This window comes from Macrotis lagotis, chromosome 2 (assembly GCF_037893015.1).
Source record: "Macrotis lagotis isolate mMagLag1 chromosome 2, bilby.v1.9.chrom.fasta, whole genome shotgun sequence".
Lineage (NCBI taxonomy): Eukaryota > Metazoa > Chordata > Mammalia > Peramelemorphia > Peramelidae > Macrotis > Macrotis lagotis.
In genome coordinates, this window is record NC_133659.1 from 19,759,882 (window position 1) to 19,831,970 (window position 72,089).

The window sequence follows — 72,089 nt, forward strand, 5'->3', positions numbered from 1 at the left end:
GTGAATTCTAAGGTCCCTCCCAGTTCTAACTTTATTTTAAATTCTAATCTATTTCTTGTTTGGAGTTGGGGTGAGGGGGAGAAGGAAAAAGGCAGGAGGCAGCAAAAAGTATTCTTCAGGCTATAGGCAGTTTTTAATACTCAAGATTTTAAAAGCTTAAGAATGTCAAATGGGGTTCCAGCTTCATTCTTCTTTCCATTATTTCTGGAGAAGGGAAGCCTGAACAGTCACTTCAACTTCAACCCAGTTTGTGACCAGAGCTAATGACGATCACCAGGCTGGCCAATTAGTCTCATTAGCCTTTCTAATTTGGTACCAGCTGTGTTCTTTCTGGACAAGGAACCTTTCATAAAATGTTATAAGTGGGGGGGAAATAGCTAGATGTTTTAGGGTTATTAGGTCATAAACGTAGGATACTGATGTCAAAAGTAATTGAGTAGAACTCTGTGTTCTAAAGGAGGGATCATTAGTAAATTAATGAATTACCCTTCTGTTTGCACTACCTTTTGAGAATTAATTGTGGTTATAAATACACCTCAATTTCATGATCAGAAGTGTTGGCATGTAAAAATATGGAGTTGACCTTGGCTTTGAGAGCTCTAAAGGAACTTGGGGATCATCTAATAAAGCACATAAAAAATGTTGGCTGACTGATCAATCATGTCCAATCCTCTTACTTTTGCAGATGAGAGAAAAGAGACCTGGGAAGACAGTGATTTTCCAGAGGTCACACCACCAGTTAGCAACAGAGCCATAATTGAAATCCCAGATGCAAAGATCCCTGATCCTGGGCTCTTCCCACAATTTACCTGCTTCTTGGCTGTTGCCTTTGGTGTGATTCAAAAAACCTGGGTCTGGCATCAAAAAATGTGGCTTGGAGTTCTCATTTTACCTATTACTAGCGTAAGGAAAATATAAGCCCCTTGAGATTGAAGACTGTTTCTTTTTTTGCCCTTATATCCCTGATGACTAGCACTTTGTACATAATAGACCCATAGTTGATATTTTGAAAACTGAGTAGAGAGGCAGTTAGGTGGTGTAACAGATGGAGCACAGACCTTGGAGTCAAGAGGACCTGAGTTCAAATCCAACCTCAGACACATAATACTTTCTGTGTGATCTTAGACAAGTCACTTAACCCCATTGCCTCATGAAAACCAAAAGAAAAAAAATTAGGTTGAATTGAATCAAGAAGCTAGGGGAGTTGATAAGGGTCTGGATATGAGAGTTGTCTTCAAATATTTGAAGGTTCATATGGAAGTCTTCTTTTGCTTGGACCCAAATCCACTGAAGCAATGGAGGTTGGAGATGCCAAGAAGCAAATTTGAAAGAAACTCAAAATGCTTTGAGTTCAAACCTCATTACTTAACAAATAAAGTTGAACACATTTTTTAGCATCTATTATGAGTAAGACAATGAAAATACAGAGACAAAAAGGAAACAGTCTCTCCCCTCAAGGAGGTTTCGTTCTATTGGAGGTATAAACAGATAATAACAATATCAATAATATTTCACCAGACCAGGACAGTATTTTCCCAATGAGAAAATCCCTTCAACCAGTGCAAATCTGTAACAGCTATTCAATTTAGATTGTTAGAGAGTTATTGCCTGAGACCCTGGTGACTTGCCCATGGGTTACTGTATCATCAGTTGAATCTGAATCCAGGTCTTCCTTCCTCTGGGCTAATCTCAATAATGGCTATGCACACTGCTCCTCATTTGAGTTTTTCCCAAACACTTTGTATACATTTTTTCACTAGATCTGCATAACTCCCTTGTTTGGAAAGTGTTACTATTTTCCCCATTTTATGTATGAGGAAACTGAGACTACGAAAGTTAAAATGACTTGCTCATGGTCACACAGCTAGTAAGTAGCTAAGGAAGCCTCTTTGAACCCAGATCTTCTCATTGTTCAATCCAGAGTCTAATCTCTATTAGAATACAAAGAATCATTTTTGATGACTCTCCAAGGTAACTGGATCCCAAAGAAGGTAAGAAACACTAATAATGGGGTGGTTGGATAAGTGTGAATCATTGCTAAGCCTAGCAAAGAATCATTCAGCCTCTTTGTAAATACCTCCAGAGACAGTCAACTCATTACTTCTCCTTTCCTAAAGAATAAGCTAGGTGTTGCACCTAATTTGCATTTGACCTGTCCCTACCTATTTGCATTTTTTCCTAGAGGAGATGTGAAAATGAAATTAGAACACTCCACAGCCAAGAGATTGCTGTCTTTCTCCATCATACCAAAGGCAAGAAGACGGCACCCCAGTCGCTGCCTGGGAACGGAGAGTTTGATTCTTTAGTGTCTTATGTAACAAACCATATGGACCTTGAAGCTCTTATGTAATGCAGAAAAGATAACAAGAGGAAGTTTAACAACAACCTAAAAACACAAAACACTTTCACAACAGACCACCATATGTTCTAGTGTTCCCTGACAGCGACCATCCCAACTCCTACTCCCTCACCCACGTGGATCTTCACCACAAAAACAATTTTATTACCAAGCACTTTTTTTCAGATGCTGACAACTTTAAAAAACAAGGAAAAACCATCGAAACTCTTCTGTGAAGGAATCAGAGTCTCAGGCCCAGTCCTGGAAAAACTAGGTTATTGAAGTAAAACTCAGAACACCTGGGTCCAAATCTACATTATGTGTAGAGATCTAGAATGGTTATCAGGAAGAGCTGGGGTTCAGATCATTTAACTGTCTTATACCTCCATTTCTTCCTTTGTAAAAATAGAGTGAAGTTTACCTACAGTCCCTACCTCACATAGGTATTTGGTGGCTCCTATGGATTGATGTATATAAAATGCTTTGCAACTTTAAAGAGCTATTGAAATAGCATCTCTAACTCCAAAACTCAAATGGACAGTTCTTTGGAAGCAGAATCTCATAATAGATGAGTACCAGGACCCAGATAATGTTGCTAGTTGGTCTCAAAATTGGATGATTTGCAGCCTTCTGCTGATCTCTTTTCTATTATATTATCACTATCACCATGACTGAAGAATTGGTTGTGGAATAGGTCGACAAAGTATTAAAGGACACTTTGCCTACTGCTATATGGCAGTAAAACTTGGGACACCAAGGTCTCTGCAGAACTAAAGATGAATACCACATGGAGGGCCATGGAAAGGAAGATGGTGGGTGACAAGAGACTGCAACATAAATAGCAAAAAAAAATTCAAAAATGAATGGACTTGAATTTGACCATGGGCAAGTAGATCACTTAACCTTTCTCTGCCTCAGTTTCCTCATTTGTGAAATGAATATAATTATAATAACAGACCCTCCACCTTGAATTATTGTGAGGAGCAAATGAGGTAACAGAAAAAAGTAAGCTATTATAAGAACTGGCTTATTCTAGTCACAAAAGAAGTTACAATGAATTGTATAACAGAAAAGATGGGCTTTTCATATGTTCAGATGGAAGAATAATGGATGGATAGCTAGAGTGTCCCACTGGTTCATTTATTATGTTGAATTATTCAGGGAAGACCTCCAGCATTCTGGCTAACCATAACACCCTACTGTGGCAAACTTTGGGAAGAGCTTGGTTGAGTCAAACTGTATAAGCAGACATGGATGGATGGCAATCTATCTTTGCAGGGAAATCTTGACTTGTTGAGTTCACAGACCCATTGGCAGGTTGTGTTGGCATAGCCTTGGAGAGGCAAGGGAGACACACACACACACACACACACACACACAAATAACCTCTGTGATGATCCACCTGAATTGAATTTCACCAGTGATTATTAATGTTGAAACAGGGAGAAAGTAAATAGGGAGGCAAATCTGTAGTCTGGTAACCTGAGTTCAGATCTGAATTTTATCCCCTGTGTGACCTTGATCAAATCACAACCTCTCTAGGTCTCAATTTCCTTTAACCATGTAGTTGAATTAGAAGACCTCAATAGGCCTTCCATCTCTAAATCTAGAAAATGGTGCAATTAATTGCTTCCAGATCAAATCTATAATTCTATGACACTACTTAGAGACTTGCCCCTCAACCCCCTTTTCTTACTCTTGAATCTGCCTTGACTTCTGTTTTGGACCCTGATGGCTATCTCCTTCTTCCTGAAATTTGCTACTATCTGTATCCATGATGTCACATCTCCCAGGTCTTCTCAAAATCTCTAATTTCCCTTTGATAGCATTCCATGGCCCCTCTTTGACCAAGGTTCTACTTTGTCTTTTCTTCTCCTCCCAATGTGTCCTGTTCCTCAGTTATCCTCTTCCATAAATTAATTCTATGCTCATTCCAGCTATGCAGCCTCTGAAACCTGAGCTCTCCTCCTGAATTTATCACCATCATTCCCAACACCAAAAACATTCATCATTTGTCCTTCAATACCCTTCTTCCATCTGACTTTCTCTCTGTTGATGGTTCCGTCAGTCTCAGGATTTTATATCAGCTATCGCTCAAACACTGAGTTTCCTAAGCTTAAATCTTTAAAGCCATCCACTGTTCCCTGTCCTCTCTCCATCTCACATACAATCAGTCTTTCTTCATAATAGTATCTTCCATACTCTGACTTTCTTTCCACTCTTCCTGCCACAATTCTAATTCAGGTCCTTATTAATTCATTCCTCTACTATTCTAATAACCTTCTCCTTGGTTGCCCTACCTCCACTCTCCTCCCTCTCCAAATCATCCAATTCATCCTACACACACAGGGGAAATCAATCAATCTACAAACGATTATTAAACATTATGCTAAGGTCTAGAGACACACTTTAAAAAGAAAGCAAAAACAGCACCTGCCCTTGAGAAGTTCACATTCTAATAAAAAGAGACAACATATAAATAACAGGTATGAACAAAATATACACAGAGAAAATTCAAGAGAATTTCAAAGATGCTTAGAGAACCAGGAAAGTCCCCCTAATGGAAGGTGGGTCTTAGGGTGACTTTTGAAGGAAAACAGGGACTTAAGATGGGGAACAACCCATGCAAAGGCATAGTGGTGGGAGATGAGGCATCTTGTACAAGGAACACATTCAAACTCATGAATCCTTAGTGGTTCCTATTGCCTCTGGAATAAAATCCAAATTCCTTAATTGAAATTCAAAATCCTCCATATCTCACCTGCCCTTGTCTCCTATTGTCTTCCATGAACTCTCTGCTCAAACAAGCCCATTCACCATATTCAATTTACAGCTAGCTCCTTTCAGCCTTAACATCTTGGCTAAAGTCATTCCTCCACCTGTATATCCTCTCCCAATGACTCCCCACTATGCATCCAGAACCTACTACCTGCTCAAGGAAATCCTTGCTGACCAGTACAGTCTCCTTCCTTTGAATATCTCTAAGATAAATAAGATTTGGGGCCCTCAGCATAACTTGCCTCTGGTCAGAGCCCTTTGGTTGAACTCTTTGCAGCTTAGGATATTCTTTCTTCATGCTAGGTGGGAACCATAAAGAGAACCAAAGTTGTCATCCCCATCTGAAAATTGAGAAAATGGAAACTCGATGTTCTCTATCAGTGAGATAGGGAGATTATAGAAGAAGAGAACATAAGATCATAGATTTCAAGGTCTCTTTGAGGGTCACACACATTTTACAGAGAAAAAAACTGAGGTTCAGAAAGGAGAGCAGTTTGCCCATGTCCTCTCATGCCAAATACAAGAAATGTAAAACACTAAGAGATTGAGCTCTGAGTTTAATTCCCTCTTGGATTTCTACTATCTTTTTTCTCTTCTTTTTTTCTCTTTCGACAGCAGAACAACTCGTGATCTCCATCTTCATAACACACTGCAACAAACTGCTTGCCAGTATGACTAAAACTACCCACCAGGAAGCTTTGTAAAGTCCAAACAGGAAAAAAAAAATTCTATCTAGGAATCTTGGAACATGGGGAAGTGACTGGTGAAAGTGGGACCTGTCATGAGAAGTTCAGTCCCTGAGGTTCCCATCTGACTCACTGCATTATTGTTGCTGTTCATCCTGGTGTTCATAGAGGACCAATGACATCACACTTGTGAATAAATTAGATTGAAGTGAAGCAGAGCTGCGCAGTCATCAGTCTCACTCTCACCTCAGAAACACTGGAGTCCAGGGCTAGAACAAAAGTCAACAATGACTGGCGATGGCCCAGACCATCTTCTGGACATCTGGCCTTGGAATCAAACTAACCTGAGCCTCTCATTGACCAGGAACCAGGGACTAAAATGACTTGTTAAAACCTAAAAAAAAGGGGGGGGGGCAGCTAGGTGGTGCAGTGCATAAAGCACTGGCCCTGGAGTCAGGAGTACCTGGGTTCAAATACAGTCTCAAACACTTAATAATAATTACCTAGCTGTGTGGCCTTGGGCGAGCCATTTAACCCCACTTGCCTTGCAAAAACCTAAAAAAAAAAATGACTTGTTGGAGGCTTACAGACAGTCATGAACTTCCATTGGTACTGGATGCCCTTGTTTTTCCCCTTAATTCTGCAGCAAACATAATGGAGTTCAAACATTTTTAAAAAATTAATGCCTTTGGGGCAGCTAGGTGATGCAGTGGATAGGGCACCAGCCCTGGAATCAGGTGGATCTGAGTTCACATCTGGCCTCAGACACTTAAAAATTGTGTAGCTATGTGATCTTGGACAAGTCACTTAACTCCATTGTCTTGCAAAAACAAAAAAAAATTAATGTTTTTTCTTCTTGCGTAGTTTGGGGGATCCTAGTTCTTCTGTTCCCTTCTTATCTTCTCTCTATCTCTCTGTAACTCTCTCTCTCTCTCTCTCTCTCTCTCTCACACACACACACACACACACACACACACACAAATACACCCTTCATATCAGGTTGAAGTCTAGTGCACTAATAAGGTCTGTGTCACAAGACCAACAACTATGAGTTGGATCACTAGCTCCACAGTTCTGGATTCAAACTCTACCATTGGTATTTATTTCCTGTGACTTTGGGGAAATCAGTTAAATCCCTGAATCTCAGTTTCCTTATCTATAAAAATAAAGGGTTTGGTTCCTTTCAAATTCAAAAACAACATTCACTGATCTATGATCCCATGATTCTTTTTTTATTTTTTTGGTTTTTACAAGGTAATGGGCTTAAATGAGTTGCCCATGGTCACACAGCCAGGTTTTTATTAACTGACTGAGGCTAGATTTGAACTTAGATCCTCCTGACTCAAGGCCAGGTGCTCTATCCACTACACCACCTAGGTGCCCCAATCCCATGATTCTTAGTTTTTTAGTTTTTTTTGTTTTTTGGGGTTTTTTTGCAAGGCAGTGGGGTTAAGTGACTTTTCCCAAGGCCACACGGCTAGGTAATTATTAAGTGTCTGAGGCCAGATTTGAACTCAGGTACTCCTGAATGCAAGGCCAGTGCTCTATCCACTGCACCACCTAGCCACCCAATCCTATGATTCTTTAAAGAATTGATGCCCCCCCAATACAGTCTGTACTCCAATTCTGGGATTCACTTAATACTTTGATCCTTTCCCCCATTCTCTTGGGTAAACCTGTAACAAGAGCTGAAAGAGATGAGCCATCAGTGGTCTCTGGACCCTAACACTTTCCTTTGCCATTTTTCCTCTTTTCTTCCCCACTCCTTCCCTTTCTTATTCTTTTGCCCACTTTTTCTTCTTTCTTTCTCTTTCCCTTAATGGTAAATGGAGTGAACATACCCATGTTGTGTTTCAGTGATGTCAACAGGCATTATTTTTCTTTGGTTATCAGAAATATGGTTTTTGTTTTTTAAATCAATCATCCTCCTTTCATTTCCTAAAACACAGAGAAAGAATTTTCCAGTGTATTGACTAGGCTTTTAATTTGGAGACATTTGAATTTTAGATGTGCTTTTCAAAAGTCAGCTATCAAAGTCTGATAAAGAAATGTGGTCATTTCTAGTTCTTCTAAAGAAAAAAAAAAATCCCCCCAAACACATATTAGAAGAAAGAGTGGCCATCTAGCTACTAAAAACCCTACTGACACTGTCCCAGAATCCAGTTTCTTTCTTCCTTTTCATAATCACAAATCATAGTTTGCTCTACATAGAAGGCTGTAGCTAGAAGAATACTTAGAACCAGATAGTGTCCAAGTTGGAAAGGAACTGAGAACATAGGAAGCCAGAGTCCAAAACCTGGAATACTCTGATTGAAGGGAATGTTAGAACATCAAAGACTATTCCCAGGAAAAGATGCTTTGACACTTGAATTTCAAAATGGAAAAGGCTAAGAATATCTGAGATTATAGAACAATATAGAACAATAGAACAAAATAGAACAATAAAACAACAGAACATATATTGCTAGAACTATGAGAGATTTTAGAACATAATGTCAGACCTTGGAAGGAACTTAGACCAGAGAATGTTGGGGGTAGAGAAGAAAGAAGGAAGGAAATAAGCATTTATTAAATGATTCCTCTCTATCAGACAGAGTTGTACAAACTTTATAATAACCCTGAGAGGGTTATTATTATTATTATTATTATACTTGAGAAGATGATTTTAATATCCCCATTTTACAGTTGAGGAAACTGAGGCAAACAGAGGTTAAGTGACTTGCACAGGGTCATGTAGTTAGTCTGGTAAGAGTCTGAGATTGGATTTGAACTCAGGTCTTGTTGTTTGTCCTAGTGAGATCTCTGAGAAACTCTGGGATTTGTACAAAATTCAAATGATAAATAAGATGAAAATGGGGGGAGAAGAAATAGTGTCCCCACAATTTCCATTGTTGTTGGTGTTTTTTGATTATTCCAACCACTCTATTGACACCAGCCAGTTGAGTGATTTGAAGTCTAATGACATCACTGGTGATGCTGTTGGGTCTTTAATGAACAGACCGATATTGAAGCATTTTCAAAAGCTCAGGCTCCTTAGAGACAAAAGAATCTGACCAGGGCTAAGTATTTGACGTTCAACCTACCTTGGGGGTTAGACAGTTACTAAATTGGAGACCAAGCCTGGTGGAGACTACAGAGGAACCGTTTGTTAGTCCAATCAATGCAGTTTTGTTTCTAGTCACTGAAGAATAATGACCAATAACATCTGACAAGACAGTACCATAGTCCATTTATTTGAGGCTCTCAGAAGGAAACAGTTGATCCTTTAGCCTTAAATCACCATCACCAATGGGTGAGTTTCTTCTAGATTATGGTCTCTGCTGACCCTAGAAGTTGCTGATCCAAATAGAGTCCTCTCTATTTACAGGAGAATAAATTAGAAAATGTCAAGACTCCAAGAAACCTTAGAACATAGAACAAAGAAAGTAAGCATTAAAAGGAGCTTTAGACACAAAATATTAGAACATACAAAGTTAGATTCATAAGAAAGCGAAAAAACAGAATTTTACAACATAGAGCATGAAATGCCAGAGTTAGATGAGGCCCCTGAACCCAGAACTTTATGACATAGAATATCAGTATAAGAGGGAACCTTAAAACAGAAAATCAGAACATAGGATATCAGTTAATACAAAATATTAGAGGTAGAAGAAATTTGAGAACCCAGAATGTTAGAAAGATGAATGTTAAATCCAGAGTAGTAGAACAGAAAATAATAAGACAAAGGAAGGTAACATAAAATACAACCGCAGATCTGGAAGGTAGACAGAAAGTTAGAAATGGGAAGTCCCCCCTGAACACAGAACATAAGGACATAGGCTGTTGGAGATAAAAGGTATCTTGGAGAGCATCTATTCCAACTCTCATTTCAAGACGTTCATTTTAATGAAGAAGAAAATGAATCCTTGGGAAATGACTTTCCAGTACAGCACTCTTTCTACAAGAATCTTGTGCTTAGTTTGACATCAATAGGACCATAGATTTAACTAGTCAACAAGGATTTAAGTACCCCCTATGGGCCAGGCCCTGTGCTAAGCACTAAGAGACAAAAAAAGACTGTCCCGGTCTCAAGGAGGTCACAGTCTAATGAAGGAAATAATAAGCAAACAAATATATACAATAAACTATATGTAGTATAAAAAGGAAATAATTAATAGAGGAAAGGGATTAGAGTTAATAGGAAGTCTCCCTCTAGAAAATGAGATTTTAGTTAGGACTTAAAAGGAGCCAGGAAGGTCAGTAGTTGGAGCAGAAGAGGGAGAACCTTCCAGGCATTGCAGGAGGAGAGAGATAAAGGATCTTGTTCATTGAACAGCCAGGAGGATAGTGTAACTGGAGAGTCACAAGTAATCACCAACTATAATTATTAAAAAGCATAGATAGATGTCAGAAGCAAAAGCAGTAGTAGATGAGGCTGGTGGAACAACTCTATGATAATAGTGTCAGAATTAGCTGAAGATATCAATCTAATTTCATTAGTATGACTACTCCCTTCATTAGAGTAGATTGCAACTCTCCACATTCTTGTAAATTATGTTTAAGGGTTGTTGAGGCAGAAGAATCTTCATCTTGTGGGTCCAACTTTACCTAGATTGCTTTTCAAAAAAAATATATCTATAGATAGAGATAGAGACAGAGACAGAGACAGAGACAGAGATAGAGATAGAGATAGAGAGATAGATTTACACATATAAAATTTGTCATCCATCCACACTCAGAAATTGGTGAGATTGGCAGGATGTTGAGTTCTATTGGCAGAGCCAATGAGAAGCCTCACCCAGTCTTATATGCTGCAGTCCCTTCTGATTTCCGGATTCTTCCCAGAATCTCCATTTTAAGGAAAGTACCTTGGACGGGCATGTTTTCCATTCCTCTCCATAAGGCATTCCAGACTCTCCAGACTGTACTTTGTCTCTCTTACAGGTAACTTCCTCCTTCTCCAGTGCTTACCCCACCACCACTTTTTCAGCTCCCTTTTGGGTGTTGTCTTATCCCATTATAATCTAAACACTTTGAGGACTGGAATTGGCTTTTTGCTTGGACTTGGATCCCTGTTGCTTAGTACAGTTTCTAACATATAGTCTAAGTATTTGTTGATTTGACCATTATTTCACAAGCATTTCCTTCAAGAAAAGAATTAGAAGATGGTAGCCCTGGTGAACACTAATAATACAATTTTTTAAAAAATAAAATTGACTAAATTTTAACAGTCAGGAAATGACTCATCACTAATGTGGGAGTTTCTGTGTCAGCTGCCTGCGTACAGTCAGACCCCCAACTTGGTAGATCATTATCAAGAGAAAATAAAACTGAAAGAAAGAATAAAAATGGGGGGCCCTAGGGGCAGAAGGTGCAACATGCAAGTAAAATAATTCAAACCTGATCATATTTCAAGTTGGGAAAAATGAAATATGGACCAATAAAAGGACGTAAACACCCAGGACAATTATTTCATATTGCATTTAGGGTGATAAGGACTGGACCAGTGATTTTATTTCTATGGGGAACTATCTTGGATCCATCAATTAAGCTGACCATCTTCTCTGCAATTTACAGTTTGAAAGATTTGCCTGAAGCATTGAAAGGTTAAGTCGGTTTCCCACAGTCACGAACAGCCAAACTTGAAGTCAAGTCTTTTGGCTCCAAAGTTGGCTCTCATCTACTTTGCCATGCTGCTAAATGGATTTAACCAAATCAAATCAGTCTTGAAAATGAGGACACCAAAATACTATCAAAACCACTATGGTCAGCAAATACTTGACTTCTTGTCCAAGAAGAGAGATATGGCAGCCAATGGTAGCACCAGCTTATACTATTTGCTTATTTATGATTCAAGCCACAAGGCAAAGGCAAGAGGAACCATTATGAGCAGTTTCATAAAACAAAGAGAAGTGGTAGAGGGTAAATCCAGGTTAAAGAGTCTTCTAAGCCAATTTATCCTAAGGACTTTTAAGGATGGAGTTGAAAGGACAAGGAAAAGCTCTCCAAGGAATTTTAGAACAAACTTTTATTTTTCCTTCCCAAGGAAAATGGGACCTCAACATGTGGATTCTTATGTCACTGTCCCTCATATGTTTAGAAAAGAAATATAAATGGCCCTCAAGAGAGCCAAAATGGAAAAAAGATAGTTAGCAAACCAAAAAATCATACTGGAGGTGACCTAGATATGAGGGTACTGGGGGGAGGGGTGACATTCAAAGTATCTGAAGAATGGGAAAATATCAAAAGCCTGGGAAAAATCTTGAACCTTATTCTTCCCCACCCTAAAAAGACAACCAAGAGAGCATCAAAAACTATCAACCTATACACATACTTTCCTACTTTCATACATTATTTTTGAGAATAATATGGAGAAATAGATGATATAGATAGCTGTGTAGACAGAGACAAATAGAGATTGATAGCTAGATAGCTAGACAGACAGTCTGACAGATAGATAAATGGATGAATCGATAGATGAATGAATGAATGAATGAAAAGATAGATGAAGATGAAGAGACAGATAGATAGATAGATAGACATATAGACATATAGGTAGATAGAAAACTTATTGTTTATTATGTGCCAAACACTAAAGTTACAAAGATAAGTCTAGGATTTAGAACATGATAGTCCAAATTTTAACATCATGAAATTGACTGAAAGATGTTGAGAAAACAAGATCCCATCATTCAAGACTCAAATGAACCAGTGATTGTATCAGGTATAGAAATTCTCTCCAACAGTGTTGATTACCACCAATCCTTCACTGGTCCATCCTTCCCAAGCATTTGCCACAGGGTTGAGGCTTTCCTCATTTTTTCCCAACAACATCTCCACATGGACACCAAGGGAGGCCTCTGGTCATCTATCAGCTTGTCATCCTTCACTCTCTCCAAGTGACCGGTTCATCTGCTCTTTCTATCATAGAATTGTCTGATGACAATTGTTGGTTCCTTGTTGGTTGCATGTTGTAGCTTGCTCCTTCTGATCATGTACCGTTGCCTTCCATGTGATGTTCATCTTGAACTTTGCAGAAGCATCTAAATATCTAAGCTCTAAAGTCTAGTTCTAAGATCTATTTTTATTTTTTATTTTTATTTGGGGGGGGATTGCAAGGCAAATAGGGTTAAGTGGCTTGCCTAAGGCCACACAACTAGGTAATTATTAAGTGTCTGAGGCTAGATTTGAATTCAGGTCCTCCTGACTCCAGGGCCAGGTGCTCTATCCACTGCACCACCTAGCTGCCCTAGTTCTAATATCTAAATGTCATTCATCTTGTCATGTCATGTCACGTCATCTAAATGTCATTCAGTAACACCAATGAAATATTTGTAACAAAAAGATAACCTTTTTTTCCCCCTGGGAAACTTGGAGTCAATAAAAATTCTTCTCTCCTTTCTTTCAACTCAGGGCCCAGCTCATTGTCCAGCTACATCTGAGATCCCAGCATATTTATGACTTTTTCAACTTAAAAAATATACACATACATTTGATTCAGTAGAATGAGACACTAATAATAAGACAATAAGATGTCTTTCATATGTACCTCAAAGTTATTTAAAATTCCTTAAAAGATACAGCAGAGATAACCTTGTTCAGAGATCACTAATTTCAGGAAACTTGTAAAATAGGAATATGAATAGAATGCTTACTGGAGGTGTTTACCACTTTCTTGGAAGAAATTCCAATTGAAGAGGGATTTCCTATAGTTGGTGTAGTTCTAGTCACTCTTGGTCTCTGTGGCACAGCAGATAGAAGACCTCAAATACTAACTGTATGACCCTGGGCAAGTCATTTCACCCTGTTTGCCTCAGTTTCCTTATCTGTAAAATGAGCCGGAAAAGAAAATGGCAAACCACTTCAGAATCTTTACCAAGAAACTGAAAAGAGAATCACCAAGAGTCAGAGATGAATGGAAAATGACTGAACAAGCCACTTGTGATTTCAGAGAGCTTTGTGCTGATGGCAGCAAGCCCTAGAATGAGATCCAGAAGCACTCCAAAAATTTTGGGCTAACTCTGCACCCAGGAAAAATGAAATGAACAAAGAATGCTCATTGTTCAGGGTAGGACATGCCATTGGGCGGTTTGTCAAGCTCATCCAACAGTGATTATATGTTGGACAAACACTGTAACACAGACAAGTTGGGCCTGGAACTGGACAGGAAAAAGGGAGCAGCCTTTGGGAAACAACAGTTTCTTTTAATGACCCCAAGCTTCTTCCTGGAAAAAAAAAAAGGCCCATCTTTTGTAATACCAGTATTTTTTCCATGTTGTTTTAAGACTTCCAGACACGGAACTTTTCAGTCTGCAAAGAATTGACAATTGGTATTTCCCAGAGAGACAATGAAGAGACACATAGCTGTAACCCATTTCAATCATGGGAAAATAGAATAAAATCTGTCATCAAAAAAATAAATAAAAACAAAATGGGTTGGTTACAAAGCAAAAATGAAAAAAATAACTGGTTTATAGTCAAAGTATTCCTGGATATTTGGTGTTGAAAAATTGAGGAACCCTCAATGGGTGGGCCCCTTGGGGGCCTGAAAGGGGAAGAATCAGCATGAATTCAGATTGGACATATCAGTGAGAGTAGAGGCCATAGGACCAGGGGTCTTACAGGCCATTTAATCCAACCCCTTAATCAGAAGAAAAAACTGAGCCTTAGAGGTGACTCCAAATATAGCACTCTTTCCACTTTGTTGTTGTTCAGTCATTTCAGTCATACCTGACTCTGTGATCCCATTTTGGAGTTTTCTTGGCAAAGACACTATAGTGTTTGCCATTTCCTTCTCCAGTTCAATTTACAAATGAAGAAATTGAGGCAGATGGTGAAGGGATTTGCCCAGGGTTATGTAATTAGTAAGATTTGAACTCAGGTCTTCCTGACCCCAGCCCCAATGCTCTATCCACTGTACTACACAATGTATGTCTAGATATAGGAATAGGCAATGCTGTGTATGTGTGCATGAATCATATGTGTATATATCATGTTTTGATCTCTGGGTATATACTTAACTCTTTCCTCTCCAACCCCCCCCAAAAAAAATTGAATGTCAGTTCCTCATGGTCAGAGTTAAATTAAATTGAAAAGTTCTCTATTTGCCCCCACACTTCTCCTTGGTTCCTGGATCCAAAGATACCTGGAATGGTTAACCATGAAGCTCCCAGAGGATGCTAGGCCCCCTTCAGGAGGGGCCAAGGTGAACACACAAGAGAGGACCCTGGACACCCCATTAAGAGCCATGCATCCCAAGATCTGACTGTGGACACTAACTGGACCCTCCTCACTGTCCCTACTTCTTTCCTGCTCTGATAGCAACCTCACCCATTTATCAGATCTGGAATCAGCTCTCCACCCACAACCTGTCTCTTCTACCAGTTGTGGCTGGTTCACCTGAACTGGTGAGGAGCTAGTCCAGCCTCCACTTGCCCTGAACTTGACCCTTCCTCTCCCTTTTCTTGTTCAGAGCAACTTAACATCCAGACAATCCTTCCTGTGTCATGGCCCAGGAGACTCACCCAAATCTGGCCAGATTCCCCCCCAAATCCTCCTCCTTAAGTAGTGAGCTCCCTGTCACTATAGGAAATGAAACAGGAAACTAGATGAGCATTTGTTGGGGCTGCTCTAGAGGGGATTTCTAAAGTAAGTGACCTCGAAGGGCCAGGCCTGGTGGTTCAGTGATGAGGTCCCAGTCTCTGGGGTCCCCACCCTTCTATTGCCCTCCAGGACCCACAGAGCAGCCCCACCTGCCCACCTCCAGCAACTCTGCCCAGCAAGCTCATTCCAGACACCCACCTACCATAACTCCCCAGGGAGAATCCCTTATCTTTGCCCAGCCCCCAACCCACACAAAAACTTTCTTTTTTCACATGTCCAGAGAGAGTCTATGCCCTTACTTCATCAACACAACATTTACTACAGGTTTTTTTCCTATATGAGAGATTATTCTAGGTCCTGAAGATACAATGACAATACAGAAATAATTCCTGCCTCACAGAGTTTATTTAATACCCATGCCAAGTTGTACCAAGATTACACAGAGAAGGAGGAAGAAGAGGAACAGGGTGAGGAAGGAGAGGGAGAGGAGGAAGAAGAAAAAGAAAAAAAGAGTAGAAAGGGGAAGAGGGAGGAGAAGGAGGAGGGGAAGCAGAGAAGGAAGAGGGAGAATGGGGAGAAGGGAGAGGAGGAAGGAAAAAAAGCAGAGATGGGGCAGGGAAGAGGAGGGGAGGAGGAGGCAAGGACCAGAGGCAAGATGCCCTAAGTAGGGAACAGCTAGGAGCCCAGTGTAAATAAACTAGAGAGTACATAAAGGGCAGGAATATGAAATTAAGACCAGAAAGGCAAGCCTGACAGTAAAGTAATATGGATGCAGTGAGATGGCAGCCTTGGAATCAGGAAGACCTGAGTTCACAATCTGCCTCAGATACTGATAATGGGATCCTCAGTTTCTTTATAAAGCGGAGAAAAGAATCATAATTAATCACTGACATTTTTGAGGAGGCGATTGACTTGGGGATCTCATGCCTAGACTCTATGAACTCCTCCTTGTCTGTGGCTTTGATTGATGACTTCCTCTTTGGGACCACCATTTTTGAGAAGGCCCACAGCCAGGGTTCCACTCCTTCCCACCTGGGCTCAGTTTCCAAACTCCTCCTCCTTCAAACTCTCCCTAGGCCCTTCCAGGCTGTTTTCTGAGGGCAGGGACTGTCTCCCTTGCTTCTGTTTACCTTCCCAGTGCTTATCAGTATGCTAGGAACAGAGTAAGCATTTAATAATCCATCTATCTGTCTGTAGAACTCTTTATCTCTGTGTTTTAAAAATATCAGGTTAGCAGTTATGTGAATGATGGGTTGGAGACAGTTAGGAAGCCATGGTCATAGTCCAGGTGAGAGGTGATGGAGGTTACACTAGGCTGGTCACAAGGTTCAGGGCTGCCAATCAGTACAGGTGCTAGCTGGGCTCAGGTATTGGAGGTTCTCTCTAGACTTTGACCATGGATCAGTGGGAAAAATGCGGGCTTGGAGTCTGAGGATCTGGGGTCAAGTTCCAGCTCTGCCATTTAGGACAATAGGACTTTGGACAAGTCACTTTGTCCCCTGAGGTTTCTGATTCTCTATCTACAAAAACTGAGGGTTGGATTAACTGACTTCTGGGTCCTGTGATCTCATGAGTGCTAGAAGAGTAGATCAGTTTAGACCAGGGGGGTGAACATGTGGCCCATGGCCCACAAAACCATTTGGTCTGGCACTGCCAAGGCAACTGCAGGTGGGATTTGTAATTCTGGCAACTGTAGGTGGGAGTTGAAATTCCATAAGCCTAGGACCCTTTTAAGGGTGAATTAATTAAATATTTGACCAATAGAGCAGACTAATTTTTAAGTTTATAATTTTTTATGACCCCATGAATATTATAAATATTCAAATGACCCTTGGCAAATAAACCCTGGTTTAGACCCTCAGTCAATGGGGTGGTTCCTACTCAACTTCTGCCATACTGAATCTTCCCATCAATTCCCCACCAACAATCCAGGCAACAAGATGAAGACCTTCCTCAGGGACCTCTTCATGTTCCACCAATGCATATGTTCATACTTTCTCTCATCCTCAAAACATAAATGACCAGTTGGTTTGATTCCCCGCCCCCACTTCCCCCAGCCATATATGTAGATTTGTAGATACATGGCATCTTAACTGGAACAGACCTTTTTACTACAACCCCTTCAGATTACAAATCAGAAGCAAAGTAAGTCCAGAGATGTCTTGGAAGCTAGAAAGACCTGGGTTCAAGTTTCTACCTTTAGATACACACATATAGATATATGTGGGTATATAGATAGATAGATAGATAGATAGATAGATAGATAGATAGATATAGATATAGATATATAGATATATGTACACATATATGTATATATAATACACACACACACACTGGTTTGTGAATCTCGGGGCTCTGTGACTGCCCAAGGACTTGAAATTGCAGTGAATTCTGGCATGCATGGATAGAGAGAATTCCCTCATTGAAAATTTCTTGAATCAATAAAATTACAAGTCTAATACCACCCATCCCCAATTTCAAAAATCTCAAAAAATAGCACTGCTATGGGGATCAGATGTTCTAATGAATAGGAAGCAATTTGCTTAATAATTAAACCTTATTTAAATGTAAGATCATGAGGATGTCCTTTTCGAAGAAGACCATGACATCTGGGAGGTAATACCAAGACACTGGATTTGAGTGAGGGGAGCATTGTGCTAAGTCACTAGCCTCATTTTTTTCTCCAGAGCCGTCTGAGTCAAGAGGCCAGATAAGCATTAGGATGACTGGAGATGGGAAGCAATTGGGATTAAATGACTTGCCTAAGGTCATACAGCTAGTAAATATCTAAGACTGGATTTGAACTCAGGTCCTCCTGACTTCAGGGTAATCGTTCTACATAGAAATCCAAAGACAGAAATGAACTTGACCAAGATCAGTCAGCTACTGAGTGACAAGATCAGGATCAGAGATAGTCACAGAGTCTAGAGGGGGAATGGGTTGTAGCACTCACTGATTTCAATCCTTTCATGTCAAGGTTTAGAGGAAAAGTGACTTCTCCAAGATCATATAGAAATTAAATTAGCAAGAAATGTAGGGACAAGGCAAACCTTAAAATAATGTTGGTAGAATCTGAATAACCAACCATCAAGCAAATAACAAGCACTTGTAAGCACACACTACATACTAGACTGGCATGGTAATAAGGTCTGAACTTTTGGTGATCTCTCATCTCTTTTTTTCTTTGCCTCTGTTGCAGTCTCTATCTTTCCTTCTCTGTCTCTGTCTCTGTCTGTCTGTCTGTCTGTCTGTCTCTCTCTCTCTCTCTCTCTCTCTCTCTCTCTCTCACTCTCTTTCTCTCTCTCTCACTCTCTCTCTCTCTCTCTGGCTTCCTCTTTCTCTTTGTCTCTGTCTCTCTCTCTCTCTGGCTCTCTATCTCTGTCTGTCTCTCCCCCCCCCCCCATTCCCTACCCCATACCTATATTCTCCCTTTAGCTGTCCTTTGGTTCCCCACATTCCCAGGCTGCCAGTCTTGAGTCTTTCATACTCTAAGAGTAGCCAACTCTCCACAACCCTCTCTGGACACAGCTAAACTTCTCATACCCCTAAAAAACAACCTTGATTCCAGCCCCCCCCCCCCATAATACCCCCTAGGATAGCCCTGATTCTTACACTGCCTAGAGATATCTTTAGATTCCTAAATTTCCCCTGAAAGCATCCCTCTAAGTCCCTCAGAATCTTTAGGTTTAACTCTGTGTCCCTCTATAACCAGGGCCATCTTCCTAAGAACTGGACCTTTCATTGGGTCCAGTGACACAGGACCACCCTAAGATATATGTTTAAATACTGGGACTACTAACAGCTCAGTGGGGTTTTTTGATTGTTGTTGGGTCTTTGGGAGGAAGGGGGAACCCAGTCCCCCAGTTCACTCCACATCATGTTTCTAGCATCGCAGAGGCCCACTCCCCTGGGCTGGGTTAGCCTGCTCATAGGGTCACTCTCTCCCAGAGAAGCAAATGCTCTGGGAATGCTACCCCCCCCCCCCTTTAAGATTCAGCCTGCCCCACCCCCACCTTCAGCCTGCCTTGGGGTGGAGAGGATGAGATTTTGAGGCCAGGCCGCTTTCCCAGCGTGGGTGGGTGGCTCAGTGGGCGGCACACACCAGGGAGTAGCCTGTTATCTGTTGGGCCAGCTTCCAGAGCACTCCTCTCTGCCCGGGTTTGCCCTGCTCTGGGGCTGCAGACTCTGAAACCAGTTCGACTCCAGCCCCAAGGAACAATTCGGTAGGAAGAGGATACAGAGTTGGCCATATATGGATGGGAAGAGAAGGGGCGGTTGGTTGGTCCCCACCCTCCCACATGGCTGACGCAGCCAAGCTGGCTCCCAGCCCGCATCCCCACCATGACTGCCCTGGGGCCAGGTAGCCAGGTAAACAGGTAGCCAGGTACCCATGTACCCTGGTAGCCAGATAACCAGACAGCCAGATACCCAGGTACCTAGGTACCCAGATAGCCAGGCAGCCAGGTACCCAGGTAGCCAGGTAGAACTCAGCAGCCAGGGAGGCTTAGCAAGAAAGTGGCTGGAAATCAGATGCAAAGTCCCCAAATGGAAGGTGGTTGTTAGAAGTGGAGCATAGAACATTAAAATCAAAAGGACGTGAATGTCAGAGTTCGAAGGGAATTGCAACTTGTAGTGTTAGAATTGAAGAGACTTTAGGCAGATTGTTAGAGCTGGTAGAGCTGGTAGAACTCAGGACCATAGGACTGAAAAGGAGTTTAAAACGTAGAACATTAGAGCTGGAAAGGAACCTAAACAACAGAATATCAAAGCTGGAAACCAACCTCAGAATATAGACCTCCAAAAATATAAATAAATAAAATGGGGGGAGGGACCCATTTGTACAAAAATACTGATAGCAGTCCTTTTTGTGATTTATAAGAAATGGAAATTGAGTGGATGCCCATCCACTGGGGAATGACTGAATGGAATGCTATTGTGCTCTAAGAAAACACAACTGGGATGATTTCTGAAAAAACCTGGAAAAACTTACATGAACCACTACAAAGTGAAGCAAGCAGAACCAGGAGAATGAGAGTATACAGTAACAACAACATTGTACTATAAGGAATTGTGAATGATTTATTCTCAGCAATACAATGATTCCAGATAACTCCAAAGGACTAATGGTGAAACATGCTCCAGAGAAAGAATTAATATTGTCTGAATATAGACTAAAAACATGTTATTTTTCACTTTCATTCTATTCAAGTCTTCTTGTACAAAATGACTAATATGGAAATCTTTTACATGCTTGCACATGTAAAACCCATATCAGATTGCTTATTGTCTTTGGGAGGGAGGAAGAAAGAGAAAGAATAGAATTTGAAACTCAATTTTTTTAAATGTTAAAAAATATTTTGAATATAAAATTTGGGAAGAAAATGTATTTTTAAAAAGTCCTATTTTAAAATAGCAATTTTTTATCTAAATGAGCTTATTTTTTTTTTTTAGGTTTATTTTTTTTTTGCAAGGCCATGGGGTTAAGTGCCTTGCCCAAGGCCACACAGCTAGGTAATTATTAAGTGTCTGAGGCTGGATTTAAACTCAGGTACACCTGACTCCAAGGCCAGTGCTCTATCCACTGCACCACTTAACCTCCCTGAGTTTTTTTTTTTTTTTGTATTTTAAAACCCATATAAGAGAACTTAAGAAATAATATTAAAGTGTAAATATGTTTGGTATTCCAAGATGGAAAAGACTTTAGAAAAGACACTGTTAGAACTGGAAGGGATGTAAAAATATAGAATGCTAGAACTAGAAAGGACCTTAGAACATAGATTGTTTGGACATAGCCAGTAGGGTCCTAGTTAGTGTACACCTAACAGACACTTGGCAATATTTGCGACAGTGATTTCCATCTGAGCCTGCTAAGAACCCTGTGAGACAGACAGAATGGGTTTGGTTATTCCCATTTTATCTTTACTTGTCTGTCTGGACCTGTGATTTCATGGGTGTCAGGAGCTCCCTCGCTGATACAGGTTGGCACCTGCTCTGTGTAACTAACTCACAGTCTTTGGGAGTTACCTAGACATTATTGAAAGGCTAAGTGATTTAGGGAAAACTGAAGCCAACAAGGTTTAACCAGGTTTACCCAGGCAGCTAATAACCCAAGTAGGGTTTAATTTCAGGACCATGGATCATCATAATGCCAAATCTCAAGATTAGGAGGGAGATCCCCTCCAGTGCTCTTTTTAGAGCAGAATAAATCATGTATATGTCCTGCTTAAGTTCTGTAAAGGAAGTTTCACATGTGATCTCATTTGCTCAACTCACTAGGCTTTTGGATAATGTGTAGCTCTTACTGATAGAAAGACCTTGGGAAAAGGCTTGGGTTGTTGAAAGTTACTTTTACCTGAGAATGCCTAGAGAGGAAATTGGAGTGACCAAGGAAGAGAGAGACCAGGAGAGAGGAGTGCTTCTTCTATAGAAATCATGATATGTGCACTGAATTTGGTATCCAGAAAGAATGACTTCAAATCTTTGTTCAACTGTGTGACCTTAGTGCCATCACTTCTCTTTGGGTCTCAGATTCCCCACCTATAAAATGAAGGTGTCATACTAGTTTTTCACACAGACTTGCTTTAAAATAAACTAAGATATGTGCATCTTGGGCCATTTTTATACAAATCAACTCTCTGATTTATACAAATCAGCTTGGTATAGTGGAAATAGTACTGGATTCCCAGTCCAAGGAAATGAGTTCAAATCCCAGTCCTGCCACTTCAATGAACTACTGCAATTCACTGAACTTCTCTGGGCTTTGGAATTCCTATCTTGCTTAAATAATAAGAAGAAGAATACAGTTGGACTAGGTTACTAGATAATCCTCTAAGGTTCTTCCCATGTCTGGGTACAACAGTCAGTTATGAAATACTTCCTGTGATCCTGAAACTGAAAGTGGTATGATGAATGGGGTATTATGGACTGGTAATAGGTCAATCCAATGGCCTTTCCAGTAGGAAGAAAAAAAGAAGGAACCTCAAGGAAGAAGGAACCTCAAGGAAGCAGGAACCTCAAGGGGCCTCAGAGCTTCAGGGAAAGAAATAAAATTCAACTGGTTAAATCTCAAGCTGAAACCTGTAGGTGGGGATGGGGAGTCCCAGATGTTGGAGAGTCTTCATATGCTACCATTCACCCTATCCTCTCCACTCCAAAAGAGATGTTGTTATTAAGAGTTTGATGAACTCAGTTCAGTTAGAAAACCTGAGCTGATACAAAGTGAAATGCTTTGTGAACTTGGAGCCAGAAGACTTGGGATCAAAGCCCAGTTCTCCTGGTTAGTAGTTATATGACACTAAAGAAACTGTCATCTCTGTCACCTTTTTGTAAAGGAGGATCTCATGGGATTAATCTAAGGTCCCATGATATCTACAAGTCCTTCTATTCCCTAAATCCCACCTTTGTCTTCTTAAGCCTCAATTTCCTAAGAATCCCACTCACCCATTTACTGAAGAGTGTGACATTAGTTAGATTGTGTCTCAGTGTTTTCAACTGTAAAATGAGTAGGTAACCTCCATGACTCTGAGATCTATTCCAAGACAAAACAATGAACTGGAGACATCCATTCCTGCCCCACAAAGGCATTTGAAAGGAATAGATAAGATCATGGAGGGCACAGCACTTTGTGATCCTATACAAAGATGGTATAGGAGAGAACTTAAGAGGTCATTAAGCTGAACTCCAAATTTTACAGAGGAAGACACAGACTCAAAGAGGTTGTAAGTGATCTAAGGTCACAAGTGAACCCAAGGCCCCTCATTTCCAAGTCAGGATTCCATTCCAGCACCAAGTTTTCTCTCCCAATGTAAGCCCTCCTCCGTTAGGAGGGGTGCCTCCTTGAGCATCAGGGAGGAGGAGGGGAAGAGGAAGGAGTGTCTCAGAGAGCCAGCAGTACCCACTGGCTGCATCCCGATGTGTCAACAGGACTTGGCAACACCTCCCCTTTCCTTAGTGGGTGGAAGAATTTTGGCCCCCTGGACTTCCTTTGGGAACTGGAGATACCAGTGTTTTGCAGCCAGTGGGAAACCATGCTTTCTTAAAGGAACACTCCTTATCTGCCCAGCCACGGACACTGAACTCAAAACAGACCAGTTCCCAAAGGCCAAACTCTGCTCTTGATGGCTGAGCGGGCATGACTCCAAAGCTATGACAGACTTTGCCAGGGCATCGCTTACTGTGGAGTGAAAGATGAATTATGGTGTCTCCAAGGCAGAAGGAGCTTTGGTGTACCTGGGAGTCCAACCAAGACTCAAAGAGGACATGGGGCTGCTCCAAAGGTATATGCCAGACAAAAGCCCAAAATCCGTGGCTCCTCGGCCCCACTATAGCATCATGCTAATGTCTAATTGATGGATGCAATTTGGAATGTTGGAAATGTCCCCCTATCTCATTACCAGAGGAATTCCCAATTGGAAGGAACTTTAGAGGCCAATGAAGCCCCCTTCCCCGACATCATCTCCAATTAATTATCGACTCTCTGCTTGGAAGTTTTCAGGGAGGGAGAACTGCAATAAACAATCCCCAAAATGGAATTAAAATGAAAGCCCCTGTTTTATAAGTCATGTTGTTTTTTTAAAAACTCTGTCCTTGTATGTTACGTAGGGGCTCTAATAGTAGGCTAGTGTAAACCCAAATTACTGTTTCCATGAAGATAATAACAGTGATCAGATGTATTTTAAAGCAAATTGCCCAATTAATAAAGATGGAATAGTCTAGCAATAATTATGTTTCCTAGTGTTTAAATAAAATAAAATCTAAAATACTCATTTTGTGACATACTCAAGTTGGTGGCATGTGTTAAATTCCTCATCCTCCAAGTCAGGAGAGACCAAGTCTGGGTCATGAGAACAACACCACCTTGGTTTGAATATTAGCTCTGCCTCATGTTACCTGGGAGAATGACCATAAATCACCTAACCTGCTTCCTCCTCTGAAGAGTGATCCATCCAAGGTCCCTTACAGCTTTATGCATGCCCTGTCTTTTGTTTGGTCTGGTCATTTTTAATGAACACCTGGAAGTCTTTAGCTTCATTGAACCTCAGTTTCTCCATCTGTAAAATGGGAATAACCTCCTTTTTGTTCCACTACCTCCTTCACAGAGCTATGAAAAAGAAAATAGTTTAAGATGTAAAACAGTAGAGATTTATTCTTATCCTTAGCAACTTTTAGAGAAAAATGATTCATTTGCTCCAAAGCAAGGCTCTAAATCTCCTTTCTGAATGGGACATTCTTAAAGCCTTACATTTCTTATCATAGGCAAATCACATGGCAATCATTTGTTCATTCTCACTGGTGAAAGGCGGCAAGGAGAACCCTATCCTCTCCACCCTAAAATTGCTAAGACTAAAGAGGACTATGGGAAAAAAGAATAATAATTTTTTTGAATAAAATAAAACTCTTGATGAAGTGGAAGAGGCTAGCCAAGTGATTCCTATGCTTATAACTTACAGGAAAAGAGAAATTGTTACTGAGCATATAATGAACTCAGTTCAGTTAGAAGGCCCAAGTTCAAATCTTACATCTGTTTCCTATGACCTGTGTCACCATAGACAAGTCACTTCAGCTTTCTAGGTAGACCTCAGTTTTTTCATCTGTTTAAATGAAGGAACTAGCCTAAATCAAAGTTTCCTACCCTTTTTGTGGATCATGGACCCCTTTAGCATTTTATTGATGCCTATATAACCCTTCTTAGGATCATCTTTCATCACTTACATTCAAAAATGAAGAAAATGCCCAATTTTAGCTGAGGTTAGTGAAAATAAAGTGACTTTTTCTCATCCAATTTCCTGAACAATTCTGAAATCTATCCACAGATCCCCCAATCTGATCAGGAACCCCTGGATTGGATGCAATAAAGTCCCTTCCTGTTCTAGCCTTAGACATTCTCTATCCTGCCAGGCTATAGGTTAACATTTGATATGCTAAGGCTATTTCCAATATTAGCATCACATATTCTATGACCAAATATCCCCTGTTCTATGTACTCTAATACTAATTGTCTTTCTTTGACATTCCATCATTTCAATGATTTGAAGCTTTTTCTGATCCTCATATCCTATGTTCTAAGCTCCTTCCCCTGAATCATGTGATCCTTGGCCTGGTGGGAAAGAGGGGGGAAAAGTGGTAAAACCCCTAGAAAGTTCCGGCCACCATGATATGTTTTCTGAATTCTATTTCCAGACTCCATTGGTCAGCCAAAGGAAGAAAGTGGGGGAAGGGAATGCAACCCTTCATAAACACACAAGATAAGGTTTTACCAGGTGTCCACCAACTAGCCCAGCCAACTGAAATGTCAAGGTTTTTCCTCCACTCCCCTTCTCCTTCCTCTGCCTGTGACCTGGCTCATGTTTACTTAAAAGATATCCCTAGGATGCAAGGGGAGCGCCAGAGGCCCAGACATGAATAGATGGTTATTCAAGGTTGGCAGCCTGCCAGTCCGATAAGGGGAGGCAGCCCGCTCAGGAGTTTGGAGCCTTGGCATGAACAGAAGGGTAGGGTAGGGCACAGAACTGCCAAGCTTGGCTGTTGATACACTTAGCTTGGCCAGAAGCTGTAACACACACAGACACACACAAATACACACACACACACACACACACACACACACTGAAAAAAAAAAAAGATTTGTTGCTGTCTAAATTTGACCCAACCTATAAAATCTCACCATAGAGGGGAGCAGGGAGGAATAGGTAGACAGATTTGAGACAGCTTTCCCACTTCCTTCTCTCTGAATAGATCACAATGAAATATGATTCTGATGGCGATTATTTTGTTAAGATTGCTCATAGAACCATTATATGCTGGAGCACAAAGGGACCCAGAAATCTTGACATTTTGGTCAATCAGTAAATAAACATTTTAAAGTGCCCATTGTGTGCTAGGCATCATCCTAAATGCTGGCATCACAAAGAAAGGCAAATAGTCTATGTGTTCAAGAGGCGCCCACTCTAAGGGGGGAGACAACATGCTAACAGCTATGGACAAACAAGATAAAGCCAGACCAGCTAGGGGGAAATCAGCAGAAGGAAGAGGTCAAAAAAAAAAGAAGAAGAAGGAAGAGGTCAGAGTTAAGAGAGTCTGGAAATGCTTCCCATGGAAAGTGAGATTTGAGCTGGGACTCCAAGGGAGCCAGGGTAGCTGGGAGGCTGGGAGGAGGAGGGAGAGCACTGCAGACCTAGGTTAGAGTCTCATAGGTAGAAGTGTCTTGAAGACAATCCAGTTCAGTGATTTTTTTTTTTACCCAAGATTGAGTTTGTTTTGTTCTGTTTGGGGAGCGTGATCTCTGAATGAATTTGTTAACTAGATGGTACAGTCCTCAGACATCTACTAGTTAGATGACCCTGGGCGAGTCCCTTAACCTCTGCCTGCCCCAGTATCTTCACCTGTAAAATCAGGATCATTATAGCACCTCTCAGAGACAGTGGTACAGCGGATAGAGTGCCAAACCTGGAATAAGGAAGACTTATCTGTACCAACTGTGTGATCATTTAACCCTGTTTGCCTCAGTTTCTTCATCTGTAAAATGAACTGAAGGAGGAAATGGCACACCACTCCAATAGCTCTGCAAAGAAAATCCCAAATGGGATCATGAAGAGTCAGACATGACTGAAATGACTAAAACAACAAAAAACACCATCTCTCAAGGCTGTTGTGAAAATAAAATAATATTTGTAAAACACTTGGCAAACCTAGAAACTCTAAATGTAAATGTTAGCTATTTGAGATGGGGGAGGGGAGCAAGTACCCTTTATCTCAATATAACTGGTTTTCTTTGAAATTCCCTGTCATGGGGTGACTAGGTGGCACAGTGGACCAGCCCTGGAGTCAGGAATACCTGGGTTCAAATCTGGTCTCAGACACTTAATAATTACCTAGCTGTGTGGCCTTGGGCAAGCCACTTAACCCCATTTGCCTTGCAAAAACCTAAAAAAAAATTCCCTGTCATTGAATTTATTCATTGAAAAACATTATTATGAATAAAGGTCCATTGCCAACACCAGACTTGTAGGGATTCCTGATGTACTTTAACTTCTCATTCTTCAGATGGGAAAACCAAGGACCAAAGAAAGGGGTTTGGCTCAGATGGTAGATCGGGACAGGGCCAGGACTTGAACCTAAGGCTTCTGGATGCTGGTAAGTACCCTTTCCAAGGGAGAAAAGAGGGACACCAAATTAACCTGGCTCCGTCATGAAAGACGGCAGAAGCTACCCTCTAACTCACTGTGCTACCTTGACAAGTCAATGCCCAGGAGGGAATAGCTTCCTTAGTTTGCTTTTTCAGATGAAAAGCTTAGACTGGACTAACTCTAAGTTTTGGTTTAGCTCTGAAATCCCCTCCTTCCTTCTCTTCTGTCATAAGCCCTTTCTAGCACACACATGGCAAGATCCACATCCTGCTCCAGGACATCTCATCCTCTATCAGAAGCAAACAGGCCTAAACAAGGTTTCTCAGCTATAAAGAAGGATAATCGCATAGGACCATTTCTAAGGTCCTGTCCAGCTCTTAAAGCTGAACTCGTGACCATCTGGAGCTTTCAAAGAGTTTGTTGCTGATATTATTGTTGAGTCATTTGGTCATGTCTGACTCTTTGAGACCCCAACCCTAAATCTACATTTGATCCTGGTCTTTCAGATCATTGAGACAAGCATGTGCACTGAGAAATTCCAGAAAGGACTCTGTTCAAATCCCAGCCCTTCTATTGACAAGCTGAGAGATTCCCCTCCCACCCACCCCATCCCCATCAAGCCATTTCATTTTCCTGAACCTCAGTTTCCTCATGTATAAAATGAATTTTAGTAATACAAAATTATTGTAAAAAATATGTATTAATAACATATGGTTGTGGTGCGGCTAGGCGGCACAGTGGATAGAGCACCGGCCCTGGAGTCAGGGGTACCTGAGTTCAAATCTGGTCTCAGACACTTAATAATGACCAAGCTGTGTGGCCTTGGGCAAGCCACTTTAACCCAATGCTTTGCAAAAAGAACTAAAAAAAAATAATAATATATGGTTGTGGTTAGGAATCAAATTGGATGATGGCTGTAAACTAGTACATAATTATCAACCATAAGAAAGTGTGTTGTTCAACTCACTTATACTAAGGTATTATTAGCTGATAACAGTTTACTGAGTACTTTCTTGGGATTATATGTTTCCCTCTTAAGAGATAACAAAATACAGATAGACGGAGACAGTTAAGTAGCACAGTGGATAGAGCACCAGCCCTGGAGCCAGGAGGACCTGAGTTCAAATTTGACCTCAGACACTTAATAATAACCTAGCTGTGTGGCCTTGGGCAAGCCACTTAATTCCATTACCTTGCAAAAACTAAAAAAAAAAATAATAAATGTAACAAAATGCAGATACTAATGCTCCAAGCAAAGGGACAGAGATCTCTGCCACAGCCAAGGTGGGGTTGATTTCCTCCCAGAGGGTGCCCCCCTTGAAAACATCACCACCTTCTTCCTTCCATCCAGTTCAAATGGGAAAACCATCTGATGCTGAAGTAATGTGGGAGAGTGGAAAGCAACTGGAGAGATTTGAGTCTGAATCCCAGTTTGGATATTGATTAGCTTGGGAACCCTGGACAAGTGAGCCTGGACTGACTTACATACACCCTGAGCCTCGATGTCCTCCATAAAATGGATTGAATAAGAACTCTACTATATACCCTAGAGGGTGGTGACAAGATCAGCTGAGTTAATACTGTTTTGCAAAAAGTAAAAACTCTTGTAAAGGTTACATGTTCTCTAAAGCTTTGGACTGTTTCGACAGACTGGGGAAGCTGAGGGACACCCGCAAAGAATCCTACTTTTAAAAGTATAAACTAAAAAGTATAGGACCACAGAGGAAAGCAATTCTATTGAGATAGTTACAGAAATATTTTTATAACAATTTATTAGACCAATTACTCATGATAAGGTAGGCTAATCTCCCTAAATGGTGCCTTCTGTGTCCATTCATGCAGGCTTGGCAGAATAGTCCCATCATAAAATCACAGCATCTGCCTTCCATGGTCATCTAGCCCCAGCCAAACGCAAAGCGTATCCTTTCTACCACACACACGGCAAGATCCGCATCCTGCTCCAGGACATCTCATCCTCTATCAAATGGGGAGGCAGAGTTTAAACTAGATCCAAGCTCTGACGTTTTCTGTCTTAAGGTTTTCCCCAATAAGCCATGTGCTAAGGCCCCTCCCAGGCCTGGCATGCTATGTAGAAGACTCCTCCAAAGTCATCTATTCCATGTTCTGTGGGCCCTCCCAGATATTAAGGTACCTCCTAGTTCTGTTCCTCAGTTCTAAGGTCCTTCCTAGCCCTGGCAGTCTGGGTTCTAGGGTCCCTCCCAGTTCTGACATTCTGTCTCCCTCAAGTCCTCAATCCCCTCCAGACTCTGAATTCTGATTCTTTGGGGGGCTACCATCTAGTACAATGATATGACCTTTGGGCTCCTTCTAGACGCAGATATAAACTTCCCCACTCCGGGCCAGGCCCCTGTCTGATTCACCACGGGACAATACTCTCCTTGCACAGGAAATGGCCTTCTGAAATAACTTTCTTTCCATCCTTCTTGCATTTCCAGAAGGGGACAGAGTCCATTGTTTGGCCGGAGCCCGTGATGGAACGGTTAACCCCAGGCAGGAGACAGGGGCATAGCATTGCCCTGTCTGAGGGCTGGTGTATTTTTAGACTTGAATTGTTTACTCTTCATCTTCTCCTCTCCAAAGTCCTCTCTTTCCCCACAGAGCCAGCTCTCCCTGTGGGCCCGCCCTCGGCATCCTGTCCTCCCTCCTGGGGACTGCTCCTTTCACGCTGGGCCCCTCTCGCTGTGGGCTCTGCACTAGGGCTGCCTACTGTGCAGCTGCGGGGAAGCAGCCAGCTGCAGCGGGGGCTGCTCAGGGCCGGACGGGCCGCCAGCCTGCAGGGGAGAAACCCCCGGCTTTGCAAACCTTAGAGCAGCTAGACAACTGTGAAGTGATATTATCAATAACAACACCAGGGAGAGAATGGTGTTTGGGGTGAGCCTGCAGAAGATGAGCTGGCATCCACACACTTGGATTCAACTACAAAAGCAAACCAATGTGCCTGGGCAAGAATGCAGAATTTGAAATAGAAAGAGTATTTTCTATCCTTTTATGGCAGCTTGTCCTAGATCATTTGTAGCTGAGCTCTGTCCAAGGCAAGGCAACTGAAAGTTCTTAGGTCCTTACTGTGGATCAGGTATGTGCTAAGTTCTGGGGCTCCAAAGAAAGGCAAAAAGCCACCCCCTCTCGGGGAGAACGCAGACAAATGAGGGAGACAAAATAGAAACAGTTATGGGCAAACAAGATAAGAGGAAGTAGCTAAGTAGACAGACAGACAGACAGACAGACAGATAGATAGATAGATAGATAGATGATAGATAGATAGACAGATAGATATACAAGTAGATAGGCAGACAGGCAGACAGATAGATGATAGATAAATAGATAGATATACAAGCAGATAGACAGATAGGTATGTAGATAGATAGATGATAGATAGATATAGAGAGATGGAAAGATGGATGGATAGGTAGGGAGATTATAATTGGAGATAATTAACAGAGGGAACACTCAAGCTTTAAGGGGGATTAGGAAAGTTTTCTTTTGTAGAAGGTAGGATTTTAGGTGAGAATTGATGGAAGCCAGGAGGATGAGATGAGGAGTAAAAGAGATCCAGGCATGGGAAAAAACCAATGAAAATTTTTAAAATCAGGAGATAGTTTTGTGGAAGGAACAGCCAGGAAGTCAGCGATCATTGGATCCCAGAGTTCATGGAGGGGAATGAGGTGGTTTGTCCTTTGGTCCAGAAAAAGACCACAAGATCCAGGAGGTGATGCCATGACAAGCAAATGAACTGGATTGGAGTCAGAGGGGATGTGCTAAGTCATCAGCTTCACTTTCTCCTCAAGAATCATCTGAATCTAGTGGTCAGATATGAATCAGAATGTCTGGAGATGGCCGTGGATGTGAGGCAGTCAGGTTTAAGTGACTTGCCCAAGATCACACAGTAGTAAGGGTCAAGTGTGTCTGAGGGGGAGAGGGAGGGAGGGAGGGAGGGAGAGAGAGAGAGAGAGAGAGAGAGAGAGAGAGAGAGAGAGAGAGAGAGAGAGAGAGAGAAAGCTGAAATAATAATAGGCAGTACAGAAGCAGTCAGTGGACAAGTACCTTTCCTACCCAGCAAGCTAACAGTGCTCTTTCTCTTTCTCTCTCTTCTCTCTCTCTCTCTCTCTCTCTCTCTCTCTCTCTCTCTCTCTCTCTCTCTCTCTCTCTCTCTTGACCTATCATTTGAGTTACATTCACATGAAACTTCCAGTCTCCAAACACTTTATGATACAGTCTGTTATCTTTCTTCTCAACAAGCCTGTACTATTCCTATTCAGAGGGTCACAGATTAAAGGTAGAAGGGGCCTCGTCCCATTTTGTAGAGAAGATCCTCATATAGGTACAGGTTGGGCTAAATGGACACTCAGTTTTCTTTCATCTCTGAGATTCTAAACAAGCCTTAAGTCCTTATGGTGTACCAAGCATGTGCAAGCATTTGAGCCTCCTAACAAGCCTGGAAAGGAGATTATTCCCATTTTACAGTTTAGAACACCAAGGCAGACAGGACTTGCCCAGAGTCACACAGTCAAAATGTCAGTGATGGGACCTGTCCATCTCTCAATCTTCTCTACCATGTGGTTCCTCAGATTCATATGACAGGACTAAACACCAATTCTTTGCAAGAAATAAAACATAGAAAAATGCAAAAAGCACCATCTTGACCACCACTGGTGGTCAAACATCCAGAGATGCATCCTCAAGGTCTGCAGCCTCAACACCCTCAGTGTTGGCTCATTCCAAAAACTGAGCTCAATACTCTACAGGGAGAATGGGGATACCCTAGGAACCAGGGAGGGGTTTTCTCTTTCATTTGCATATTGCAATGTCTTATGGGAAAAGACTGAGAAGCAATTCTGGGGTGGGTCGGTGGATCAGGATGGGGTGTGAGTGGGTGCCATCAAATCAGAGAAAGGACACTCAGACTTGTTCTTGGGGAAACTGGAAGGACAAGTGGCATAGACTGGGTTAAGGAACAGGTCACCCCAACTGAGCAGAAAGGGAATTTACCATATCATGCCTGCATCTCAAGTACTTTGAGTTTTGCTTCATGAAAATAAAGGAGAATGTTTCTGCTTTGACCTATGTAGGACCAATATATCCTATCTTGAGAGAATAATTCCTGTAGGATTTTAGAAGTTAAAGAATTCCAGTTTGAGAGGGACCTCAGTGGTCCCAATGATCCCCAAAAACAACTGAAAAGGAATTGATGAAACCCTTTCCTTGCAATGTCCCTGGGAGAGAAGTCATGCAAGTAGCATGTCCCCGTTTGACAGATGAGGAAAATTGCGGTAACTTGGATCCAAGATGTAAATCTGGAAAAGACCCAAGAATCTGAGCTATAGAGTCAAAAGGGACATCTCAGGAGCCATCTAGCCTAACCAATGATCTCATGTTACAGAAGGAGGGACCAAGGGGCTGTAATGAACTCGGTCAAAGCCGGGAAAGCACTTCTAGCACCTTGACCAAAAGGCAGGCATTTTTCTGTGAAAGCATGGTGGATATATACACTGGTGCTGGAGTCAGGGAGACCTGAGTTCAAATCCCACCTCAGATACTAACTAGGAGGCCCTGGGCAAGTCACTAAACCTCAATCTGTCTCCTATAAAATGAAGTAATCATAGCACCTACCTTCAGGGGTGGTTTTGAGAGTCATAGGACATAATATTTATAAAATGTCTGTCCAATAAATGCTGACTACCCCCAAGTAGAGGAGAAAGAAGCCTGGAGATGAACCAGGTGGATTTCAGTTCAAATATTTGTGCCCCTTCCTGATTTGAGCTTGGACACCATTGGAACACCCCAAGCATCCATTTTCTCATCTGGATAATGAGGCATTGAACTGGACCGTTTCTGAGTTCTTTGAAGCTCTTACTCAAGAGCCTCAGCCTCATTTTCCTCATCTGTAAAATGAGTGGATTAAAATGGATGACACCAAAACTGCGATCCTGGATAGTAAAGTGACCCAACTTCTGGAAGCAAAGGCATCAATGGGACGTGACCACAGCAGTGGAAAGAATAAGGAGGCGGGTTCAGGCATCCCCATGATCAGAGACCACATCTCTCTACACCACTTTAAGATTCAGAAAACCCTGTAGAATCATTTTCTCAATTAAACTATACAATAATCCATAGAATTTCAGAAACTGAAAGGGCTGCAGAAACCACCTACTCCTACTTCCTGGGATTGTTATTGATTGCTTCGTGGACCAGTGTTGGGAACCTTTCACCTCCAGGCCTGTCCAGTGCCTCCCTCTTCATTTTATGCCCTTTGAAGTCCCGTACAAATGGGTGGTGACTAACTTTTCTGAATTGACTTGTATCTGGTTGACCCAGGTCTGAGTGACCAGCCTCTTGTCATACAATCAATAAAGGTGAGAGTTAAGAAGAGGACCTTTGAATCTGAACTATGACCCCTGATTACCTGAAGAGTTCAGGTGACCCACCCAGTCAATTGAGATGGATCAGAAGATTTAGTTAGAAAAGCAAAGCAAGGGGCAGGTAGATGGCACAGTGGATAGAGCACCCAGAGGACCTGAATTCAAATATGGCCTCTGACACTTAATAATTACCTAGCTGTATGACTTTAGGCAAGTCACTTAATCCCATTGCCTTGCACAAACCAAATAATTATAATTATAATTATTATAATGAAAAGGAAAGAAAAAAGAAAAACCATCATGCTGGGCTTTGGCGAGTTCATTTTATCCAACCCCTTCATTGTCCAGATCAGAAAAATGAAGCACGTTTGGACTAGAATGACAGGATATTCAGGGATTGGTTGGACCAGATACCTGCAGATGTCCTTTCCATCTCTGAGCTTCAGTTTGGGGTTGTTGTTTTTAGAATGTAAACCAAAGGATTATAGGATTTAGACATATCAATTGGCATAATTTATTTAAAGTGCCTTTCAAACCTTAAAGCACTGGATAAATTCTTTAATATAAATATTATTATTATTAAATCAGGAAAAGACCTTGGTGATTACCTAATCCAACTCTCTCATGTGACAAATGAACCTCAGAGAGTTTAAGCTGCTTGCTCAGGGTGACACAGGTAATAAGTTCTAGAAGCAGAACTTGGATCCAGGCCCTCTGCTCTTCCCATGAGACTGTGCCCAAAGCTCCGTGCTTTTTTGCAGACAAATTAAAACCTTCTCTCTGCCTTTATTGCTATCAGCTTCTCCTATAGACACATCCTGAAGTGTCTCCTCCATGACCTAGAACCCTAGAATCCCCCAAATCTTGGCACCTCAGAGTTTAAAGAATCAAAGAGACCATCTAGTCCAGTCTGTAATTAAAGGGAAAAAAATTCCCCCTAATGCATAACATCCCCACTCTCAGCCAGCACTCCCCCCCATCCTTCTTCTGGAGAAAGGGTAAGGGAGGTCAGATGTCCTCTGACTGTCCCAGCAGGATGTTTACAGCTCCCCTCCCACCAAGCCTGCCCCACGATGTTGTTGCCAGCCCCTTCAGCCTCCCATGGATGGGTCTCCCAAGCTGTTTGTCTGGTTATTCTTCTAGAGGCATCTTCCTTCCCACATGTGTATCCTCCTCCTCACCACAGCTGTGTTTGTAGCACAAGGAGCAGCCCTGGACATTATTTCCCAGCTGATGAAAAAAATAAAAAAATAAAAAAGGAAAAAGGCCGATACAATGGGAGGGGGTGGGGAGGGCCACTTAGGATTCCTCCTTTTCCTTTCATAGTCTAGGGCAGTGGAATGAGGACCAGAGAGATCAGTAGAATGGAAGCCTCCAGAAGGCAGGGAATTTTTCCTCCATTTTTCTTTGTATCCTTGTGTCTCACATATAGCAGATGCTTAATCAAATTCTTTTCAGATTGGGCCTGAGCTGGGATTTTAACTTCCAAGTTGTGTGACCCTGAGCAATTCCCTTAACTCTTAAGAGAACTTCACTTTTTCCCTCTGGAAAGGGGGAAGAGTCATGTTTTCCACCACCTGGAACATGGCTTCTCAACATTGAAGAGCAATAGAGATGAGAGCTGTTTTCTCAGCGACCTCCTCCTCCCCCTCCACATGCCCAACTTTAATGAAGACTCGAGGATTAAGGATTGAGCAAGAAGGGTCCTGGCAGGTCATCTGGTCCCACCCACTTATTTAACGGGGAGAAACAGGCTTAGGATGATATGAGGGCAACAACTCCAATTACTTGTCCAAGGTCACACTGGCAGCAAGAAACCAAGGCAAGACTTGCATACAGGTCCCCCAACACTCTTTCCTCTTCAACAGCTGCTCAGGTAGCATTTTACCTTGGAACTTCCCAAGGTATCATCATGTAATATTGTGTATTAAAGCTATCTGGGGTAGAATTGAATCCCCTCCTATACTGCAAGCTTCACATAGATGGGGAAGATGTCTTATCTAAGGTTTGGTTCTCCCTTAGAACAGAGCATAGTCTTGTGCATACACTAGGTGTCTATGAAATGTTATTTATGGGGATTTTTTGAGATTGTTTTCTTTTTGAACTTTGCCATATTGGTGTGTTATGTTGAGAGGCAGTTCAGAGGACAGAGTGAGGGACCTGGACTCAGGAAGACCTGATTCATATACAATAGGTGCCTACTAAATGTTTGTCACTTTATATGGCTGTCCTATTTTTCTGCTTTGTCATAACACCAATGTGTTACCTTGCATTATTTTGTGTTACCTTTAGAGGCAGCTCAGAAGACAGAGTGAAGGCCCTGGAGTCAGAAAGATTAGACTTGTAGATAGCAGATGCCTACTAAATGTTTGCCACTCTATGTGGCTCCCTTATTTTTCTGTTTTGCCACATTGCTATTATATTGCATTGCTTTGTGTTTCATTTAAAGGCAGTTAAGGGGGCAGTGAGGGACCTAAAGTCAGGAAAACCAGGTTTATATACAACAGGTGCCTACTAAATGTTTACCACTTTATGTAGGCATATTGGTGTTATGTTGTATTGTTTTGCATTATATTTAGAGGCAGCTCAGAGGATGGAGCGAAGAATCTGAAGTCCAGAAGGCCTCAAATCCAGCCTCTAACACTTACTAGCAAGTCACTTAAACTGTCTGCCTTAGTTTCCTCATCTATAAAATGGGGATAATAAGAATAGCCCCTTCCTCCCAGGGTTATTGTAAGGATCAGATGGTATATGAACAAAATACCTTAGCCCAGCGGTTCTATATCAATGCATCTTTGTTTTCATTCTTATTACTGGGTCCCTACTGTCCACTTAGATGGCCAGCCATCTCTTCCTGGATCCAGAGACTTCTAAGGGCTCTTGATCCTGCCTGCCTTCACCCTCCCACTCATGAGGACCCACTTGGAGTGGCTGCCATGCCTGCCATTCTCCAAGGGGAAATCCTCATGCCAGCCTCCATCCCAGGGCTAGAGTCTCCTGGGTCCCACTTCCTCTGCTCACTTCCAGCCTAGCTATCGCTGGCTCCTCAAACAGACAGGGAGTTCTCTCATGACTAATCCCGCTGCCTTTCAATGACATCCTGCATTGGCCCTCCCTGGTGGGAGAGCCTGGCTCTGCCCCCTTCAGAGGGTGGGGTCTGATGTAGGCAATTGTAAAAGGTCAAAAGAACCAGTCCTTCCCACATGCAGGCCTAATAGATGGTGGCTGAGGGGAGAGGAGGCTCCTGAGGTCTTCCTTTCACCCATCCATTCATTCAAGATGCCCATCATTAAACAACCACCATCCCATCTGAACCCTGCAGTCCCGTCCAGCTCTAGTGCTAAGCTCCTATTATTATATGGCAGGAGATCAAGAGCCTGCCTCACAATCAGGAAAACCTGGGTTCAAGTCTTGCCACTGACTCATACTGACTGATGATCCTTGGTAAGTCTCAGGGACCATGGGGAAGAGATTGCAGGAAGGGCTTTAGAAACAGTGAGGGTATCTAGGTGGCGCAGTGGATGGAGCACCAGCCCTGGAGTCAGGAGGACCTGAGTTCCATTGAAATCTCAGACACTTCATAATGACCTAGCTGTGTAGCCTTGGGCAAGTCACTTAACCCCATTGCCTTGCAAAAAAAGAGAAAAAGTAATGAAATATAATGAATTGTGAGTGCCAGTAGGACAGCCCAATGGAGATCATAAGATTTTGCTCTGGAGGGGACCTTGGAGATCATCTTAAACCCTAGAATACTGTGTCACTTCCTTGAATGACAATCTATCCAGAATGTTATGTCACCACTTGCCACTGAATGCCATATCTCCTCTGGTCCAATGGCTCCCTTTGAAAATTATATGGAAGATAAAGAAGAGGAAAGAGGAATAAGATCTTCCTCCCTTCTTCCTTCCTTCTTCCTCCCATGGGATCCCCTTCACCAGGAGGTTCCTTAAATATACTATCTCCCATTCTTGGGATCAAACTGAAATTCTCCTAGGTCTTAGCTAGGGAAGGCCCCCAAAGGCCAGGCTAGCTTGTTTGCTCACCTAGCGATGCTGTTCTCTTTTTGATCTGATCACACCTCATAAATGGATCTAGGCATGGATTCATCCTTTACAGTTAGTTTAACACCTAATTAATATCTTGTAATAACACTCTGACCGTCTGTGACCAAATCTCAGAGCTGAGGAAAGGGAATTATTTCCCCCTCCCCCTATAAACACATAAAACTATATGCAAAATATTTGCAAAGTAATTTATTGGGACTAGGGAGAGAAGAGGGACTAGCACCTGGAGGGATGAGGAAAGGTCTCACCTAAGAAGTGTGGTTTGGTTGAGCGGTGATGAGAACTAGAGAGTCAGTCTGAGAGATTAAAAAGGAAGGGGAGAGAAAATTCTTTGCTGAAGCCCTTAGGAGTCCAAAGATAGAGTGTCCTGTGTATAGAACAGGAAAAGGCCAGTTTGTCTGGACTGCAGAATGTAGAGTTACATTAAAGAAACCAGAAAAAGTAGGTGTTGGTATGATTATAGGAGTTTGATCAGGACCAGCGTTGAGGTACACTCCCAGAGGGAGATGCCGAGACTCGACTTTTCCCAGCATTTCCCAGACCAGGTTCCTCTAAGAAGGGATGGGAACTTAAAGATGCTAGAACCACAGGTCTAGAGCTGGAAGGAGACCATTCAATGCTAGGCCAATCTTCTCATTTTACAGATAAGGAAACGAGATCCAGGAAACAGAAGACCTTTCCAAATCACCCAGGTAGTCTTAGAAATGGAATTTTAGCCCAAATTCTCTAACAGGAAAGAACGAAGCATTTTCCACTGTTTTGTACTACCTTACCCTAATCCAGAGATGATCTTCAAGATTTTCCTTTGGTCAAAAACCTCATAATCTGTGGCCAACTGGATGATGAGTTTCTCTAAGTATATTTCAACTAGAGTTGGGTTCATCCTTCAAATTGGATAGAATCTACCAGAATTTGAACTCTGTGGTGTGGGGAGGCAGTGTTTCTGAGTAGGAAGAAGGCTCTGGGTTTGAATCCCATCGCTAATGTATGACTTGCCTGAACTTGGAAAAATTATTTGATTTCTCTCTGGGTTTCACTTTCTTCATTTATTAAATGGGTGGGTTGGACTAGATGATACCTAAGGGCCTTCCCATTCTAACTCTATGATTCTACTATCTCAGAGTCAATCTCATGTAAAAATGAAACTGATAAGGAGGAATTTAGTTGATCATTTTTAAATATATTTTTAATTGTCAACCATTTGGTTTTTTCCTTCCTTTTACCTCCCCCAACCCAATGAAAAAAAGAAACATAGAACCCTTGTACTGCATAAGCACAGTCAACCAAAACAAATTGCAAGATTCATTAACAGGTACCCTAAATAAAGGTAATATAGCACAGGAAGGGCTGATCTACAATTCAGAAGAACTGGCTCCATATGTCACTTCTGTTAACACATGGACTGTGTGACTCTGGATGAGTCACCCAACTGCCTGGATAAAGGGACAATATTCCTATGGGAGTACCCCTGGTCAGTAAAATCACAGGTCATAAGTCTCAACCCTTTCAAAGCTGTCTAAAAGAGACTAAGAGCATAAACTCATTGTTTACTCCTTCCCCAAACTATCTCCTATATCGACTTAGGGGTGTATATGCTGTCTTCCCCTTTCGAATATAAGACATCAGAGGGTCATAACTGTTTCTCTTTTCTTTTTTTCTTATAATGGTAAAGAACTGGCCCTGGGCAAGTCTAGACCTCAGTTTCTTCTGCTGTAAAATGAATAGGTTCTCAGTTTTTTGTCCTGAACACATTTGTCATTTTGATAAAGCTAGGGACCTTTTTCCAAATCATGTTTTTATTTTAAATTCATCTTTAAGGGAAAAGCTAAATTTCATTTGAAGTTTATGAACCCTTGAAATTAATCTAAGATATATTAGAGACCCACAAACCCCAGGTTAAGAACCCCCAAATTAGATGTTCCCTTATAGTCCTCAGCTACTCTGAGTAGAGATCAGCTAAGTACTGCTGTAATGGATAGAGAGCTGGGCTTGCAACCTTCCTGAGTTCAAATCCAACCTCAGACACTTACTAACCATATGACCCTGAGCAAGTCACTTAACCCTGTTTCCTTCAGGTTTTCCATCTGTAAAATGAGGGGGAGAAGAAAATGACAAAGCTCTCCAGTATGCTGGCCATGAAAACTCATATGGGGTTATGAAGAGTGGCATACATCTGAACAACAATACACTCAACTGACTTCTCTATGATGCACAGGTAGGCTTTCCAACCCTGTCTATTTAATGCTTTGCCCAAATTGATTTAGTCGACCATTTACTGAGCCAGGCCTAGACACTGAGCTCCTCATTCCTATCCCAGTGCCCTTTCTACTAGATTATACAACCTCCCAGCATTTGGCTCCAGTAAGGCGGCGAGGCCACCTGTCCCAGGAGTGACTCACTATTTCCAGTGGTTCCAAGAAGATTCCCAAGATATTGATTGAAATGACATTTAGTCTCCTAGGCTGAAGGCAAGTCCCTGGCCTATGGAGGAACCATCACCATCAGGTTAAGTTACACTCTGGAGGAATTCATCCAATCATAAGATTACAGTTCTAATTCTGAAAGGGACCTTTAAAGTTTTCAAAACATTCAAAAGGCTATTTGTTGGGTCAAGTTCCCCTTAAGTATGTGAAAATAAAAGATTCTATCCAAAGGTAGGGGCTCTCAGATCCAATTCCTGTTTATTTGTAATATAACCTTAGACAAATCACTTAATTAGTTTCCCTTGCCTCAGTTTCTTCATCTGAGAAATGAAAGTTGATCCCTAAGCTGGATCATAGCTCCAAATCTGTGATCCTCAGAGTTCTGCTTCTCCAACCAGCATTATGAGGCACTGTGCCAGTCTTTGTCTAAAGATCCCTAGTGAAGGGTCATAGATGAGATCATAGATTTAGAATTTAAAAGGACCTCAGAAATCATCTTGTCCCAATATCTTTATTTTACATGTGAGAAATTTGGAGACCACAAAAATTAAATGAGGGCTTTAAAGGACAGAAAGAGTATTTTAACCAAGGTCCTCTGATTCCTCCAACTTTGGAGTTCACTTTCCATTGAGCCACCCTGCCTCTTATTGTAGGAATTCCCATTTAGGAATGCTTTAATTGGACATTTTTCCTTGTATAGAATCAGTTAGAGCCTTCTTTGGCACTTCTCCCATTTGTCCTGGTTCTGCTCTCTGGGGTCAATCAGAACAAAGCTGAATCCTCTTCCCATGGTAGCCCTTCAGATACTCAAAGCTACACAACATGTCTTCTATTGTTTGCTTTTCTCCGAAGTCCAAACCTCTACCAATTTCTTCAACTAACTATCAAATGGCTCAGCCCTCAGTCCTTCCACCAACCTGGTTGCCCTGCTCTGGCCTCCCTCCCTCTTATCTATGCCCTTCCTAAGTTGGAGAATAGGCTGGACACAGCCCTCATGAGGGACCTGACCAGGATAGAGGAGATTGAGGATTAGACCACCCAAAAATAAAGAACTTAGGGGGACATCCCCCCTTTCTCCAGGCATGAGGAAAAAAGAGTTTTTGGTATTCAGGATGAAATAGGAGCTAGAAAACATGATATTTCTGACTATATTCTTCTGAGGACAGAAATGAGGAGAAATATCCTCAGAAAGGAATGTGATGGGTAGAAAGTTTTATATATTTGGCTTAGGAAAGCAATGTAGGCCTTCTATCTTTAACTGAACTGGTTATTTAGAAACGCCTTGTCAGATTTCCAAAATGTCACAGGGACATTAGAACGGCAAGGGAATCTGATAAACAAGAGAGGCACCTCCAATAGCTCATTAAATCTGAGTTTCTCAATCACTGAGAAGAGTCTAGCAGCAGCTTCAAAGAGATAGTTTGGTTTCAGGCTCCCTCCTGAAAATTGACTTTTTAGTACCTGTGGAAGCTTGAGAAATTACTCCTCCACTCTGCACCTTGGCTTCCTCATCTTTAAAATGGGGGCATGGATGTTTCCTAAAGGCCCTTCTAGCTCTTTATCTATGAACCCATGATTTTCATGCGCTTCCCCTGCTATTTATTGGTTCAGAAAATCATAACTAAGGGCCCTGACTCATGAGCTCGGAAACTTGGCTGCTGAGAATTCAGTCTTCTCCAGCCAAGATCATTTAGAAAGATCTTCCTGAACCAAGTCCCAGTAAGAAAAAAATACTGGACTTGAAGGTAGCTAGACATAAGGTTGGGTCCTAGGACTGTCATATGCCAGTTGGATAAAAAAAAAATCATCAACCCTCAGTCAGAATTTATTTAATTTATAGCAATAATACTTGCACGACCCACCTTAAAGGGCAACTGGATGGTGCCATAGTGTGAAGAGGGTTGGGTTTAGACACTTCCTCCCTGTATGACCAGAGCAAGTCACCTTAAGTCTACCTCAGTTTCTTCCTCTTTAAAATGGGCTGGGGAAGGAAATGGCTAACCAGAGGAGCATTTTTGTTAAGAAAACCCCAAATGGGATCATGAAAAGTCAGACACAATTGAAACAACTGGCCAACAATACAATTATATATGTTCTAGGCACTGTTAGTTGTGGAAAACATAAAAACAAAAATGAAACAATGTTAGAGTTCTTCCGAGTTTTCATCTATTGAGGGAGACATTCATGAGTATATCTAGAATAGCCACAAAAGAAAACCAAGGTTGGTTGGGAAAAGAAGGCATTTGGAAGATAGGGGTCAAGAATAATTCCATGTATGTGATGGAGCTAGAGCTGAGCTTTGAAGGTCATCACAAATTCAATGACAAAGAAGGGAAGAGGAAGAACATTCCAAGAGTTGGAGGAGATTGGGGCAAAAAGACAGAAACATCCCTTTGCCTGCCCTCTAGTCTGTAATGTCTTCCTTCCTCATCATCTCCCTTCAGAGCATGACTCAAATGTCCTGTTCTAAACTAGGACTCTCCTGATTAACAACCTCCACTCCAGCCCCACCCCCATATCTCGAGATTATTTTATGTAACATAATGAACTGAGGTTCTCCTAATCTCAGCAATATAGAAGTTCCTTGAAGGTCAGAACCGTTCGCTTGTTGTCTATAGGTATAAATAAGTTTGGCATATCACTAGGTCGTCTAAGAAAGCAGAAGCCCCATGGGAAAATACCAGGAACCTCCTTCCAGGATTTAAAGGGACTAGAATGGGCCTAGGTAGTCACTTTTGGTTTATCATGAGGTTGGGAACACTTAAATGTGGCATAACTGCTAGATAAGTCCAAGTTTCAGTAACTATTAGACAGGTTCTTGAAAGTCATTTCTCAGAATCTTTATGCTTCACTGGCTAGAAAATGAAAGAGAGTGACAGCTTACCTAAGAAAATAGAAATTTTTAAAAAATGATTATCTTTTTATAGACAGTTGAAAATAGTCACTCCCATATATTTTGAAAGAATGGATACAATAGAAGTAATAGTAGGGCCACGCCAGCCCTGGTTAGGGAGGGTTAGAAGTCCCTCCTTCACCTGAAGGTTTTCATCAATTGATTCATCTCCCATGCCAGCAGATCTGAAAAGATGCAAGGGTGCTTCATAAAGAAGCATTCATTAAGCACTTACTGTGCACCAGTGCTGAATCAGCCTGGCTCTAGTAAGTTAGGGGTGACTGGTATCTGGGAATACAATCAGATATATCAATGGCAGCTTCTAGTAACAAACGGAGCCTGCTCCCTGAAAACCTGCCTAGTTACTTACAGATAGATTCTTCCCCAGCATATCGATCCCTTGATGATGAATTCTTTGGCTATAGCAACCCATGGGCAAAGGAAAATAGAGCCCTCAGTCTTTGCAGCAACAAACTTTCCATTCCTTTAGTGATAAAGTGGTTGGAAGGGATCAAAGGGCTCTAAAAAGCACAGAAATTCCAAACTACCTCTGGTATCTATTGACTGTGTGGACCTAGATAAGTCTTAACTTAACTTCTCAGTGCCCCCAAAGAACCCTCTAGGAATATAAATTATACAATGGAGTGAAAATATGATTCAGGATTAAGAAATGAAAGAGGGTTAGTAAACAAGAGGAGAAGGAGGAGGTCAGGAGGAGGAGAAGAGACTATGGCAGGTTACTTTTTAAGCAAAACAAAAAAAGTGTTAATACAGTAAAAATACTAATGACACAAACAAAAGAAAATAGGAACCTAATTTTCATCACTTTAAAGAAACAGAATTAGAGCTGTTGTTAAGCATTTATTAAGTGGTATATATGTCAACACTTTACAAATTTTATATCATTTGATTCTCACAATCCTGGGAAGTAGATTCTATTATTATCTCCATTATTTAGAAGAAGAAACTGAGGTAAACAGCAGTTCAGTAACTTATCTAGGGTCACTTAGCTAGTAAGTATCTAGGGCTGAATTTAATTGCTTTTAAATGCCACTTTGAGTGTTAATGGATTGAGGTGGCTAGGTGGCATAGTGGATAAAGCACCGGCCTTGGAGTCAGGAGTACCTGGGTTCAAATCCCGTCTCAGACATTTAATAATTACCTAGCTGTGTGGCCTTGGGCAAGCCACTTAACCCCACTTGCCTTGCAAAAATAAAAATGCTGAATGTCAATGGATTAAACAATCCAAGAAAATGAAAGAGAGTGACAGCTTACCTAAGAAAATAGAAATTTAAAAAAATGATTATCTTTTTATAGACAGTTGAAAATAGTCACTTCCATATATTTTGAATAGTCTCCTCAAGAAAATAATTGGAAGGAGCTAGATGTGGCAAGTACTGAATAAGATCACACACACACACACAAATAAATAAATTAGCATGTTCTAACCTGTAGAAAATGACTTTTTAAATAAGCAGTTAGTAGACAGATTATTGACTCATTAGAACAAAGGCCAAAATTAACAACTGATTGGGAAAAAGGATAAAGGTGGAACGAATAGACTGTAATAGGCAAGTATACCAGCTGATATCAAAGCTAATTAAATGAAGTATTAATGCTGTGAACTGAGAAACAGGAAAAATTGATGAAAGTGATTTTATTACTATTTCTCAGCCATTTTTAATATGGTATAGAATATGTTAGAAGGACTGTTGAGTTACGATCATCACATACAGCATGGATAGGACATTGGTTCCTTCTAAAGGATGAGGGATTTCCTCCTAGAATTCTCCCTTATGATGGCAATGAAATTAGCCAAAGGCAGTACAAGATATAAACAGGAGAAATTGGGGAGCATCTCAAAGGGAAGACATTACTGTTAATGAATGTGGGAAAAGATTTCTTGCAGAAAAGTAGAATTTTAACTGAGAATTGAAGGAAGCCAGGAGATGGTTCATTTGAAAAAACCCCACATCTATACTCTCCAATTTGACACCCATAGCAGCCGTGTGGGACAAATAGAAGGGGGAGTTATCCCTACTTGATAGATAATAAAGTTGGGCCCCCCAACCATGAATGACTCAATGAGGACAGGGAATATTTATGGAAGATTTTTTGCTGTTGTTTCTGTCTTTGTGTAATTAATTATATAATTTTAAAGCTATCAAACTACAAGGTACCTACAGGGCCATCTAGTCCAACCTCCTCATTTTATAGATAAAAAACTAAGGCCCAAGAAAGTTGTGATTTGCACCTGGTCATTCAAGTACATGAGGCACGATTTGAACCTGGGTTTTCCTGACTCCAAGTCCAGTTGAATTGGACTCCTGGCTCAGCCATGATCACTCAACTAGCTAGTGAAGAAGCAGAAAGACTCAGTCTTCTGATTCCTAGTGAAGGCCTCATTCCAAAAGTGCCCTGAGAATTTCAAACCAACATTGGCTTTGCCATAATTAATCATCTACTTACTTGGCTCTGGTCACAGAGTCCAAGCGCATGGAGGGCTAGGCGCATCTATTCCATTACATAATCATCATAAAATTACAGTTGTCAAAAAAAAAAATTACCCACTTCCCTTCTTTATCATTCTGTTTCATATTTTAGTTTAGTTTGGCTGGGGGGAGGAGGGGAGAGTGGAGGAGAAACAAAGCCAATCAAAACAATGGAGAGATGCCAAGAAAAAAACACTGGTATTTTAAGGGTTAAGTTGAGATTTAGTTGGAAATTAGGATAAAGGAAAACCAGTAAAAACAATGCCTCTTTGCTGGTCCTGAAGGCCGCACCTGTTACTGAAGTCAGATTCCCTCCCATTCCTCTCCAACATCCAGGTAGACAGATGGGAACTAGGCAGTCATATACTAGATGTGATAAATGCACATATCAGGTTTGCAGGCAAATAAAACCAGTGTCCACCCAAGATATCAGTGTCTGCCTCCCCATCTTCTTGATCTTGGGGATGATCCAATGGAGCTCTGAATAAGTATGGAGAAGTTGATTCACACAGCCAGGGCCAAGGGCATTCCCCAAGATCATGTTGGCAAAAGGCCCAACTAGGCAGACACACAAAAGGGTGAGTGGTTTCTGAGTACTCTGGGTTTTAGAATTTTTTCCTTTTATTCTTGAAGGGAAAAAAAAACAAATGCTCTTTAGAAAAAATGAGGAACGAGTCATCCTCTGTGAGCAGAAGATCCAACACAAAGCCAGCATTCAGAGAGCAGGAGCTGACTGATGGACAGAGGCCCCATGCCAAAACATTCTCATCTGGAATCTTGGTGGAAGGTGTTATGGCCTCCAAATATTTGTTGCTACGTTTCCCTGGCAACTCCCAGCTCCACGGTGAAATATTGAAACACTGAGTCTGGAAGGGTGCTAGAGATCCCCTGCCCTCCAACCTCTACCCAAAGAGTCTTCCAGGCTTGAAGAAAAACCATACGGACTAGTTATGTTGAAAATCTAAAAACGGTCATCATGAGGCCTGGACCAACTGGAATGGGGATTTCATGGGACCTTGGAGGGCAGTAACTAGTCTCAAAAATGGACAGATCTGACTTCAAGATCTGGCTTTGATGCATATGGGCTATGTGATCCTTTAAGAGTTTTAGGGAACTCCTGTGAGTTGCAAAGAGGATGCCGACTTGCTTTGATAGAGGGAGTTTCCTCTCTTGGGAGTGCCCTAAACCATCAAAATCCCAAAGCCAGCACCCATGGCTAAGGGGCTTTTATTTTCTCTGGAGTCTCCTTTCTCAGTTTTTATTTACACTGAAATCCTGTGTAAATTTCCTTAAATCAATTAAGGAAATTAATTCCCTTTGTATAGATGGGAAAATCCAAAGGGATTGCAATGCTCAGTTTGTAATTAAAAATAAATACTAAAATGGAGAGAGTAGGTAATGAGTTGTTCTCTGTCACTGATGAGGTGTGAGATTAGAGATGATTGGGAGAATTCATGCTTTAGATAAGGGCTAGGGTAGGTGATCCTTTCTATTATATGTTAAAACCAGGGAAAAGAGAGAGACATTGCTCATCATTTTCTTCCCATGAATCTGGACTAATTAAAAACACTAAGTCTGACTTAGAGGGAAGTCAGCTTGGAACATCGTTCTTTTCATTACTTTCAAATATATAAAGTAACAATAACTAGACACATAGCATTACAGAGGGATTTTTCTGGACATACTTTTTTTTTTTTTGCAAGGCAATGGGGTTAAGGGACTTGCCCAAGGCCACACAGCTAGGTATTTCTTAAGTGTCTGAGGCCAGATTTGAACTCAGGCACTCCTGACTCCAGGGCCGGTGCTCTATAAACTATGCCACCTAGCCACCCTCTGGATATACTTTAATGACTATGTGAAAATGATCTGGGAGGGAACTTAAACTGGAAATGTCAGAGCTGAGGTTCTTTAGAACACAGAACATCAGAATCAGAAAGGAGTTTAGGGATCAAAATTCTAGCCTTTTTCCTTCTTCTTTTCTAGAAGAAATGGAAACGTGAACAAATGACTTGCCCAAAGTCACAGAGCAAGTTAGTAGCAAAATCAAGGCTAGAATTGAATTTCTAGAAAAACAACAGAAATAGCTTTATTCAATGAACTTCCTTTCAAGCAACATTGCTGATGAGCATTTTCAAGGGCTATAAATGAGCTAAAGCAATCAATGCCTTAAACTACCTTCTTATAAGTATTTACATTATTTTATGACTATAATCGGGTGACCATGCTGGGAAAGTTATTTTTACTCTTTAGGTCTGTTTTCTCATCTGGAAAATGGACTAGAAATCCTTTGAGGCCTCTCCCAGCTCTGACTTTCCCTGTTCTAAGATCCCTCCCAGCTCAGATGGTTTGTGATTTTAATGTGTGTGTGTGTGTGTGTGTGTGAAGGATCCAATGTGAATATATGTCAGTCCTCTGGGCAACAGCTGCATTTCATTCAAGGAAGTTCCCCTGCTCCCCTTCTGTCATCCCCACAACACCTGGCTCACAGTAAGCTCTCAGATAAATGTACCCAGGGTGTCTAGGCATGTGTGAAGCATGAGGAAATCAATTTTTTATGGAAATCATCTATGTGATTCAAGGACTCTCAGTTTCATCTTTATCTGCTTAGATTGATGTTTTATCAAACATTTCTGGCTCTCCAGAATCTAAAAGCCAGGGACTAAATCAGGAAAGGAAACCCATCTTCCTGGTGCCCTCCCAATGACCATCTAACATCCAAGAAACCTTCATGAGGGAGAGTCCATCATCCTATGATACAACCTAAAATCCTATATGATTATCTCATTCTACATTTTATTCCTTGATGTCAAGGCTAAAATGGACCCTTTGCCACTTCTACCAATTATTTCTAGGGGTCAGATAGAACAAATCTAAGCTCCTACTGTGTGAAATGTATACCTTTACATATTTTTTTTTACTTCATTCATCTGAGAGATAGACTGGTCTGTTTTTTCATTCAAACTCATTCAATGAACAGCTTCCACTTTAAGAGAGGAGGATAATTTCTAGCTGCTATCCAGATAAGTAAAGGGGATTCAAGTAAAAGGGCATAGAAAAGGGCAAAGGGAAGGAGGGAGAAGGGGAAAATGAGGAGAAAGAAGAACAGAAAGGAATGGATGAGAAAGAAAACAGAGGCAGTAGTAAAGGAAAGAGAGGAAGGAAAGGAGGGAAGGGGAAATGGGGGGCCTGGTGGAATAGGAAGAGATGGAAGTGAGAGAGGAAGAGGATGAGTGGAAGAAGGAAAGAGAAAAAGAATGTCAGAGGAGAAGGAATGAGGCAGGAGATGGGAGGGAGAGTAGAAAGAGGAGGAGAAGAGGAAGAGAAAGAACCTAATGAAGGAGGGCACTCCTTCAGTCTGCTTATGGGGCTTAGTTGATAAGAAGTGTACCTTAGAGTCAGAAAATCTTGGGTTCAGATTGTTGATTCTCATACACAATGACTAAGTAACTCTGGACAAGTTACATAACCTTTCTGGTCTCCCAGGCAACACTGGAGAGATGGATTCATATACTTTTAAAAATATATATTTTGGTATTTCAAAGAAATAGATTTCCTTTGTAATCCTATGTATATTATATCTTTAAAAACATAATTCTGAGTAAAGGAAAATAAACTTTTAGTAGGCTGGTTGCCTAGTAGAGGACACCCCAAAAGGCTAAGAATATTCAAAGAATGTGAATTGTAGAACAAAGTCCAATCAGCATTGGAGGAGGGAGTATGCACACCAAGAATTTCTTGTACTGAAGAAATGAGAAATCTCAATAATTTTTTAATGTCATGGAGCATTTATTAAGTATTAACTGTATACAGAGTCTAGAGAAGTGGTGGGGGGAGGGGGAGAGTGACATCCAAATTTAGAGAATTCCACCCTCCTCTCAAGGACCTTACAGTCTAAAAGGAAAGATGACAAAAGTACAAAAACACTGGAAGAAAAAAATGAACTGTGGTATGAGGGGCACAGAGAAGACTAGTCAAGTCTCTTCCTATAACTAAAAATCATGGAATACTTCACAGAAGCGATGAGGTTTAGATTGGACATGGAAAGATGGGTTAAGAGGAGGGACACAGGAGAGAAGGAACTGATGGAGAGGATGATCAACAAACAATTTTTTTTTTTTAGTTTTTGCAAGGCAATGGGGTTAAGTGGCTTGCCCAAGGCCACACAGCTAGGTAATTATTAAGTGTCTGAGACCAGATTTGAACCCAGGTCCTCCTGACTCCAGGGACAGTGCTTTATCCACTGTACCACCTAGCCACCCCAACAGACAATTATTAAGAGCAGGTCAGGGGGTAGCTAGGAGGTGCAGTGGATAGAGTGCCAGCCCTGGCGATAGAAGGACCTGAGTTTAAATCCAACCTCAGACACTCAATAATTATCTAGCTGCATGACCTTGGGCAAGTCACTTAATCCCATTGCCTTAAATAAATAAAATTTTTTAAAAAGAGCTGGTCATAGCACTGTGTGCTATGCTCTGGGGTTACAAAGGGAAAAAAGAAACCATTTTCACCCTCATGAAGCTTCTATTCTATCACAGAATGGTGTGTCAATGTCTTTTCAGAATATAGTCAGAGCCCCAGCTAAACAGGACCACTCAGCAAGAAGAACCAGATGTCAACCTGGTCTTGGCTGGGCACATGAAGAGGCAGCTAGGAAGATATCTGGGAGTAGAGTTCAATTACCCAGTTTTTAAGAGCCTTCTTTCCTCTTTTCTGCCAGACTTGCAGCCTGGGGATGCTGCCTATTGGGCAGAGGCATAACTAGGGTGGGGTGATAGAGCTCTCTTCCAGGATTCCTGGAGGGACACTTTATTCCAGGGGCAATCTGGAGACTGCCACATCTGAGCTTCAAAGGCAAGGAGAAGGAACAAAATCCTTACCCCATGGAGGAAAAGGTGAGGGAGGAATGGGCCATCCCTTCTCTGCATCAACAATCAGCCTATCCTTCATATCTGACATCCCCGTCCTGGGCCCATCTGGTTTTACCTCTATGTGAAAAAGACTCCTGGCTCCCCCCCTCTGCTCCTGGGCCCCCAGAGAGCAGAACCAGGCAGAACAAAATCAGCATTGATGTTTCTGGCAACTCTGGTTTTTCTTATTCCTGCTGCTGCTGCTGTGGCTACTTTCTGAAGCCCAGGAAAGAACCACTGAGATCCAAAAAAATCAGGGACCTCTGGAAAACAGGGGAAAAATCTGGGCAAGGATCCAGAAGTAATGAAGTGGAAAATGTTCACACCACAGGCTACATTACAATGCACCTGTACAAATATTGGGACCCCTCCTCCTTCTCCTCCTCCTCCTCAAATTCCTCCTTTTCCCACTCAGGATCCTCCTCCCCTTTTCCATTTTTATTCTCCCTCCCTCTCCCCTTCCTCCTCCTCCTCCCAGTCACTCTCCTCCTATCTGCCCTTTCTCTTCCTCTCCTCCTACTCTTCCTCCTCTTTCCCCTCCTATCTCCTCCCCTATTTTCCTCCTTTGCCCTTCTCCCTCTCCCATCCTCCTTCCAAAACCTCCTTCTACTTGTCTTCTTTCCCTTTTTTCTCTTGTTCCATCAAATCCCCATTAGCCTCTCCCTTCTTCTCCTTTCTCTTCCTCATCTCTCCTTTCTCTCATTTACTTTATTTCTCTTCTTGTCCTACTCATTCTCCCCCCCTTCCTCTTCCAGTTCTATCCTCTTCCAGTTCTATCCTCTTCCATTACTCTCTGTATCCCCTTGCCTTACCATGATGGCAGCTAGAAGGCATCTCCTCCTTCTAAAATGGAACGTCTTGGGTGGATGGGGGGGTGTGAAAAACTATTATGCTGTTACAATGTATCAACTTAATTTGGGGGGGTTACAATTAGAAAACAAAAGGAATTTCCCAAAGAACCAACATTCTAATTGGGGAAAACAATATATTAAAGAAAGTATAGCGGCAGGGACGATGGAAAGGTCCAAGAGTCCCAAGGATGAAGCAGGTCAAGGACTATCTCACTTCTCTTTTTATTTCTCCAGCACTTAGCACAGTGCTGTGCCCTCATTCAGTCATTGATTCATTTATTCACTTCATTCATTCATCCATTCATTTCCTTGGTCAATGACTTGGCTTCAAGACTTTTTTTTCATTCTTTTCTTAATTAGATGAAGAAATTAAATCAGATGAAGAATTAAAAAGATGAAGAAAATGGAAAAGCATGAAAGTAGAGGGAGAAGTATTGGGAGAAGAGCAAGGAAGGCCTTTCCACCAAGTTCTAAGAGTCTTTTTTTCCCACGGATGATGATATTTGTCCTTCATATTCAAAGAACACCTTGACATTAGGGAGGTTATATCATGACAAGCATATGAATTGGATTTGAGTAAGGGGATGCTGTGCTAAATTACCAATCTTACTTTCTCCCCTGGAACCATCTGGGTCCAGTGGACAAATATGAATCAGACCTGGAGATGGCCCTGGATGGGAGACAATCAGGGTTAAATGACGTGCCCGAGGCCAAACAGCTAGTAAAGGTCAAGTGTCTCAGTCTGGATTAGAACTCAGGTCCTCTTGACTACAAGGCCAGTGCTCTATCCACTGCATCAACTAAGTGGGAAGAGAAAGTAACTTGCCCAAGGCTACACAGGTAGGTAATTATTAGGTGTTTGAGGCCAAATTTGAACTCAAGTCCTCCTATCTCCAGGGCCAGTGCTCTATCCACTGCACCACCTAGCTAGCCCCTCTTTCCCACTAGAATAACTAGGAATGGAAGGAGAAGAGGAGGTAATGATTGCAAGTCCAATGATCCGAAGTATGATTCCTGTTTCATCACTAGCTCACCCTGTGGGAAAGTCACATTCTCTCCTCTGAGACTCACACAGTAGCCCTTTGAGGATGGCGCCATGGATACAGAACTGGACTTGGAGTCCGTCTGAATTCTGCCTTAGACCTTTACTAGCTAGGTGACCCTGGTAACCTCTAGAAGTCTCAACTTCCTCTTCAATAAAATGGGGATAATTCTAGAACCAGCTTCCCAGGGTTACTGCTGGGCTCAAATGAGTCAGTGTCTGTAAAGTATTTTCCAAATATTAAAGTCCTATGTAAATACCAGTTATTATTGTAAAAAGTATTATTATTATTATTATTATGACTATTGGTTTCAGTGGGGGAAATCCCAGAGGTGTGATTTCATTGGTATTAGGTGTATCACTGAGTATTTAGATAACTTGAACAAGATCACAATCAGAATGTGTCCAAGAAGGGACTTGAACTCTGGCCTTCTTTCAGATGGGGGTTCTCTATCCACTATACCATGTTGTCTCTTAGTGTCCATTTTACCACGGAGGAAACTGAGGCTAGGGGAGATGAAATGATTTGTCAATAATATGTTATCCAAGATAACATATCTTCTAAATTCAACCCTCCTCCTAAGGGTATACTCTCTCCTAATTGGTATTCATGGGTCTACAGTCTGAATAACCCTTGGAACTATTACTATCCTATGTTCCAAGGATAGTCTGTAAATCTAAACTCCTAAAACTTTACCTCACAAGCCCCCATGGAGAATTTGTCTTTAATAGTCAAAGACACAATTAGCTCAAATTAAAGGTATTTTATAAGATGCTATTAAGAACAGTTGCTAGGGGCAGCTAGGTGGTACAGAGTACCATCCTGGAGTCAGGAGGACTTGAGTTCAAATTTGACCTCAGACACTTAATAAAATAATAATAATAATATCAATACCTAGCTGTGTGACCTTGGGCAAGTCATTTAACCCCATTGCCTTGCCAAAAAAAAAAAGAACAGTTGCTGCAAAACATTACCCCCATTCTCTCATAAATACATGCAGCATCAGGGGTGGCTAGGTGGTACAGTGGATAAAGCACCAGGAGTACCTGGGTTCAAATCCGGTCTCAGACACTTACTAATTACCTAGCTGTGTGGCCTTGAGCAAGCCACTTAACCCTATTTGCCTTGCAAAAAACATAAAAAAAAGAAAGAAAATAAATACATGCAGCATCAGTGGGAAGAGTAGACCAAAACTTAGCATAGATTTCCAGTGAATTATATGCCTGGATGAACACAAGTTGGCAGATGCCTTTTAGATAGTTGCATAATTTCTTAAGATAGCCTCATGTTTCTCTCCCTGGTCACAATTTCTCTGCTAAGTGACTTGCTCAACTGGGTTTCATAAGTCTACTGCTCTCTACAAGTCAACTGCCACTTCCCAAAACTAATTCTCCCTAGAATAAAAAAAAAATGACTCTCTTCTCTGCTACTAGATAGCAATCCTCCCCCTTGAAGCTTTTTCCTATATGTGTCAATCTCCTTTGGCAGTACATATCTTTGCTCCCTCTAGAGTTTCCCTTTCTTCTTCCTTGTCCCCCCCTTCATCTCCTCTGACCTTTTCTTATACTCATTGAACCCCAGGGCTCCACCATCTGTCCCGAAGCTGAAGCCTCCTACGTGTGTTTTCTCCTATTAAAATAGGAGCTCCCTGAGGACTGAAACTCTTACTTTTTAATTTGTACTCCAGGCAAGTAGCTCGCTTGAAGGAAAAAAAAAAGAAAACCCCCCTCCCCACCCTCCTACCCTCTGGTAGAGAATCAGGGGTCACCACCAGGTGCCGCCTGCCTAAAAATGCATATCTGGCTTGGCAGACCATTGGACATGGCCAGGCTTTCCCAATAAATGGTCAACTCCCTTCCAATTCAATTGGAGAATTATTTTTTTCCCCTTAATCTTTGTACTTCATTAGTTCATGAATTCCTCATAATCTAGAGGCGGCTTAAGTGACACAGTGGGGAAGACCAATGGACTAGATTCCAGAAGACCAGAGTTCAAATCCAATCTCAGGCATTTACTAGCTAGTAAGGGAAGTAAGGGAAGTCAGTTTTCCTGACTCAGTTTCCTTATTTGTAAAATGAGAATAATATAATAGCTCTGAACTCCTAGGGTTGTTGTGAATATCAAATAAGATAATAGGTAATTAATTATGATATAATTTAATAAGTATTAAAGTGTTCTGCAAATGCTAATGTTATTATTGTTATAATATCCTCTCAGCATCTTACTTTATGTGACTCCATCAACTGCACCAGGGGTGTGGGAGGGTCTAAATCCCAACCCCTGCTGCACAAATCCAAAACATTTTTCACTCTCTCCCCACAGCTGCAACTTCAGGCCAGCTCCAGGGCACCAATAAAGAGATTTTTTTTTCCCTTCGGCTCACATTACTCAGCTGAAACATGTACTTAGAGTAGAGCCATAGTTAGCCATAACTGCACCTGAGGCAAATTCAATAGACCAGGCAGAAGAATGGGGGGTGGGGAAAGGGGGCAGGCACAGCTGCACTGAAGACAATCCAGCTCTAAGTGTGGTAGAACTAGGAGGCCAGGGGCCCAGCCTTGCTGTGAGGCTCAAATGAAAGGATAATCATAAAACACTGAGTATAATGTCTGGTACATTGTAAATAGTATTTTAATTTTTATTTATTGGTGGTGGGGTTAGTGGTGCTGTTCACCTGATGATGATGTTGATGGAAAGCTAGCCTCAGGGGCAGGATTCATAGCCACAAGGGTGGGATTCCAAAGGTGTTGATGGGGGACAAACCCCTCAGGTTACAAGAGGAATATCAAGCAATGTTGGGAGAAGATATTAAGTCTGCTTCCCTGGACATAACACCCAGGGGCTAAATCCTGTTGGCCCCATCCTCAGAAAGTCAGAGTCAATACTGTGCTCCAAAAACTGAGCTATGTGTTGAGACCCTACTCCCAAGTCTGCTTCCTAGCAACAAATGTCAGGGTGTAGAGTTTGGGACTTACTATGGTGAGTGGAAAGAGTCCTATTTTCAGAGTCTATATTTGAGCTCCTCCCAACACTGACCACTTTGTGATCTTGGGTAAATTGCTCCTCCTTAGGCCTATAAAATAAAATAAAGTTATAAATAAATATAAAATATAAATAAAAATTAAATTAAATTTCAAAATTAAATTAAAATACTCACTTGGGTGAGTCTAGCTAATAATTTGGGTTCTTTTTTACATTTAACACTCATGTTTTGTGTTCAAAGGACCCTTCCAGCTCTGATATTATGAATTCCAAGGCCCCTTTCAGCTCTGATGTTCATTGTTCTAAGGGAAGGGAATAAGCATTTCTACAGTGCCTTCTCTGAGTCAGGAACCATGTTAAGTGATTTTTTTATAAATCTTCTCTTGTTTGATCTTAGAAGTTCCTTCTCTTGACTTTTGAAATGACCCTAAGAGCTAAGTCTTGTTATTCCCATTTTATAATTGAGGAAACTGAAGGAATGACCTATACAGGGTAAACAAACTAATAAGTGATGGAGATCCAGTTTGAATTCAGGCTCAGGACCCTTTTTAATGAGCCACCACCTCTCTGATTTCACCTTCATTGTTCAAGCTCTAATATTCTATGTTCTTGGGTTCCTTTTTCATTTAATAGTTCTTTTTTTGAAAATTCTATGCTCCAAGACCTATTCCAGCTCTAACATTCTCTTTTCTAAAACATTGTTTTCCTCCAGCTGTGACTTGAGTAAATTGTACTTCAGAGACTATCTCCTATGAAATGCAATACCCCTTCTTGCCCTTGTTGCTGTTACAAGGTTTGGGGGAATGACGGAGAGATTATTCAGTATCTATTGCATCATATAGAAACTCCTATGTCCTTTTCACAGAGGTCTAACTACATGTCAGACTCCTTCCAACTTTCATGTGGTCATCTCAGTCCATTCAGAATATCTATACATGCCCCAAGGAAGGATCCCTATAAGCCAATTCACTCACAACCTGAATAGTTCTTCAGTCTATATACTAAGAACAAGACTGTTTATGAGATATAATAGACTAATGGAGGAAATTAGATGGATGGATGGATAGATGGATGGATAGATAGAGAGAGAGGAAGGACAGATACATTCATACATACATAAGTGGGTAGATAGACATGGACATAGACACAGATGTAAACATGGATGTTGGAATTAACATAGACATCAATATTGACACATACATGTACATTAATAGAGACATAGATGTGGACACGGATGTTGGCATTAACATAGACATCAATAGTGACACACACATGTACATGAATGGAGACATAGATGTGGGCATAGATGTTAAGTATAGACATAGTCACATCTATAGAGTAGTGGGTGGAAAGTTGTCCTTGGAGTCAGAAAGACTTGTGTTCAAATCTTGCCTCTGACACACACTAGCTATGTTACTTTCTGTTTTAAGTAGCTTCCTAAGATGAGTCACTTCAGAGGTGATGACCACTGGCATGGGTAGAAGGAATTTCCTCATCCTAGAGTTTTTATAATAAACTCATAAACCCAGTGCCTCTTCCAATCAATCATATATGATAAAATAGGAAAGAAAGAATTCAAACAAAGTGATGCACTTTGAGATACCAGAGAACCCATTCAGTGGAGGAAATCAGAATAGTCTTTAGGAAAGAAGTGTCATGTGAATTGGACACTAAAGGAAAAATGGTTCATTTTACTTTGATAAAAAGCATTTTATTCAGCACCTACTATGTACTAGCAATGTTTTGACATGCACTTGAAGGCCTTAAGCAATGAAAAACTTACTACCAGAGGTAGCCAGTTCTACATTGGAACAGCTCTAATTATTATTAAGTTTTTTCTTCCAGATGACAAGCCTCAATTTACAACTCTTTGTACATCTTACCCATTGTTTCTGGTTCTTTTTATAGGGTCAAGCATAAAATGCCTAATCCATCATCTCTAGGAGATCACTTCAAATATTTGAACCCCATCACTAAGCGCTCTTGAGCTTTTCCTTCTCCATGCTAAGTATCCCTCATTCCTTCGACCGAGTCCCAGTATGATACCAAGGTTTCCAAGATGGAGTCCTTAATTCAGAAGAAGGTGAAGATCAGGATGAGAGAATATAAGTCCATTCTACTTTCAACAGTGTCCTCTCCCCTTTGGGTTCTTTCCTCCAACTTTGACTTTACTCTCCAAGGAAAGAGTATCACTACCATCCACACAAGATTCCAAAGGGTTTTATTGGACAAATGTTCCTGCAGAGACCCCAGGGACTTTTTCCTTGCTCAAGCCAAATATTATGAAGATAATTGCCACTGAAAGTCTGGGAAGGGGGCGGCTAGGTGGCAAGTGGATAAAGCACCGGCCCTGCAGTCAGGAGTACCTGGGTTCAAATCGGGTCTCAGACACTTAATAATTACCTAGCTGTGTGGCCTTGGGCAAGCCACTTAACCCTATTTGCCTTGCAAAAACCTAAAAAAAAAAAGTCTGGGAAGAAAGAGGGAAGGAAGTCTTAAGATTGGGCATCATTCAGTGAATGTGCAGGCTAGAAACCAAGCTGCAAGGGGATCTGCATTAGACTCTATTAAGTCACATTTCACCATCTGCCCAGGGTTATCACACAGAATCAGAGAATCTTACAACTGGAAGGGGACCCCAAGATTATCAACTCCACACTCACTGTTTTACATATGAGTAATGGAGGTCCAGAGCAGAAGTGATTTGTACAAGAAAACAGAGCCTTTGAAGGATGGAGCTGGTATGAGAAACCAAGTCTCCTGACTTTCAGCAGAGGACATATGGATCATATGAACTTAGATCTAGGGTCATGTAAATAGAAAACTGGTGTTCCAGTCCAGGGATCTTTTATTATACTCTGCTATGTTTCTCTATTGATAATTAAATATATAGGCACATGCTGAGTCATCATCTCCACTAGGATCCCAAAGGGATCCATCCAGGCCACTTCACAATATCTTTTCCAGGAGGCTCACTCCCACCCCATAGTGACCTACTATTTTCAGGAGTTCAATTGTGCAGAGTCCAATTTTCCTAGTGAGACCACACTGGGAGAGGCTGGGGTGGGGGGGGGGGGGGGAGATACCCAGCAGTTGGAACAGCTGAAAGACTAAAATCATCAGGACCCAAGATCAAAGAAGCCCAGGGCACTCCCCCTGGACTGGTCAGAACAGTCATCTGGTCTGAAGAAACTCAAGGGAAAAAAATTGCTTTATTGTGGAGGATTGTGAAGTCACCATTAAGCCACTAAAGAGCCCAAACTCCTCAGAATGGCATTGGAAGACCCTCCAAAGGCAGGCCCTAACTTAGCTATTACAGAATCTCAAGATTCTTTTACTTGCTCACTCACTCATTCATTCATTCATTCATTCTTTTCCTTGAAGGAAGCTAGGGATTCTAAGTGCATTTGCAAGAAGAGAGATCATTCCAGGTGTGGCCAATAGTCTGCAAAGGTACAGGTGGGAGTTAGAATTGTGTGCAGAATTTCAAAGTTTCAGAATGGAAGAGCACCTAAGAAGCTCTCTAGATGAACCTAGACCATAGGAAGAATCTTTTCTATTCAATGAGTAGTCACCCAGCCTTTGCTGGAAAATAGCCAGAGAAGGGGAACCTACTATATCCCAAAACAGTCCAATCCATTTTTTGACATCTCTAATTGTAAACAAGCTTCTCCTGACATCTAACTCTATATCTGTTACTTCCCCCAATGTCACAGAGTGGGAACATCACTGAACTTAATCAAGAGGACATGAGTGAAAATTCTGCATCTCACCAGCTATGTGACCTTAGGCAAATCACTTAACCTGTTAGTCTCAGTTTCCTCTACTTTAAAATGGGAGTAATAACAATACCAACTCTACCGGATCAAGTGTAAAAAGCACTTGGCACAGTAGCTGTTTAGGTACTGTTTATTTCCTTCCCTCACATATCCATATAAGCCAAAAGGTTAAGAAGCAGGAGTCTTATGGCAGCAGAAAAGCTTAAAGAAAATGAATTCCCATTATCAGGGGTAGGGTTGAATATAGTATTCAAGTATAATAGGATATTCTTAAACTATAAAGAGACAATGAAAATGAGGGATTGGGGGATATAGGGAAAGATTTGACAATGAAGACAAAAAAACCAGCACAGCAATCCACCCAGGCTCTCTTCCTGTTCAGGCAAAGGATGGATAGTCACTTAAAGCTATTGTAAGGATGGTTTTCTCTATGGGGTGGACTAAATGGTTGCTACCAAAATTCTTTCCTGTTCTCCAGTTCCATGAGTCTGTGAATTTGACTAGAAATTGGAGTGTGTGACACAGAAATGTTTTACATGATTGCAACATGTATAACCTATATCATATTGTTTACTTTTTTAGGAAGAAGGAGGGGAGCAGGAGGAATAAAGGAAAAGAAGGAGATGGGGTAGGGGTGAGGTAGGAAGGAATAGAGGGGGAAGCGAGAGGGGAGAGGGAAGAGGAAGGGGAAGGGAGAAATGAAGGGAGAGAATTTGGAACTCAAAATTTTTTTAAATAAATATTTAAAATTGTTCTTGCACTTAATTGAGGGAAAATAAAATGCTATTTTAAAATCTTTAATGTAAAATAAAGTTGGGGGGGGTTTCTTTTGAATATATGAGAAGGAATGAAATTAAATCAGTTGAGTATGATAGGTTGGAGTCACACTGGAAATGACTAACTACCAAATAGAGTAAGTAGTCTGAGATATAATTGGAAACATCCAGAGATACCTAAGCATGGAAGGCCTTGAATGCCATTCAAAGAAGTTTGACTTTGACTCAGAAGATAACAGCTAGTTCTGAAGGTCAAGTTTCTAGAGAAAGTAGATCAGTGCCTTGAAAAGTAACCAAACCCACGGGTGAATTTTTTTTTTCACCTTTTAATTAGCTGACAAAAAAAAGTCAGGCTTGGAATTCCAATATATGGAAATTTTACAGGATGATCTGTTGAGGAAATTGCATGTTAAAAATTAGTTAATCACTGTCCCCCTTCATGGTCCTAGGTTTTTCTATTCTATAACTTTTCTGGGATTTTCTTCATTCTTTCCTATTTTCTATAAGATTGTTTGCTCAGAAAAAGAACAAAAACAACAACAGATGTCTTTGTTTGGGGTTTTGCAAAATGATCTGGTTAAGATAGCACTTTCAATTAAAGAAAATTATATCATCCAAATACCATATGCCAACAAGCCCTCATTTGCAAATGTACCTGCTTTTAGAGAATGTTCCCAAAATCCCCTTTAATCAGCAGTCATTATCTTGGCTAAGAATTAGAATCTATCAAAATTTCTCTGACAGCTGGGGATCATAGAACATTAGAGCTGGATTAGATTCCTAGACCATATAATGTTAGAATAAAAAAAAGAAAAACAGAGATTATCCATGTGGGAAGGGACTTTGGATCTTGAGCACAATTTTAGAAGTGTAAGGAAAGTGAGAATAAAGAATTCTAGAATAAAAGAGCATAATATCTGGAGGCAGTACCCTATTCACACAATAAATCCTCCAGAAAAGAATATCCCAGGATCAAAGTCCTCTATGGGTCTGTATCCATTCATAAGCCCCAAGTGAATGTGTTTACCTTTTTAGGTCAACCAGAGGACAAAATTTGAACAAATTAAAGGCATTTCTAAAATCACACAGTAAGGAAAATAGCATCAAAACATTTCTCAAAAAAAAAAAAACTAGGCCACATTCTCCTACAAATCATATATAATCAGTAAGAAGAATTGCCCCATGAAGGACAAAAGCATAAAAAAGAATCGACACATGTGGCCAGGACATACATATGAAGGCTATTTAGCCCCACCCCCCCCTCGAATTTGTTTCCAATCCTTCTAGAAGGTAATCTATCTATTTCTCTTTGGAATTCCTATCTTAGGACCCAACTGTCTTACTGGAAAGCTAAGGATGAAAACTTAACTAGTCTACTCTGTCTAGTTATACCCTGACCCCAAACTGGACCATGCTTTAACCTGTCCATCTTTCCATCCATCTTATCATCCACTGAACCCTACACCTGTTCCGCACACTTCCCACTTCTTACTTGGGCAGAGAAATCATATCAAAGGATCAATTGTTGGAGGTGAATATCTTGGGATATAGAATCTCAAAATGAGAAGGGATCTCAAAAGTCTTTTAGGCCTATCTGTACTTGAGTAGAAATTTCTTTTACACAGGCAGCTAGGGGGCACAGTGGATAGAGCACTGGAGCCAAGAGGACCTGAGTTCAAATGCAGCCTCAGACACTTAATAATTATCTAGCTGTATGATACTGGGCAAGTCACTTAACCCCATTGCCTTGCAAGAAAGGAAGAAAGGAAGAAGGGAAGGAAGGAAGGAAGGAAGGAAGGAAGGAAGGAAGGAAGGAAGGAAGGAAGGAAGGAAGGAAGGAAGGAAGGAAGGAAGGAAGAAAGGAAGGAAGGAAGAAAGGGAGAAAGGGAGAAAGGGAGGAAGGGAGGAAGGAAGGAAGGAAGGAAGGAAGAAAGAAAGAAAGAAAGAAAGAAAGAAAGAAAGAAAGAAAGAAAGAAAGAAAGAAAGTTCCTTTTATAACATCCCTGACAAATATTCATCCTCTCTTCCCTCAAAGGGTTCCATTGTTTGGGAATGTTCTACTTCTGTTCTGAAGCCACAATGGCTGAATAAGGCAGGAGCTCACCCCAACTCTCTCAAATTCTCCTCCAAACAACTATAAAATAGCAGTGCAAAATGAATTTTGGAATGGCAGAAACAATAAAAGATGGGATGAAACAATTCTCCAGTACAATTTAGAGGTCAACAGGAAACATATGTTTCATTTGGGCAAAAGAGAAAGGTAGTCCAACGCAGGTGGTGTTCACCAGTAGACCAGGTCCCAGCAAACCCTGGGAAGGCTCTAAGATTCAGCTTAGATTAGTGACCAAAGCCCTGAGGTGCCAAGAGAGTAGCAGGTGAGTGGGCAGGCCTGCAGTCCCTAGTAAAAGAAGCTTAGGCTAGTGCCCCTTTCACCTTAGGAACAAAGTTCAATTTTAATTTTAAAAGTCATAAAATAGGCTGGAAAAAAATGAGCAAAAAGCAAAAACTAATAAAAAAGAACTTGACCATAGAAAGTTACTTTGGTGATAGGGAAGATCAAAGCACAAACTCAAAAGTGTTCAACAAAGTTAAAACACCCACAGGTAAAACTTCAAAGAAAATGTGAAATGGCTCAAAAAGTCCCCTTAGAAGAGCTCAAAAAAGATTTGAAAAAATCAAATAAGAGAGGTAGAAGAAGAAAAAGTGGTTAAAATAAATGAAAGTAATACAAGAGAATCATGAAAAAAAGTCACTAGTTTGGTAGGGGAAGCACAAAAAAAAAAAATGGGAAAAAATGTACAAAAATTCATTGAAGGAAACAACTCCTTAAAAAGTAGAATTGACCAAATGGAAAAGGAGGAACAAAGGTTACCTGAAGGAAATAATTCCTTAAAAATTAGAATTGGAGACATTGAAGTTAATGACTCCATGAAACATCAAGATTTAATCAAAAAAAATCCGAAGAATAAAAAAATAAAAGAAAATGTGAAATACCTCATTGACAAAAGAAATCAAACCAGAAAACAGATCCAGGAAAAATAACTGAAGAATTACTGGACTATCAGAAGGGCATGATAAAAAAAAGTGTGAAATTACCAAGGAAAACTGTCCTGATATCTTAGAATCAGAGGATAAAATAGAAATCAGAAGAATCCGCCAATTACCTCCTGAAAGAGATCTCAAAAGGAAAGCTTCCAGGAATATTACAGCCAATTTCCAGAATTCTCAAGTCAAGGAGAAAATACTGCAGATAAACAGAAAGAAACAATTCAAATATCATGGACTGACAGTCAGGATTACATAGGATTTAGCAGCTTCTACATTAAAGAATCAGAGGGTTTGAAATATGATATTCCAGAAGGCAAAGGAGCTAGAATTACAACCAAGAATCATTTACCCAGCAAAACTGACCTTAATCCTTCAAGAGAAAAAAATTGATAGTCAATGAAATAGAGGACTTCCAAGAATTCTGATTGAAAAAGACCAGAGCTGGGCAGAAAATTTGATTTTTCAAGTACAAGACTTAAAAGAAACATAAAAAGGTAAACAAGAAAAAGAAAAACATAAGGGATTCAATAAAGTTAAACTGTTTACATTCCTACATGAGAAGATAATACTTAGACTCTAAAATTTTATCACTAGTAAGGCATCTAAAAGGAGTATACATAAACAGAGGGTATACATTGACTTTGATGGGATATTTTTTTTAAATTAAAGGGTATAGAAAAGTAATGTTTTATTTTTCAAGGCAGTTCAATTTACCAACCACTTAGGAATAGAACACAAAAGGTACCTTAAGGAGGAACAGAGGGTGAAAATACCAAGATCAAAGAGAATTATAATAGAGGCTAATGGTTTCTAAGTTTTTAACTTTCTAATCAAGAGTATGACTTTTGACAACCTTGGACAGTCAATCAATCAACATGATTTTATTAAATAAAACTATCCCAGATGCTGAGGGAAGCAAAGATAGTAAAAGTAATAGTCCTTCAGCCAAGTCAATCAGTCAATAAGTATTTATTAAGCCCTTACTCTGTGCCTGGCTAGAATTATATCAAAAAACAATACTCTGGGGAGCGGCTAGGTGGCACAGTGAATAGAGCACCGGCCCTGGAGTCAGGAGTCCCTGAGTTCAAATCCAGCCTCAGACACTTAATAATTCCCTAGCTGTGTGGCCTTGGGCAAGCCACTTAACCCCATTGCCTTGCAAAAACCTAAAAAAAAAACACAATACTCTGCTCCCTGTTCTCAAGAAAGTTATATTGGTGAAGGCAGCATGTGTGTGTGTGTGTGTGTGTGTGTGTGTGTGTGTGTGTGTGTAGATATCATATACATGAATATATTATGCATTTATGCAAGTGATAACAATATTTAGTAACTTTGCAAGGAGGCAAGAATGATTGATAGGATCATTCTGGAAAGGACTTCTTTAAGAGGCATTTGAGATTTGAAAGAAAGTCAAAATTTGAAAGGTGGGGATATGGAAGATGAGCATTCAGTTATGGGAAGGGTGGTGCTACTCAAAGACTAACCCGCTTTTGATTATGGTCTCAGCAATATATGGGAGAGAATAAGTATATTTCATAATTAGAGACCTTAGGATATAATAATAATAATAATAATAATAATAATAATATTTTACCATGCAAGGCAAGAATTATACCTTATTCCCAAACCTGAAGATATAGAAGGAATTCAGAATTCTCAGTCAGATGACCTGGGTTCAAATCATGGCTCTATCTCCTACTTTTCTACTAACCTTCTACTTTCTTACTTGAAATAAGATCCTTCAGTTTTCTCAGCTACAAAATTAAGTTGATCTGACAATGAGAATGAGAAGCATTCATTAAGCACCAACTACATAGAAGGCATTCTGCCTTGTGAGGACAGAAGACAAAAATATAGGACAGCCTCTGACCTCAAGGAGATTATATATTACTTGGGGATATGGCATATAGAGATATAAGAAAATACTAAATGATTTGATAAGGGAGGGGAACAAAACAACAACTAAGGGAATAAGCAAAAGCCTTATGTGGAACCTGAGACAATCTTGGAAAGAAGCCATGGAGGTGGAGGTGAGAAGGGAAAGCATTCTGGGCAAAAGCAAAGAGGCAGAATGTCAAGTGCAAAGATTAGAAAACATGAACCTAAATGTCTAAGACATAGACTACATGAAGGAGAGTACTTTGAAATAAGTCTAGGATTGTGTTGAGCTTTAAATATCCAACTAAGGAGATTGTTTATTATGCTAGAGCCATTAAGAAGGCATTGAAGTCTCTAGAGAGGGGAGTGCTATGGTCAGATCTGCATTTTAGTATAATTGTGACTGTTTTTCCAAAGGACAGATAAGAGAGAGAAGTAGTTGAAAGTTAAGAGTTCAGTTAGCAGGCTAAGCAAGAATTGAATACAGAGAAGATGGGAACCTGAAGTTGGTTAATGACCATCTGAGTGGCAAAGTAATGTGAATAATTTTGTGGAGTTGGAAAGATCTCCACCTGGGAGCTCATTAGACATGCTGTGAGAGAAGCAAGGGTTGAGTATGACCCAAAATTACAAAACTGGGGGAGAAGAACCTTGGAGGTATCTTCCACAGAAATGTGGATATTTATGGAAGGGATCATTTTGGAAGGGAAGATATTAAGTTCTATTTTGGATAATGAGTTTGAAATGACAATGGGACATACAGGTGTTTATGGCCAACATTCTATTAGAGACATGGAAATGGAGCTCAAGGGAAAAAAAACCTGGGCCACCTCTACAGATGTGGAGAACCATTTACCTAAATATCATAATCAAACTTCATGGGACCCATTGAAATGACCAGAGAGAAAGTATAGAAAAAGAAAAGACTCTTCTGAGGACAGGGATCAGATTTTTTTTTTTTTTTTTTGCCTTGGGAGACATCTGTGATCAAGAGATAAACATAGATAATTCAGCAAACACAACAGAGTAAGATCAACCAGGTAGGTAAGAAGAAAACCAGGAAGGAGCAAACAAGGCAAGTGAGAATGTCCCAGAGGAAGGATTAGGTGTGGGTTGGTGTAATCCTTTCTTGACCTCATTGACATTTTTACCTGTTACTTTCTCTTGACTTCTAGCTGTACAAAGATAACTATTTAAACTGCTATTTCTATGGTGGTTTAGAACCTCTTTGACGCTTCAATGAGGCTCAGTCCCAAATTCACACCAGGACTTCAGAAAATGTATATCATATATTCAATATGATATATTCAGTCTGTCTATTGCCAACTGGATCTTTACAGACCTCGACTGGATGACCTCTCAACCCTAAAGCTCTTCTGTTAGTCAGCCCAAACCATAGGAGAGAGAGCTTCTTCCATCACTTGGTACTTCAGTCAGAAAAATCTGAGTTTGAATCATTTCTTAGGTTAACTTTGTGACCCTAAACAAGTCATACTGACAGCTTCGGTTCATGTAAAAAAAAAAAAAAAGGATGGGGTGGCTAAGTGGATAGAACACCAGCCCTGGAGTCAGGAGGACCTGAGTTCAAATTCGACCTCAGACACTTAATAATTACCTAGCTGTGTGACCTTGGGCAAATCACTTAACTCTATCTTCCTTGCCAAAAAGGATCATAGAGCAAGAGTTGAAAAGGATTTTAGAGGACATGTAACTCAAATCTCCCCCATTCTACAGATGAAGAAACTGAGACCCAGAAAGGATTTGCTTTAATATCAGAGATAGGATTTGAACCCTTGGGCTCCAAAGTCAAGATTCTTTGCATTTCTACCATGCCCACAATGTCATTTTGTAAAGGACATTGGGAGAGGACCTTGATTCAAATAAACTATCCTGTGTGGTTTCAGTCAAATTGATTCAATCATTCATTCAATACTCAAAAAGTGTTTCCAATAATGTGGAAATCAGGAAAGGTAACTTTTAAGAAGTTTCTTTTTTTTTTTTTGCAAGGCAATGGGGTTAAGTGACTTAACTAAGATCACACAGCTAGGTAATTAATTATTCATTGTCGGAGGTCACATTTGAACTCAGGTCCTCCTGCCTCCAAGGCCAGTGTTCTATCTACTTTGCCACCTAACTGCTCCCTATTAGAGATTTTTTAAAGGAAACTGGAGATTCTAAGGTGGAGATGAAGAAGGAAGGAAGACATTCCGAGTATGAGGAAGAGTTAGTGCCAAGTCTGGAAGGATGATGATATTTTGTCCTTAGACCATGACATAGGGAAGTGATGCCATGACAAGCACGTGAATTGAATTTGAGCGAGTGGTTTACTGTGCTAAGTCCCCAGCCTCACTTTCTCCTCCAGGACCATCTGGGTCCAGTGACCAGATATGAATCAGGATGACTGGAGATAGTCCTGGATTCAAGGCACTCAGGGTTAAATGACTTGACTTAAGGTCACATAGCTAGTAATGTCATGTGTCTGAGGCTGGTTTCAAACTCCCATCCTCCTGACTCCAAGGCCAGGGTTCTATCTACTGTGCCTCCTAGCAACCAAGGAGGGAATAAATAATATGTGAAGGAGTGATGCACACTTCCCCTGGAAAGCTAGGCCAGGAGCTAAGCTGTGAAGGGATTTTATTTCTTTTGGAACCTGGGTTCTTCATCTGTAAAATTTATAAATAAGCTTGGGCTACATTGAATAAGGAGATATTCGGTTCTTCGAACTCTGGGTAGGCAAACACCAACTGTTTATCCTTCTCCAAGTCACTTCTGACTTTCATTTGCCTTCAGGATAGCCAATCCAACAATCATCAGGCTTTATGAAACACATTCTAGGCTTTATACAAGACCCTGGAGATATAAGTACAAAGAATCAGATAGTTCTGCTCTCAAGGAGCAACATTCTAAAGGGAGAGACCATGGATAGATATGAAAGTATGGATAATATAATAATAAGAGAATAAATAGAAAATAGTCATAGGAAAGGTGAGTGGAAGGAAGGACATGGTAAGTACTGTCAGCCCTCTAAATTTCAGTGCTCTGGGACTAAGACCCAGTTATCTGACCCTAATTATGATTCTGAGTAAATTTTTTAAAATAGCATTAGAACAATAGGGGCAAAAAAGGTACCAATGCCCACTCTATATATTTAAATGATTCCTAAAATTACATAACAGCAGAATCAAATCATAAAACTATCTGTAAAATCATTTTAAAATCTTCAGGAAAAAGTAAGTCCAGGATGGCCTTAGCCAGTATTCAAAAGTAGAGTCCAGAGATTTAGTTATAAAAAGACCCATCAAGGTTTTACTCCAACTCTCTCATTATACCATTTAGCAAAGTTTTTGGGGGGAATGAGAAAAGTGAGAGGGATGAAGTGATATGCCTGGGGTCACATGGGTCCTATTAGATTTGAGATTCAGCTCTCTGCACCCAAATCCAGCCAGTGTCCCTGTACATCAAGGTGGACAGCCAGTGGCCCCATAACGAACAAGTGTCTCAGCTTGGGTTACAACCTGCATCTCTGACTTCCAGTGCAGCATTCTTTGTCCTAAACTCAGTCTGGCCCCAGGCCTCTGGGCTTTTTTGCTGCTCTTTTAATAAGGATTAAACAGAAATAATAAAGCCTTCATTAGTTTATGTCCCAGAGGCGGCCTCATCTCAAGAGCCACAGAGAAATCACAGCTGGAAAGACAGACACAATTAAAAGGGGGTCTCCACTTTTCCACTGAATTAGGGTCCTTAAGAGAGAGACAGAGAGACAGAGGGACAGGGAGAGGAGAGACAGAGAGAGACAGAGAGACAGAGAGAGACAGAGAGACAGAGAGAGACAGAGAGAAACAGAGAGAGAGACAGAGAAAAATAGAGATACAGAGACAGAGAGACTGAGAGACAGAGGCAGACACAGATAGACAGAGAGAGAGAGAGAGAGAGAGAGAGAGAGAGAGAGGCAAATCCGCCAATTATCCAAACTCAATTAAGCAGGCTAGTGTTGGCAGCTTCCTGCCAGGCACTTCCTGTCCCTTTCCCTCTTTGGCCAGATTTATAGACATTCCCAAAGGTCAGGTGGGTCACTGAGGGGAATAGGAGGAAGAGGGCTGGGGGGGGAGGGGAGGGGAGGGGGGCTTCAGCGGGTTCTGAATGCCAACAGTGTAGACACAAGGCCTGGCAAAAAAACAGGTGCCTAATAGATGCTTATTGATTGACTGCCAGTGTGTCAAGCTGGGGAATCAAGATCTGGGAGGAGGAAGGTTTGCCAGATTCCTTGAAAACTGGTCCTTTTAGCTATTTCACAGCTTCCTCTATTTCCCAAACTCATTTTCTCCTAGATGGACAACACCAATTCTTACCCCAATGCATGAAAAGAAGAGCAGGTATAGATTGCAGTTGCACTGGTCAACTCTTCTCTCCTTTTTCCCAATTGTTGGAGGGAGGGGGCTCTCAGCACTAGTAAAATTCCAAGAACCTTTGGATGGCAAAGGGAGAAAAAGCATGGACAATGGGAGGAAACTGGCAAAGTTCTCTTTTCATCTCAGCCTCTGTGTTTATGAGGCTCAAATTCAGAGTCCCATTCCTGCAGCCAGGGTTTGGTTTCCATAATCTTCTGGTTAGTTTGGTGTTTTCAACATGGAGTGAGAGAAGGGCAGAACCAGAGGTAGAAGAGCTGGGTTTAATATTGTAGTCATATAGTTCTCTCATACCACTTGTTAGCTTTGAACAAATCACATCCCTTGGTAGAGCATTTTTAGAGACCTAGCATCTGGGTTCATATCCCACTCCTGACACTAGCTTTGGGACTTTGGACAAGTCCCTGGATCTCCCTGGGCCTCTATTTCTTCATCTGCAAAATGAAGGAGTTGGATGAGATGATCTCAGAGATTCCCTCCAACCCTAGATCTATGAGCCTAAAACTTGGCTTCAAGATCCAGTTCAGTCACTTACTATTTTCCTAATATTGTGCATACTCAGGACTCAGTTTCCTCATCTGCAAAATGAGGGGGTTGGACTAGATGACCAAGGAGGTCCTTTCTAGATCTCCCTTAGGACTGTCTCTGTACTCTGTGGGCACAATACCCACTCATTAGACAGATACACACAGACATATATGCCACATACATACACAATTATATTCATCTACAAATGAATAAAAAACATCCAAGTAACATAACACATTTGAATCATTTGAGCACCACTGTTGCAAACAACAGGTCTTTTGGTGTTGAGCTGCTCTGCTGAGAAATGGAAAACTCTTCTGTCTTCATATAAAAAGAAAAAGTCCTTGAGGTTTTAGTGAGCTACAAGCTTAATATGCATCAATTGTGTGGTTTGTCAACCAAAAAAATGAACACAAACTTGAGCTTTATATAAAGAGACATTTGGTCCAAGACCAAGTCATCCGTCAGTCAGTCAATAAATATTTATTCAGTGCCTTCCATGTTTTGGGAGCTGTGATGGGCCATGAGCTTCCATGATAGACACACCATGTTTGGCTTTGACCACAGTATTTTAGGAAGGATTTTGATCATCTGAAGAGTCAAGTATAGGGGGGAAAAAATCATGATGCAGTGATGTTCCAACTATAAGAGTATCTGTAGAATATTTAGCCTAGGAAAAAAGCTTAGAAGAGATGGGATCAAGTATTTGAAAAGTCACCAGGTTAGAGTGATCCCCAGGTGGAATGGACTGACCTGTGGGCAGCAGGCTGGCTGGGCCTGATGACATTATCATCAGTTAACATCTGCCATTTGGTATTTGGGTCTGGTTTGGACAATTTAGGAAGTCTGGTTTGGACAATTTAGGAAGGATAGCAATAAATGAGCACAAAGGGAGGAGGGTAGTCAGAATAGTCAAATTTGGTCATAGTTAGACCTCTCCCCAACTAGAATGGACCGCCTTGGGTAATAATGGTTCCTCCCTCAAAGAAGGTCTTTGAATAGAAGTTGAATATTCCTTTATTGGAAATGTTATCAAGGAGATGCCTGGTTTCCACAGGTTACTTCTTACCATGAGAGTCAGTGAGCCTATGAAAAGTAAACTGGATTCCTGAGGAAAAATCACCAGGGTTCCCCCACCCCCAATAATCATGATTTTCTGAGCTACTTAGATCTGGAGCATTTTAGGGCCATATCCTGCCATTAATTCTGATGTTGACTTCAATGAGCATCCTGTTGGGGAAGGGTCATCTGCAGGATGCAGCTTTACAAGACAAGCTTTGGTACAATAGGGTTTTCTATGGAAATCAATGGATTAATTTCAAATGCTTATTTCTTGGCCATGAGGAGACCCATTGTTTTCCCACAGTCATCAGACATGGATATATTAACCAAACTTCATTCTTGGAAAGTCAAAGAAATTATTTTTATTTACTCTTTTTTAAAGGATAATGGCTTTGCTCAGTGCTCCAAAGGTCAATAACAATTATAATGAAAACCCAAAAGGAGACATGGCCTCTGACTGAAGCATTGTCTGGAAATGCCAGCCAGAAATAATTTTCTCTCTTCCCTCCCTTCTTTACCCCCCCCCACCCAGTTATTTAAGTATTTCCCTGTAGCCCTTCAGTCTTCCTTCCTTCCCTCCCTGGCAGAACCTCCATCCCCTGGAATATACATACACTTATGTTGCTGTGGATACAATGAGTTATCTTTTGGAAGGAGGAGTAAAATGGGAGATCCCCAAGGACCCTCTGTATGAGGCACATTATCAACCTAAATATAGAGGACCACTCTATAGTGTATACTCCTAAAATGAGTTTTCTTTGAAAGTCAAACAGAATCACAGAGCTTCAAATGAAAGAGACCATCTAGTCATCCTTTCATTTTACAAATGAGGAAACTGAGTCTAGAGAAGATGAATGATTCACCCATGGTCACACAGCAGGCATGGGACAAAGGTAGGTTTTTAATTGGCATGTTCTCACTCCAAAGCCAAATACAGTGATAGACAGTAGTTAGTGATAGATCAATATAGACTACTCAGAAGGACCAGGTGAAAAATAATATGCATCTTTATAAAAGTCAGATTTGGAAATTCAACATGGAACCATGATCTTGGAGTCAAATGACCCAAAG

General features: G+C 41.0%; 1 long non-coding RNA gene across 3 annotated transcripts; it reads left to right on the plus strand.

The window, feature by feature from the left end:
- The first annotated feature begins 26,094 nt into the window (after positions 1-26,094).
- On the plus strand, positions 26,095-57,732 carry LOC141512406 (uncharacterized). 3 transcript variants are annotated; one of them, XR_012475477.1, is made up of 4 exons: positions 26,095-26,482; positions 27,427-27,516; positions 40,026-40,165; positions 57,450-57,732. It is a non-coding gene; the product is annotated as an uncharacterized LOC141512406 (long non-coding RNA). The 3 variants fall into 3 exon arrangements; XR_012475476.1 differs by lacking the exon at positions 57,450-57,732 and adding an exon at positions 46,392-47,138; XR_012475478.1 differs by lacking the exon at positions 57,450-57,732 and adding an exon at positions 46,392-47,138 and having other exon boundaries at positions 26,095-26,443.
- Positions 57,733-72,089: the final 14,357 nt, after the last annotated feature.